The sequence below is a fragment of the Rhipicephalus sanguineus genome, chromosome 4, assembly GCF_013339695.2.
Source record: "Rhipicephalus sanguineus isolate Rsan-2018 chromosome 4, BIME_Rsan_1.4, whole genome shotgun sequence".
Lineage (NCBI taxonomy): Eukaryota > Metazoa > Arthropoda > Arachnida > Ixodida > Ixodidae > Rhipicephalus > Rhipicephalus sanguineus.
Genome location: NC_051179.1, coordinates 167,238,305 through 167,310,393, shown reverse-complemented (window position 1 = coordinate 167,310,393; position 72,089 = coordinate 167,238,305). Strand labels below are relative to the sequence as shown.

The following is a 72,089-nucleotide window of genomic DNA, read 5'->3' as shown; positions in this document are numbered from 1 at the left end:
ATTTTGTGCTGCCTGTATGAAAACGATCTTCCGCCTAAATGTTGCAAAGGCTCCTTGAAATACCTGACACTGTTTTGAAGTTTCTGTGTGAAATAGGAAAGGCGCCAAGGCGCATCAAACTTAGCAAACTTTGTTGATTTGGACCGGGATCGCCATTTTTCCAATTTTTTTTTATTTTTGAGGACGGCATAAAAAAGCATGGATGTAATTCACAGTAATCCGTATTAAAACCAACAAAAAATTTTCGACACATCATATATAGTTCGCGTTAATTTGGGCCGTGAAATCCGAAAACATTGCAGTCAGCAAAAACAGGAGGCCCGCGCCGCCACCTTCAAAAATTTTTTTGGCGCGCTGGGAGCGTTTCTTGGAAATAAAAATTTCAGTTCCGTGCACTTTGAATGTGCCCACATAACTTATAAAAAACCCAGGCAAAACATAAATTGCGACCGGTCAGGCATGTTCCATCTCTCGTGGAATCAACCTCTGAGTAAGCCTGAGTGATTCGACTCATGAGTCTGTTTATTAAAATTGTTTTTTAAATGCGAAGCATTTCTTAGCGAACCTCAGGCACTTTGGCCGTTTCTATCTACGTATATATCTATCTATCTATCTATCTATCTAGCCGCCTACGTCTGGGCGCTCTCCTGGTCGTCTCCATAACTTGTAGTATACCAAAATTGGCATAGCAGGGGATCTGTGGGTGACGAACACGATCCACGATCCACATGAATAATGCAAAATACTTGTCTCGTACGTCATGAAACCCTTTTTCTCAGTCACGTGTGGCACATACCCGCATGCCAGAGTTCATGTTTTGCGGGTATGTGCCACAGGGGATATAGTTCAACCGACACAGTAACCGCGAACAAACACACATTGATACGCAAGAAAAGTGATAATAATATTTGTTGGGGTTTTATGTCCCAAAACCACGACATGATTACGAGAGACGCCGCCATCGAAATTCGACCGCCGCGGCCGGGATCGAACCCGAGACCTTTGGATCAACAGTCGAGCACCGTAACCGCTACACCACCGCGGCGAACGCAAGGAAAGGGAGGAAGCTGTAGACAGAAAAGTCCTGGAAGACGTTCAACGCATCCTTGCGGCCCACTCCTACACGTGGTCGGCAACGTGTACCTCGTGGATTGCGGATGAACCGGGGTCAATGCTTCCTACAATAAATCTGCTGAGAGAACCAGGCCTCTCATCCTTACCGGGGACTTCAACACTTGGTCCTGCGTAAAAGACGGCTTGGATGTGAACAGGGCATCAAACTACCTCGCTGCCACGTCCAGGACAGGAGGCATCATCAATCATTTCATCGTTAGAGGCATCCAGGTTTGGAACAGCTGTGCTATACCTCGCAGTTCACTGCACTTCGACCCATCGTAGCCGCGATCATGAACGCATCCGAATACCAAGTCCGGTCTAGCTGCTGGGGCTCACTGATCACGGTGATGATGACCTCGTTCAAGAACTGTCAAGAACCCCTTCCACACATGCACACGGGTTCGTGCGTGCGTGCGTGCGTGTGTGTGTTCGTTCTCCGTGCGTGCGTATACGTTCTCCGTCATAACGGACAAGTATAGGCATAACAACTGTAACAACTGCAACTGTGACTGTAACGTGTGTTCAGTGCGCCTGCGCGTGCCACTCGGCTGTGTATATATGTAGAGAAACTTTCATGAATGAAGCTTATTTGCGAGTAACGCCTGTCCTGCGCATCTGTGTTCCTTCTTTGTCTTGTTCGGATTCGCACTATCTAGTATTGAATAATATAAGCACTACATATCAGCTTACCGCGTCTGGTGTTGGTAACACCCATGTTGCTGTTGGCATCGTTATGCAACTGTAAACAACTGGTTATCTAATACACATGCAACTCTTCAACACATGAGTGTGCGTATACCGCTTCCACATATCTCTAGCGTCATCCCGTAGCGTTTCTCTCAATGTGAAAATTTACGCCACAGTCACCATCCCCTGCATGCTTCGTGTAACATCGATTCCCACGGTACGTGGGATCTGCCGAATTTCTTTTTCGATCATGGTGTCATTCTTCTTTAACGCGAATATCTCATATAATCAATGCTCTGCAATACGCCTCTTGAACATGTACCTTCAAATAAGAGTTATCATCATATATCATATATCATCATTATCACATTGCCACGTGCGTTTCTTATTACCATTTTTGCTCTATTCGGTTTTCGCCCACAAAGACTGTCAGCAACGCTCAGCGCAAACCGCGCCTCATTGTTCGAGAAGCTTCGGGATTATTGTAGATCGTTTTGTTAAGGTTGCGCGCAAGACGCGAACACTCGAGTTTGTTCTGGAGCTTGCGCGACAACCAGCGATACCGCTGGAATATTCGACGGCACATGCATAAATGCCGACGCGCTTCACCGCTTGATAGTTGATCGACGGCCGATGCTCTGTTCGCCGCTATCAGTGCAAACCATGTGTATTGCTGTTAATTAACTTTCCGTTTCTCGGCCACAAGTTTGGCCAAATAAAGAGTTTCCTCTTGGACACGTCGCATGCGGTGTTCGTCGACGTCACGACCACGTCAAAATATTTTGACAACAATACAGCCTCCTCGCCCCCACCTTCCTAAAACGGACAAAGTAATGACCCCGTGCGCCTGGTATTGCACCTCTCGGTGCAAGGCCACGAAGGACTGAAGGCTTTCAGCGCATGCTTTTACGTGTCGGCGTGGGTGAAAGATATGAAGAGGCTGGTAGTGTTGCCGCGTCGGTAATATGCATTACCCGCGTTGTCTCTTTTCGGAGAGAAAAAGATGTTTAAAAAGAGAAGCGGTGTAAAGGAAAAAGACGGATTAAAAGCTTGTTAGTGTAATGACAGTGTAATTAGAGTGCTATACGACGTACATTGAACTGTACGACGTCCGGAACCACTTCTCTCTGCATGCCGCACGTGGGTGAAGTGGCAGATAAATCCTGGTTAGTGAGACACATAACCTTACAGCTGCACCAAAGTGCGGTATCATTGAAAACATTATTATTCTCGCAATGCGCGGCAAGGGGCCGGGGAGTGATCAGGGAATGGCTTTTGCGCATTTTAATGATCGTAATGCGGAGAGGGTGGCCGGATGTTCACTTGTTCTCTGGAGAACGGTAACAACGTGAATTTTACTTTATATGCAAGTTAAACATGATAAAAAAACGCCATTCTCTAATCAGTCCCCAGCCCCTTCCCACCCATTGCGAGAATAATGATGTTTTGACCGATACCGCTCCATGGTGCAGCTGTAAGCTTATGCGTCTCACTAACCAGGGTCTAAACAGGATATGTGCGGGTGGGCCCGCGAGCGAAACGTCGGCGGGACAGAGGCGACCCCTCCTGTATACCAATATGTTACTTCTAAACTTGCACATCAAACGCATATCTATCTATCTATCTATCTATCTATCTATCTATCTATCTATCTATCTATCTATCTATCTATCTATCTATCTATCTATCTATCTATCTATCTATCTATCTATCTATCTATCTATCTATCTATCTATCTATCTATCTATCTATCTATCTATCTATCTATCTATCTATCTATCTATCTATCTATGTACTCATTCTGAAGATCTCTGTCGATATGTTGCTCGATTTATGGCGCAAAATCCCTTTCAGAAATGACCCATATATTATGTATGGGAAAGGCATTCTTTCAAATGGCAACCATTAGGCCTATATCTTGTTCAACATCTCCCCCCCCCCCTCACACACACACCCCAGTTCCACCTGCTTCGCAAAATCCCTTTCAGAAATGACCCATATATTATGTATGGGAAAGGCATTCTTTCAAATGGCAACCATTAGGCCTATATCTTGTTCAACATCTCCCCCCCCGCCTCACACACACACCCCAGTTCCACATGCTTCGCTGTCCTGGCCCTTGCGGGTCTAAGTTTCGTGACAACAGCGCTCGAGCTGAGGTGAGCTTGAGGACCCTGGCTACAGCGAAACGCCCAATTTTCCACAAAGAGATAAATAAATTTTAACGAAAGATATGCTCCTTTATTCATCATTTCAGGCGCAAGACTCCACCCGATAAGAGAAAACTGTGAGCGCTACGGAAGAGCAGGCGTTATATCATTGCTCACTATGTGCTGCCCATCGCGTGATATTCAGCCCAAGCCTCCACCAATTGCTGAATCCATCAGAGGGCCATCAACTCTTGCTTCTTGATTGGCAGCACTGGACGGCATTGAACTTCCTCGTGCTGTAGCCTCGTCAGCCTTAGCAATAGCCATGGTGCCTGTAAAGTCAACCGAATGGTCATTGTTGTCAGCAAATACCACAAATTTTACAGTCGTGAAGGATACAAATAGAGCTCGCTAAGTGCAAACCGCCTTATGTTGGAAGAAGAACCATTCTGTCATGGCATTTTATCTGCTGTAATAGGAGTATTGCACTTATCAGCAGCATTTATAGAAAACAGAAATGATTCTTGGGCCGCATATTGCTCTCCTTACTTAACAATGCAATATACACTTTCTGAAACATGGGCGATAGAAAACACCAAGTGGGGAGAATATTCGCATTGTTTTAGCAGGAGTATGATGTGAGTTAATTAGCTGATGATATCGAGGAAGATTTTTTTCAGTAAAAAAAAGAGGGGGACGAAAGGCCGCTCTGATATGTGTTTCTGCGTTTCTCGGGCATCCGTCCTGTTCAGCTTTGCTTTCAAAACTCGCTGGAAATATTTTATCCCTTTTCCAAATTTGTCAGCGTGTATAAATACCTCTGCAATGCCAAAACAATGCCAATAAATTTTCCTTTTTAAACACTTGCATCCTTGCAGTCTTCCGTATAAATTGTGCAGATTAATACAATGATTCGCTAATGATATTGCACTGTTCCGTATTTTTGACCATGTTACTGATGATCTACATTCTGCCAAGAAATTTATCAAAAATTGTTAATACAGAGCATCAAAGGAATTCATGTTTTATATCATGAACGCGGTTTTCTGCGGACGTCTCCAAGGACAACATTAAGAGAAATTATAACAGTAGTACACCGAATGCGCTGATGCAATAGTAGAACCTATAGAAGTTCTTGGCATGTATGATAAAGCAGTAAACCACCACAACTCACCACAAGTTATTACAGCGAAAATCAGAAGAAACGTAGCTATACGTCCTGCCATGGCACCCCGTGTGAACTGCTGTGCGTCGTTTCCAAATGTAGACGAAACGGGCTTCCCCCGAAAGAAATATGTTAATTGAATATGCTGATATTTTCGAATGATATTACTATTATGGGCGTTCCTTAAAAACAAGATTCTGCGTTGGGTAATTTTCACTTGGGAACACACGAAGTAGATATACAAGCCACTCATGTGCAGAATAACAGAGAGCTGAGTTGGTAAGTATTTATTCTAAACAGACAGGGCGTGCAAACACGGACCACAAGGAAGAAGTGGTGTCCTCACTTCCTTGTGTCCGTTTTTGCACGCCCTGTCTGTTTAGAATAATGTGCAGTGTTTCAGCTTCACTTCCTGTAGAAACCGCTTTAGGGATTCGGCAAACTTATGTGTGACACCGAACAGTTTCAGTACTCAGGTTGCCACGGCTTGAATCATAGCGTTAAAATAAGCTTGCTCACCTGGGAGGCACAGGCTATCGAGGTAAATGTCAAATATATCCTGCTTAGTCGGCAACACTACACAGAGTAATCATGGCCAAAGTAATTATCCGGCTATTTCTCTATTTTATTGACTGCTGCTACCATCTAGTCATTGATTTCCTTCATGGTATCAGGATACAAATTCCACTCGACATTTCTCGCTACGGACGCGCAGTAAACGGTTGCATGTTCAAGTTGTGCGCACAAAAATATCTTGTTTTCAATAAGAGAACCCTGTTTTTGGAGAAAGCGCATATAATCATCAGTGGCTGTATATCGCAATTTAAACGTGTTAAGATGTAAACTAAAGTCAACAATCCATAAATGTTTAATAGAATAACTGAGCAATCAATTTTGAGTAAAGCGGTGAACTTTAGCCTCACCGAAATAAACAAGAAAAATAAAGCAAGCTGTACACCCTTAAGTAATTTTTCCACTTCTTTCCGCTTTTTAGCTACTGAGGTGGAGAAAACGCTTGCATATCCAAGTTGTGCGCACATAAACATCTTGTTTTCAGTAAGACAACTCTGTTTTGAGGACCCCATAAAAGCATGAGCGGCTGTACATCGGCATTTAAACGTGTTATCCATCTATAGATGTTTAGCAGAATGACTGAGCACTAACTTTGTAGCAAAGCGGATACTTTTAGTCTCACCGAAACGAAAAAGCAAGCTCAGCACCCTTAAGTAATATTCCCATTTCACTGACATATCCGTCCCGATCGCTAAGTGCATGATCCATTTTGCTTTAAGTTATTCTAACGCCACTGACTCCGATTTTACACGAAATGTCCAAGCAAGGAGGCAGTTCAATATTGTAAACTTCGTTCATTTAATGCTTCTCGAGCGCGATTATTCTGTTGGCAACTATCAAGAATCATATCAAAACACAGAACATAAAGCAGCCTATGTACTGTGCACAACTCTTCTGAGGCTCAAAACGCAAAAAAATTAGCAACAGTGTAACATGGTTATAAATGTACCGTGTAAAGGTGCGATGTATTTCATTTAAGAAAGAACAAATTTGCTTGGAAAAACAATCGGACGGGGACTCACCAAATTTCTCTTTTGGTTGAACTGTGTGCAAGTACCGTCAACAGCACTCTTTTTATTCACCTATGCGGCGTCATTGCGCCCAACGCAAAGTTAATCAACCGGATATATTGTCTCTATAATTGGACCTATAGGCGGCGATATATAGGCTTAAAAAAAGTGCAGCTTCGTGGAACGAGTGACGAGAGCGAAGATGACGCAAGGATGACGAATGCTATTGGCGCCAACGACCGCTTCAGGAAAACATCTAAAAACAACACTAGCTGATTCTCAGAATAGCGGTGATTTAGAATATTACTGTTCATATCGAGTAATAAGGGTCCTTTGGTGGCTTGCGCATCAAAAAACAACTGCAAAAAACTCCAAAGGGTATCCTAAGTAAGTTGAATGACTTCTTTACCATTTCCTTTTTAGGGGTGAGCACTTCTGCTATCAGAGGACTCCTCTCTTGTTACTTCCTAAAAACTGCATAGCGTTCTAAAGCGGGAAAGGTTCCTACATTCAGCGTCGAGCAATACACATGTTTACGCGTTTTTTACTCTAAAGCCTCTGAAAATAACACCACCATTTCAGCGAGCGCAGCAATGAACTCATTATGTGTATCTCTTGCAGGGACAGCCAGCAGCAATAATTTCCATGGAATGTTCCTTTTGCCAGGATCGTGTTGCCGCTCGTTCGGGCAGTTGCCACGAGTTTAATTTTACACGAACTACGCACAAAGGCAGACTTGAAAAAATCTCCGTTGCAATAATTATTTTACAAGATAATTTTTCTCCGCCTGTTGTACTGCACGATGCGTCAGTATATGCAATAATTTTGGAAGCACGGTAATTATGTGCTGTAGTTTCTCTGCATTAATTATGTCGTGAGGGCGTACGAGAGCGCATTCCTGGTAACGCCAGAAAATCCTGGTACGCATTATGCAAGATTGGTTGGACAACTCATTATGCCCATAATTTTTACTGTACCGCTACGTTATCTGATAATTCAGATAAACAGCACCCAGCAGGTTATGAATAAATTGGTGCCAAAGCAAGCTTTAGCGCGATCATCTCTCTCTATTCCCGTAATCTAGTGGCCGCTTTCTACTGTGGACATTACTACCCTACGCTTTGTTCGTGTAATTGTGTTCGTGTAATTTGTAGCATGAATACCAGGTGGCCGCACGAGTCTCGTGATATGCCTGCCTATCATGCACTTGTCATGGTGACGCCATGGTGATCGTTTCAATAACTTGCTATAAACGGGTGTTTCAGGAAATAATCCCGAACATTTTAGAAAATAAGAGAATAGAAAGCAATAAAATGTGGAACAAGAAATAAGTTCACAGTTGCTGCTTGTCTTAATAGTTGCTATTTCGGTGGTGCCAGATGTCTTAAGATAACTAGCGCATCTAATACAGCATTTATTGAGGAAAAATGAAATCAGTGACCATTTATTGATAGAAAGCATGGCTTTGGTCAAATAGTAGTATTCGAGTCCTTCTGACAAAGACCTGATTTCCGCTTTCAGATTTGCAAAGTTCTGTATCGGGTAATTCTTCCAAATTGATGAAATTCAACCTGAAATCCCAGTGAAACCGATTATAAAACACTGGTGAGCGCTCCTATCAGACAATCAGAATCACGTCACGGTTTCTGATTACGAATTCGCAGTTCTTGCTTCTTTTAGATTTGTTTGCTGAGGTGCGCTTCTTCTGATATAATGGCACTCGCAACGCACGCATCCACGAAGCGGAGTGTATCGACTGTTGACAGAGCGGCGCTGTCATCGCTGATGTAAGCGAAGTGTGCGTCCTTCGCGCTCTCTCGTATTTCAGTTGCGGTTTCGCCGATGAAATCAGCCTGATTTTTTTTAATATGCGAAACTCACGAGCGCCCACATTTTGCAAATTTGAAATCCGTTATGGGCTCTCAGCAGGGAAGGGCTTCTATTGCTCCATCTCACCCGAGGGCCTTTCTTTCCGAACTAGAATATTAGATCAATTACTTGCTTTATTCACTATCGTAATGGATGTACACTATGCAACATGTTTACACCTTGAAAGGCGTTTCGGCGTGTCTGTAACTGACACTTTTACACCCTAGAAAAACGGTGTTTTCACGCATCAAAACACTCATACTATAGCTTATTGGGACGGTCCGAACACCCTTAACTTGGGGTGCTTCCAATGGCCTAAACGCCCTTATCCATCAATTAAGAACAAAACATGAAAAATAAAGTGTACCATTGAGGGAACATTCAATTACAGATGGTATCAGCATAGAAGATGCGCGCATGTGCCAAGCTGTACGTACAACAATGCGTGCTGTAAAATACCCCATGGACAGAGCGCTCGCACCACGCATCCTTACACGGACCATCTGGTATATAGAGCCATAGTATCTTAAACAGCTGTTCAGTGCCGGCGGCGACATTCCCATAGGCGTAGTTACCCGGGGCAAGGGGGCGCGCTGGCCCTACTGAGGAAAGTTAGGAGGCCGAGCCTGCCCATTTTCGGCATTGGTCGTTGTCGGCTGCCCACTACAGGGGGACAAAGGCGGCTCTAGACCCCCCCCCCCCCCCCCAGCCCGACGAATGTTATGGCGGAGATCCCCCACTTTCGACAGTGGTCCTTGTTAGCTCCACGTTGGGAACCAATAATTGTGGCGAAGTTTGCCTCCAACACGGAAATCACGTCATTATATAATAAAACTTGCCCTACGATTCTGCTGTGAATATTATCCTCCGTGAATCATTCCCATGAACTGTAGGCTCTCTGCGGGGCTGGCCGCGTATGCGACACTTTCACGCCTTGCGCTCCAGTATTCCAAAGGAGGCTACCGCTGAGCAGGGGCTCTACAACGCTAGGGAGCTCTTCACATGCATTTATTCTACTCTGCCTGGCCTCAAATTTACATAATCGACGACGCAGATGCGGGCGGGAACAAGTCTATGCCTCAGTGACCGATGAAACGCTCTTCCAGTTTCAGGAAATTAATTCGTTCATCGAAAGGGAATAGCATCACCGGTACTGTTTATCCAAGCTGCTGTGGGTCGATGAGAATGCACGAGTTTTAAGTGTTTTAGTAGGGCCGAGCTGCTAGAGCTAAAGAACGTTTTCGCTTTAGTCTCCGATTAACGTACTTCGTCTTGCTTATGATATGAGTACTTGCAGCGAAAACGGCGGCATGCAACAAAGAGACGAATAAGGCAGTCGACTCGAGCACATTGGGAAGCCCAGCTTTCAAGCTTGCCCCGCAACTTCTACCAGACTACGGAGTTGGTCAAGGTCCATGGTTTTAGGGGCGAAGCTCCTTAAGGCGGCACCCGTTCGTCCATCGTAGTCGTCGTGGTCGTAGTAGTGAGTAACAAGTCTTACGCTTTGACCTCCAAGGTGGTGCCGGTGGGAGATTTCTCCTGTGCGTTGTTGAACAATAAAAAATTCGCAGCGTGCGCGTTAACTAAAAGCCGAATTCTTCTGTCTCTCATTCCCCATTAGCAGCCATTGGCATGTTCCAGTAGGAAACGTTAGTAGAAGTAGAAGTGTAAGTGTTAGCTAAAAGCCGACTTCTTCTGTCTCTCATTGCCATTAGCAGCCATTGTTTACCTCCAAGGTAGTGCCTGGTGAGATTTCTCCTGTGCGTGATTAAACAATAAAAATTTTGTTCAAAACGCCGTTGATTGATGAAATAAACCAACGAAAGACGCCAGATGTTTTGTAAAAGCAGAACGAAAGAACGCCAGATGTTTTTCTTAAAGTGTAGTAGTAGTAGTTGTATGTAGCCACCTCGCCCGATCGTCAACGGGCGAGGTGGACCGGCAACGGCGCGAGGACCCTGCCGTACGAGAGTTAAATCACACTAAAAGACATACTTTTCGGGCGATACACTCTAGTGAGCTTTCAACTTTTCGTCTTAATGTACATGATAAAGAAATTATTTCTACGAAAAACGCAAGGCACACCTTGAGCAATATGTTTGGTTTTGGGACGCTAAATGGAACCATGAGGCGATGTGAAGCCGGAGCACTTGCACGATCGCGTTCCGTTGGCTTTCGTTGGGCATGCTACCGACCTCGCGTCGTGGAACGCGCGTCCTGTCTTCCCTCTAGCCTTGCCTTTAATTCGCACAGGGCGAGCGGGGAATGCGGTCGCTCTTGGCGCTCTTTCGCTCGGGAGCGGACTTCTTCCTTGCATTTCACCGATCACAAGTGATAATGAAGGGACCACGTAAACCAACAGTACAATAAAAGTTTGATGTTTAATATATACACGATGTTTCACACTCTTTATATTATGTACTGGGCGCATTTCACGGAAGAGTTTCATGGTTTACAGATGATTCCCTCCGTAGCTTCGCCCCACTCATCATCATTCACCCCGTGGATATGCTGTGATTTTTTCTGCACTAAGGAGACTGACATGACAGCCTGGCTAGTTAGTCTTTATTCATCTTGAATGTACTTGTAAAGCACAAAGTACAAGCCAGACGGCAAAGAACCGCACACGACCAGCGAATTTAAATTCTGTCTCTCGCTCTCTCTCAGCAAAGACGAGTTCAGAGTTGTATACGCGTACAAGCAGCTCAACATAGTGATGATACAACTGAAAATATTTATTGTGCACATATGAATCTACCTCGCCAGCTAGTATATTTAAGCTCTGTTGTGGTCGGTGGTAAGCCTTCATGAATTATGTTCACTTTCGCGCTATTGCAAAAAATGTAGGTATTGTCCAACATAGTAATGGGTTGTTTAGAGTGCATACGTCATTTTAACGCCGCGAGATTTCACAAATTTGTCAAACCAATATCAAGGAGGCAGTTTTATGGCACACCGAAAACTTTGCGCGGCGAAGAACCGACGGCCAAAAATATGCTGTAATAAATATAGTGTTCTCTTATTTTTTGTATAGTTGTGCACAAGCGGACACTACGCGAGAGATTATTTTCGCATCATTTGTTACATCGCGTTAAGCGTGTTGTGCATGGCCCAGAAAATATCGAACAGTCATAAACAGCTAATGACCAATGCGGTAGGCTACATTGCGGGATAGTGTAACGTTATAATCGCCCGCATTTTTTCAACAAAAATTTTTGCTTGCGCCGTTATCGTAGGCGCATTTACTTGGAGGGGCCGCAAGGCCCTCCGAGCAATGTTGCAAATACAAATACGATGAGTCTAACGAATGCACTACCGCTCTAATACCACAAATTCTTACTTTTTTATAGCAAACTTGTGGTCTTCAAGTTAACAACAATGGAACTATGATAGTAATATAAAAATAGCAATAACAATACCCGCGCTGTAGAAATGCTATTTCGACTAGGAGCTAACAAGCAAAATTATAATATACACAAGCCTACATATGTGAACGAAAGTACTGTACTAATTAACGAAAAAAAGGTGCACTCATTGCCACCTACAATAAAAATGCAATTGTTCTTGAGAAGCTTTTGAACATTAACGAAATTTCATTGAAATATGCAAATTTATACTACTGGGAAGGGCGCCCTCGAGAATTGTATGCATGTGTAAAGTAGTGCGGTTAATGTAGAGAAAGTGTTGCTTGTTATACTATTACATACATAACACGCATATGTATGGTCCTCCCAGTGTACGCTATGTAATACTTACTGTACTTTTTTATAATGTCATTAAACACAGCTAAGCGAATTCTCCCTCAGTATATCAAAATTCACATGAAACTGAGTGCGCATAAAGGAGTTACCTCTCTGCCAATATATATATATATATATATATATATATATATATATATATATATATATATATATATATATATATATATTTATATATATATACTGAGTACTATTTAATTTTACCACAGCAGAGCAGCCAATGTACTGGAGATGCGATCCTCGCAAAATTCACCCTGTCTCAAATGTGTTAGTACTTCGCTCGGTTAGCTTGACCTTTCCTACTTCAAGTATGCTTTTATTCAGCAGTACGGTACAAATAATGCAGAATCTAGGAAGCCTTCCCACTACAGAAACGCACGCAGTTTTCAGGAAATAACCGCGCATGCCTACTGATAAGAGAATTGTATATCCACAAAAGGAAAAAGTAAACACATCGTTCAAATTATTTTAGATCCCCATTGGAATTTATTATTCTTATTTTTACGATATATGTCCTACCCAACTGTCAGCATCTAAAGCAACGAAGTTATTCGATCGCCACTGCAATATCTTGCTTCAGTACCACCCTGGTATTTCGCTAGTGTTGCATTCAGATGTTCTCATGTGAAGGAACACTAGATAAATTGGTAACAGGGTCGTTCGTGGCGATAGCAGCCCTCATCCTTCCAAAGAAATGGGTTCATCCACGTCTTAATTGTTACAGAGGGGCACTTATATTTCAGGAAGTATCACGCTGTATAAATCCAAATTCAGAAAATAAATACTCAGTTGATATCCTCGCGGTGAGGAGAATCACGCCATACAGGTGTATGAAAAGGGCGGTGTCGGCAATACCTTACACGGACCAATAAACTGAAAAATTCCACAAGTCATCATCAGATCTTTTCTTTCTTGCAAAGAGTTTCAGTAGATATCTATATGGTATTTTCATTGATGGTCATTGGCTCTCTGGTGATGAAACATATAACAAATCTCCGGCTGAAGTCAAACTAACCTGAATATCGCAACTATTCGTTGTCATACAAAAACTTGATGCAATTTTTACACGAAATCCAGAAGAATGCCAGCACTTACGCCGCTTATCCTTCGTGTGTCTAGCTTCGTGCCTACCAAGTTCAAGATTACTTCACGTACCGTCTGTGTTTGTGAACAATGATAAGCAAAATAGTATAATAAGAGAACACCAGTCTATTTATTAACATGTTTCTTTCAGCGGAATCACGTTGTCTCCATTAGTAAAACGCGAACAGCAGTGTACTCTGCGGCCATGGCAGGACGTAGCGCTGCGTTTCGTCTCATTTTCGCCGTACTAATTTACGGTGAGGCGAAACCGCCTTATGCTGCCAGCCATGGTGAATATAACTGTCTATCGAACTTGGAGCGTTTATATGGATGTTACGCTTGTATGTGTGCCTGCGCTGTGTGGCTCATTTTCTATTTAGAAGAGCTTCTTCTTCCTTAAAATTGTAGAAAACGCCGTCAGTTACGTAAAATAGAAATCGCGTTGCGTGTTGTACATTTTCAGTAATAGGATAAAGGTAGAGAAGAGCGAAGCCTTACTGAGGGAATCATTGCATTCGTATGCACCATTTATATTGAAAGTTACAGCAATCAAAATTTTATATATAAAGATATAAATAAAAGGCAATTATGTAGCTTCAAGCATGGAAAGATGCACAGTGGAACATTGGGCGGAGCGATATGCAATATACTGATTCTTGCTCTCAATCACGATTCGTGGTTTCAGAAATTGTAAACAGAATTGTTAACGAAGAAATCCAATATACCCTATTAGAATCATTTCTATTTTCTATAACTGGGGCTGGTAAAGGTTAATGTTCCTGTTTCAGCAGCTACAAAGTCATAAACAGCATAATTTTTCTTTCTAATTATGATGGTTTGCATATTACAAGCTCTGCCTCCATCTTACGATATAAGTAATGTTGTTGCATATGTTGACGTGTCATTTGCCTTTGCAGGCATCATGGCTGTTGCTAAAACCGACGAGGCTGCAGCACGAGGAACCACAATGCCGGCTACGAATGCCAATCAAGAAGCTAGAGTCGATGGTGCTCTGGTGAATTCCGTGATTGCAGGAGGCTTAGGCTGAATGTCCCGTGATGGGCGGCACCCAGTGAGCAACGATATAATTAGGGCATATCCGCAGAGCTCACTGTTTTATTTATCGCGCGAAAGATTGCCTCGGCAATGAAGAATGAAGAAGCATACGTTTCAATAACATGTGCGTTATGATTACTTAGTGAATTGTGTAATTTCTTTATAGGGGCCCGTTTTGAACGCAAAACACAATGTACCGCTTTCCAAAGACACGTTACGCTCTTGCAACGTGCGGTTGCAAGAGCAGTGCACCGGCTCCGTTATCGTCTGCTGTTATCTCTTTTAACTGATTAACTAGTTCGAAATTATTTAGGTTACACGTGCGTAAGGTTATAATGGATAAACTGTATTACACACATGTGGAAAAGAACACACGTCTTCTTTGCTTATGTTCAGTGTCCAGACTGCGCCAGCCAACTAACTTCTTTTCATGGCGACGAGTGAGCGCACTCTCTCTTGTCTGGGTTCGTGCTCCACGGTGCGTCTGGCTCTCGTCTGTCAACGGTTCATGCTCGCAGTCGCAGGTTCTTGAAGAGATGGCCTCACGTTTGGTGGTATGTTGCTGGCCCGTCTGGCTTTGCTGATCTATCATGTGATTACCTCTTACCCCGTTTGACAAAAAAGAGAGCACGATGTTTCTTTTTATAAGCTTTGAGTGCGCAGATGAGTACTTTAAGGGCGGCTTGTTTGCTCTTGGTTAATAGACCCAACACACGTGCTCATCTTTAAAATGCAGCCTCTAATCCAAAAACACAATGCTGAGCTGTTCGGGGAATTCCGTGGTGAAACTAAGCGGCCTAAAACACTGATTAAAAGATGCAAAAATTCGCGTGACGACAGGGTTTGGTACAGTCCAAACATTGTACACGAGAGCCCACCACAGTTTCAAAAGCTGAGTTATCTAAAAAAGATAAGGTAGGCTCTCGTGTACAATGTTTAGACTGTACCAACCCCGTCGTCACGCGAATTCTTGCATCTTTTAATCAGTGTTTTAGGCCGCTGAGTTTTACCACGGAATTTCACGAACAGCTCAGCAGTAGGTTTTTAGACTTGAGGCTGCATTTTAAAGATGAGCACGTGTGTTGGGTCTATGAACCAAGAGCATACAAGCCGCCCTTAAAGTACCTATCTGCGCACTCAAAGCATATAAAAAGAAACATCGTGCTTTCTTTTTTGCCGAACGCTCTCCGCAAGTCATCCTTCCATTTGGTCGATGGAAGCCTCCTAAAACAAGTGGCACGTTGGGAGGCACCAGGCTATCCGAGGCATGTCATTGTCTCAGTCGCTGAGGGCCTGCGTCGAAAAAGGAAGTCCGTCTCACGTCTGAGTGAAGAGCGGAGAGCGGAACTTGAGAGAACCGCAAAAGAACATCGAGCCAAATAAAAGGTGGCTGTGATCCCGTACCTTCACAAATTGTCGCACAATTTGAAGAAGGCCGGCAGCGTTCTGGGGTAGGGTTGGGTTTCGGCACCTAAGAAGCTTTTGAGTTTGTGTAAGTTGAGTTGTCCGACAAGGGAAGCGGTAGACTGTTTGCTCCATCAGTCACAAAAACTATTGCGTCTCACGCACAAGAGGCGTTGCTTACAGCATTCCTTTCAAGTGGAAGGCATTACGTAGGCCAGACTGGCAGATACCTCAACGTTCGCTTGCTCCAGCACAACAGCAAAATCAGGAACACTGCCATTGACGGACACCTTGCCGTCCATTGTAAGAAGTGTGACGCGAAGCCACAGTGCTCTCCACTGTTCAGTCAGACAGTTGTTCTCTATCGGCACCGCGACAAAAGGACCAGAGAAATCATAGAGGCGTCAGAGATAGCCAGGGTAGGTAACAGATGTGTCAGCATTGCGTCTGTCCTTTTATCTGTGAAAGAGCATGAATTCTTGGCATAGACACGTGTCTATCACCTTCTTTCATTTCTGTATTGCAGCTTCAAAGAGTGCTTATATATGCTCTGTTTCTGATATTAAAACCTTTGTTGATAGTGAGCGCTTGTCCTGATCACTTCCTTGTCCCGTGTTCTTTATTGCGCTGTGGGTGCTGATGGACGATGAAGCACCAACACGCCCAAACGTTCTCCCTTCTGAAATTAGCTGTAATTTTCTTGTAGAAATCGGAAGTATTATTTTTCCAATGTGTGACGTCGGTGTATGCGCACAATCATTGCATTGTGCTTTTTTGCACAATGCAACAACATTCCGATTATGAAACCGCCTAAAGACCACACGAGGTGCCTATGGAAAGATATCTTCGATAAACTCCTGGTGCTAATATGTTGCAATGTTTTTCATGGTCGAAAGAAGGTTTTTGAAACGATGTGCTTATATATATATATATATATATATATATATATATATATATATATATGCGTTTGATGTGCAGGTTTCGCAGTAACATTTTGGGATAGAGGAGGGGTCTCAAACACGCCGCCTGCTCGGGTTGCCTGCGTCTTGCCGACCTTTCGATCGCGGCCTCACCCGCTTATTACTATCTTCATCCTAGATGCTTTCTTTAGCTTTTTAAGTGAAGTTTTGGGACAATGCTGAGCGGCTGTCGCATTATTTCCTCTCCTGTTGCAATTCAAACGGTTTATCTGGGTAAGCTACACTGACGTCACCGGCCTTAAGAATTACTTTCGTGAGGCACCCTATGCGGTCGCCACGTGTTGAAACATAACCACGGAACGAAAACTCGACACATCCGAATCGGTGTCCAGATTGTAGTCATTCTAGGGATCTGTATCGATATATTGCTCGAATGCTGGCGCAAAATCGCTTTCAGAAATGACCCGTATATTATGTGTGGGAAAGGGATTCTTTAAAATGGCAGCCATTAGGCCGACATCTTGTTCAACATCTCCCCCCCCCCCCTCCACACACACACACACACACACCCCAGTTCCACCTTCGTCGCTGTCCTGCCCTTGCGGGCCTAAGTTTCGTGATGGCGGCCCGGTAGCTGAGGTACGTTGAGAGCCCTGGCTGTAGTAAAGGGCACAATTTCGGGCAGAGAGGTGTATAATTTTTATGAAAAGTTATGTTCCTTTATTCATCATGTGAGATGCAAGGCTCCACCCGATAAGAGAAAACTGTGAGCGCTACGGAAATGCTGGCGTTATGTCGTTGCTCACTAGGTGCGTGCCTTCGCGTGATATTCAGCCCAAGCCTCCTCCAATTGCGGAATCCATCAGAGGGCCATCGACTCTAGCTTCTTGATTGGCAGCACTTGACGGCATTGAACTTCCTCGCGCTGTAGCCTCGTCAGCCTTAGCAATAGCCATGATGCCTGCAAAGTCAACGAAATCGGCGTTGTCAGCAAATGCCACAAGATTACATTCGTGATGTATACAAATAGAGCTCGCTAAGTGCAAACCGCATCAAGTTGGAAGAACAATTATTCTGTTATGGCATTTTATCTGCTGGAATATTGCACTTATCAGCCGCAGTAGAAACAGAAATTGTTCTTGCAGCGCATATTGCTCTTCTTATTTAGCAATGCAATACACTGTTCCTCAAACATGCATGATGGAAAGCACCAAATGGAGAGCATACTGGCATGGTTTTGAAGGACTGTGATGCGAGTTAGTTGATAATATCGAGGAAGTTTCCTTCAGTGAAGAACAGACGAGGACGAAAGGCCGCCATCATGTGCGCTTATACGTCTCTCGGGCATTCGTTCCTGTTCAGATTCGTGTTAAAAACTTGCTGAAAATACTTGATCCCTTTTCCCAATTTGTGAATGCGCATCATAACCTTTGGAATGCAAAAACAATGCCTCCAAATTTTCCATTTTTATACACTTCCATCGTTACACTCTCCCATATAAAATGTGCATAATATTACAATGTTTGCGAAATATTACGCACTATTCCTTATTCATAAGCATGTTGTGGAAGATGTACATTCTGGAAAGGAATTTATCAAAAATAATGATAGAAAACGTCAAAGGAATTGATGATTTTGATCATTAACGCGGTTTCCTACAGACTTCGGAAAGAATATCTCCAAGAAAAAAATTATATCAGTAACACACCGAATGCGCTGATGCAAAAGTAGAATATATCGAAGTTCGTGGCATGCATCATAAAGCACTTTAAACTCACCGCAAGTTAATACTGCAAAAATCAGAAGAAACGTAGCTATGCGTCCTGCCATGGCACGCCGATTGAACTTCTCTGTTTCTTTTTCTAATGTAGACAAAGCCGGATTCCCCTGAAAGAAGCATGTTAATTGAATATGATGGTACTTGCGAATGATTACATTATATGGCGTTCCTTAAAAAGACTTGATTCTGCGTTCAGTAATCTTCACTTCGGTACACACAAAGTATACAAGCCACTCATGTGCAGAGTCTCAGCTTCACTTCTTGCAGAAACCGTAGCAGGGATTCGTCAAACTTTTGTATGTATGGAAACGAATAGTTGAAATATTGCAGCTAGAGTGGAAGGTAAAACTCTTTATTTGGCCGAACTTGTGGCCGGGAAAGGGAAAGTCAAACTACAGCAATACACACTGTACAGTAATAGCGGCGAACAGAGCGTCGGCCGTCTATGAACTTCTCTGCGGTAAGGCGCGTCGGCATTTATGCATGCAGCATCGAACATTCGAGCCTTATCGCTGGTGGCCGCGTTAGCTCGAGAATAATGTCAACCTTTCGCATTGGCACGCTCAAGCCATAAGAACATTCTAAGATAATCTGGAACGTTCCCAGACCTAAGGGCGCGGCTTGCGCAAAGGGGCGGCTACGCGTGCGACGGACTAGTTACATAAAATGACAAAGGAGCGCGTGTGTATATGTTCACGTTGCCACGGCTGGAATCATATCCTTATAATAAGTTTCCTCACCTTCGATCAATGTAAATGGCAAATATTTTTAATTTAATTTATTTATTTTTACATACTACAGCCACATTTGCTCTATCGCAGGAGTTGCTTTTACATACATCAGTACACAAACTGAAAGGCAATGCAACACTGCAATAAAGAAAAACCAATAATACAACTCTTAATAACCAAATCGCGAATACATTCATGCATGAAAGCTTCGAAAGGCAATGATGCAGTTGACCCAGGCAATACATTCCGTTGTTCTATAGTGTGCGGAATAAAGCTGAATAGAAATAGGTTAGTACATAGATGCAACGGTGTCAGGTTCAGTTTGTGGCTATTTAAGTTTATCAGGATACGGACCTTCGTTAGTTAATGTGGAATGTGAGGTATTAACGAGAATATGCAGCAACTTTAGGCATTCGAGATCGCGTCGCTCGGAGAGGGTTTGCAGAAATAACGTAGCAATGTGAGAGTAGGGTGAGGAATTGCAGTGGTAAGGGCGGAAAATGAAACGGATGGCTTACTTCAGAACGGACTCTAGTGTGCTGATGTCCGATTTTTGATGAGGGCTTCATACAGGGCAGGCAAATTCAAGGATGGGACGGATGAGCGATTTATACGTTGGCAATTTTGTTTCGCGTGGGGCTTCTTTTAACCCTTTCAGCCCGGGATTTTTTATTTTGGCCGGAGACATTTTTCGTGCGTGTTTTCCTAATAGGTAGGTAAAATTGTGCCAGTAGTGCAAGTATTTATGGATTAATTAGCAGGAAATCAAATTAGGTCATCGGGGCTCAGTGGTTGTGAAATTAGGAAAATGGCTTCTTTATTTCTGCTACTCACAAGAGTGCACAAAATGTGAACCACGTCGAATTGTTCAGTGTGATACTCCTTGAAACAGCTTCTGTACGACGTCACGAAAACGGCGCTTAGCCGCCTCACCTGATGCGCCTCCGCGTCACCCATGACTTCGGTCAAGCTTTTTCTTCTTTGTGGCCCCAAGCTCCGCAAATTTGTCGCAACTTTGATGTCAATCACAGCGGGGATCATTGAAGAAGTATTTCCCCAAGAATGAACCGTTTTGGTTTCATTTCCGAGGTGCTAGGTGAACTTTTGTGCGGTGTTGTCAATTGACGACGTCAGGGCCGAAAGGGTTAATGTACGATTTATGTAGCCCAGTTTCTTTAAAGCTTGATTGCCAGTGTATGCCATATGTTTAGACCAAGACATATTGTGTGTGAACATTTGGCCTAAGTACCTAAAACCGGAAACACGTTTCACATAGCAGACATTGAAAGATTAATCCAACAGAGAAACGGAGGTGCGTGTACAGAAGGATAGAGTGACTGTTTTAGCAAAGTTTATGCTCAATGGCATTGTGCAAATTGTGCAAAAGAATCATTTTGTAAAATGTGGTAATCATTGGTAATAACGACACTATACAGTCCACAGTCTTCAGCGTAAAGGCGAATTTATCTATACCTGCTTATTCGGCAACACTATTCTTAGAGTAATCATGGCCAAAGTAATCATGTGCCTATTTCTCTATTTTATCGGCTGCTGCTACCATCCAACCGTTGAGTTCCTTAATCGTAGGAGCATAGAAATTGCACACGACGTATTCAGTTACTGAGCCGCAGAAAACGCTTGCATATTCAAGTTGTGCGCACATAAACATCTTGTTTTCAGTAAGAGAACCCTGTTTTGAGATCCCCATAGAATCATCAGCGGCTGTACATCGCAATATAAACGTGTTATGTTTTAAACTGAAGTCAACCATCCATAGATATCTAGCAGAATGGCTGAGCATTTACTTAGGAGCAAAGCGGATAATTTTAGTCTCACCGAAAAGAAAAAGCAAGCTCTACACCCTTAAGTAATAATCTAATTTCACTGAATTTTCCGTGCCGATAGCTAAGTGCACAATCCCTCTTGCTTTAAGTTATTCTAGCGCCACTGACTCCAACTATACAGGAAACGTTCCAGAAAACATGCAGTTGCAAAGTTCGTTCATTTAATGCTTCTCGAGCGCGATTAATCTGTTAGCAACTGTCAAGAGTGATGTCACAACGAAGACCCTAAGGCAGCCTATCTTCTGAGGCTCAAAACGCAAAAATCTAGCAAGAGTACAACGTGGTTATAAATGCACCGTATAAAGGTTCGGTATATATGAATCAAGAAAGAACAAATATTTGCTTGAAACAAATAACCCGACGGGGACTCACCAAGTTTCTCAGTTGGTTTAACTGTGTGCAAGTACCGTCGACAGCGCCCTTTATATTCCTCTACGCGGCGTCATTGCCCCCAACGCAAAGTTAATGAACCGGATATTTTGCCTCTATAATTGGACCTATACCAGGCGATACATAGGCTTTATAAAAAGAAGTGCAGCTTGGTGGAACTATTGACTAGAGCGAATGTGACGCAAGGATGACGAATTATATTCGCGTGAACGACCACATTATCAAAACACTTCAAAATACCATTCGCTCATTATCAGAATAGCGGTGATGCAAGATATACCTATTGACATCAAGTAATAGCGTTCTTTTGGTCGTTTGCGTATTATAAAATAACTGGAAAAAACTCCAAAGGGCATCTAAAGTAAGTTGAACGACTTCTTCACGATTTCCTTTTATGTAGGAGCACTTCTGCTATCACTAAACTGCTCTGTTGTTATTTCCTAAAAATTGCGTAGCGTTCTAAGCGGAAAAGCGGTCGTGCATTCCGCATCGAGCAACACACATATTTACGTGTTTTTCCCTCTAAAATCTCTGAAAATAACGCTGGTATTCTAGCGAGCGCAGCAATGAACACATTACGTTTATCGATTGGAGGGACTACTAGCAACATTGACTATAGCCAGTAACAATTAGTTCCATAGAATTTTCCTTCTGTCAGGATCATGTTGCCGCTCGGTCGGGCATTCGCCACGAGCTTAACTTTACACGAACTACACACAAAGGGAGACTTGGAAAATCTCCATTGCAATAATTCTTTTATAAGAACATTTTTTTCCGTCTGTTAATTCACGATGCGTGAGCATATGCAATAATTTTGCAAGCACGTTAATTATACTCTCTAGTTTTTCTGCATTAATTATGTCGTGAGGGCTCCTGATAGCGTTTTCACGAGTAGGGCGCCTATGCTACATAACGTCAGAAAACCTCGTACGCATTATGCAGGATTGGTTGGACACCTCATTATGTCCAAAATATTTACCGTACCGCGCTATATTGTCTGAGAAGTCAAGCACGAATTATCATGCATCTCGAGCAGAGTGTTAATAAATTGGTGCCAAAGGGGATTTTAGCACGATCATCTTTCTATTAGCATATTCTAGTGGCCGCTTTCCACTGGAGACATTACTACCCTACGCTTGGTAATTTCTAGCATGAATGGCAGGTGGCCGCATGAGTCTAATGATATGGCGCAATGAGTGGCGCAATGGTGGTCGCTTCATAACTTTGTTATAAACGGGTGTTTCAGGAAATGTGTCTGAAAATTTTAGAAAATAGGAGAAGGGTAGGCAATAAAATTTATAATAAGGAAATATGTTAATATTTGCTCCCTGTCTCCATAGTTTCTATTTCGTTGGTGCCAGATATCTTAAGATAACTGGCGATATAGTACAGCATTTATTTAAGAAAAGTGAAATCAGTGACCATTAATTTAGAGAAAGCATGGGTTCGGTCAAATATTAATACTTCAGTCCTTCCGACGAAGAGCTTATTTCCGCTTTCAGATTTACAAAGTTCTGAATCGGGTAATTCTTCAAAATAGATGAAATTCCACCTGAAATACCAGTGAAACCGAATATGAAACACTGGTGAGCGCTTCAATCAGACAATCATAATCACGTCATGGTATCCGAGAGCGGGTTCGCCGCTCCTGGTTCCTTTAGATTTGTTTGCCTATGTGCGCTTCTTCTGCAGTAATGGCACTCGCGGCGCAGGCATCCAGGAAGCTTAGTGATTCGATTTTAAACATAACGGCGTTCTGATCACTGATGTAAGGGAAGTATGCGTCGTTCTTGCTCTCTCGTATTTCAGTTGCGGTTTCGCCGTTGAAATCAGGCTAATTTTTTTTTACTATGCAAAATTTACCAGCGCCCGTTTTTGCAAATTTCAAATTCGGCATGTGCTGTTAGCGGGGAAGGGCTTCGATTGCTCCATCTCACCCGACGGATTGTCTCCCCGAACTAAAATACGAGATAAATTGTTTGCTTGATTAACTATTGTAATGGATGTACATGGTAAACCAGTTTACGCCCATAAGGAGGTCTTGGCGTGTCTCACATTACCACCCTTACACCCTAGGAAAACGATGTTTTCACGTATCAAAACACCCATACCATAGGGTGCTATCACGGCTTATCATTGGGTGTTACGCTCTACACAGTCTTACACTGGCCAAATGGTATATATAGCCATAGTATCTTAAGCCGTCCTTTAGTGCCGGCGAATGACTTTCTTACAGGCGTATCTACCGGGGGGCAAAGGGGGCGCTAACACCCCCCCCCTCCCTCCCGCCACTGAGAAAAGTTAGGGGGGCGGAGCTTCCCCATTTGCGAGAATGATCATTGTCGGCTGCACACTGGGAAACGAATACATGTGGCGAAGTTTGTCTGCCACAGGGAAATCAGGTTATTCTATAATAAAATTTGTCGAACGGTTGTGCTGTAAAAATTGCCCTCCGTGAATGATGCCCACACACTGCAGGCTCTCTGCGGGGCAGGTCGCCCATTCGACGCCTTCGCGCCTTGCGCTCCAGTATTCCAATGGAGGTTACCGCTGAGCAGGGGCTCTATACCGCTAGAGCGCTCTGCACATGCATTTAATCCGCTCTGCCTGGTCTGAAATGTTTATCAGTGTAATACTCTGTAACAGAGTGCGTTGGACATCATGAAATAAAAAAAAAGCTTTGCACTTTTCTACATTCCTGAGAGCAAGTGTATAAAAAGAAAGCTTGAGAACAGATTATTTCACGGAATGTGTCGGCATACAAAAACACATAATTTTGGAAGGCAAGATACTACCAGGAAAACTTGAAAGGAAGCACCTGGCTGAAACAGAAGCACTGGTGGGGCAGTTGACCAAGCTGCTAATTCCGGCGAATGTCCGTTTAAAAGTAGCACCAGTTAAAGAGGTAGTTGCTTTCTCTCTCTTTGTTATTATCTTTCTTTTTCACTATTTCTGATTGCATGTACCTGGTTTAGGCAAGTCATGTAGCTTATTACAAATGCATTGTAAGTCACCTGATAAACATTTCATGAAGCCTTGTGTGCACAGCACACATTATTAAACATAGCATGCAATTGGTCTGTGAAAGCTCTACTTTAGTGTTGAAAAGTTCATCTGAGTGTGGGTGAAAGATCAGCAGAAGCAGCTAGCATTCTAAGTTTACAGGCTCGTGTGAATGCGGGTATAAGATCAACAGAGCCACCCAGCATCCTAGTACTGTGCTAATGCTGTTGGCATTTTCTTTAGCGGATGAATGGTGAAACAACGCTGTGGTACTTAAGTGTTAAAGTTATGGTAAAATGCGTGCAAACAGTCTGCACTTCACACTGTGGTCCACTTCACAGGCTAGCCACGCTTGCATTGCAAGCATTTCCTTTAGCCGGTGGCCGGCAAAACAATACTGTTGTTCTGTATGGCGAAAATTATTGTAATCTATGTGCACCTTGTGCGCAATAATGTTAAAATTAGTGAGCAGCTCGATGATAGGCATGGCAGCTGTTTGCCTGCATTTGTGAGATAATTACGCATTTCACTGCTGGAACTGTTCATTTAGGCAGTTTGCACAGTACCATACAGCGGTTATTTGGCGTGTATTTTCCTTAAGTAGCTACAGATAAACAAGCTGAAACAGAAGCACATAGTGGTGCAGTTGACCGAGCTGCTATCCTGCCTATGTCTGTGTTCAGAGCTGTGTAAAAGTAGCACCAGTCAAGAAAGCAGTTGCTTTTCTCTCTCTTTGTAAACTACCTTCTTTCACTCTTTCTAAGCTGTTTTGATTCCCGAGACCACATTTAGTATATTTTCTGGACATTTCCAATTTCGTCCAAGCAAATGATATGGAAGAGCAATATAAAAACATTTGTGAAAACTTAGATGTGCCTGTTCCAGCACACGCCGTGGTTACGTACGCTGGAAAAACTAAATTCGAAGAAGTGTTCTGATTCATTGGGGCATCTTTAGATAATGAAATACGCCTGCACAGCAGTTCTTAAGAGCTGGAGTAAAAATACTTGTGAGTTACTTTTCTGCCAAAACAACATCTATTTTCCTTTAATCGTAAGTTATACACCGTACAGAATATGAAACAACATTGGCGGAAGACACTATACGCACAGCAATGTTCTATTTCGTTCGGTAAAATTGTAACAGACACACCATAAGATGCTTATGAAGGTAACTGACTCGCACATATATGCAATTCTTTGTGGGTTAAACTTCTCACGAAATGTGATATGTCTTTATTGTCTCTAAATAGTCCAGTTTTTATCAAACACAGTCTCAAGGACAGATGCTGCAATGGGATGAAAATTGAGCTCTATATTCTCTAGGTAGTTTCTTCAAACTGCCATTCAGAAAATTACCGTTCACTCAAATCATATTTGTTGCATGCAACAGATTTGCAGCATAAATTATGGAAGAGCTGAATTATATTACTGAACTGACTTGTTCACTACAATAATATTCTAGAAGGTTTTGTCTTGCAGTGCTGAACATATACATTGGATGGTTGGTAGTATAAGTCGCAAAATAACACTTGAAGACATGAATTAATTGCGGGACCAGATTAAGTGCTAAACAAAACCTTAGTGAAGCGCTAATTAGTGGGAATATAAGTGCGCGTTTCATGCACTCATCAAGCATTTCGCGGTTGCGTTTATTTTAACTGACCAATGACCACGCGCAGGTAGCTGTGAATTAGGCCAGCCGCACCATGTGAATTGTAGCCGCCGCTTGCACGTCGATTGGTACACGATATCAGTGTACTAGCAGCATAGCATTTTTAGTACAAATCTACACATTTGGTGTCACGAAACATTGGCAATTGGTGCCGACTTCGTCCGGGAGCCTTTGCTTGCCGGGTGCGACGTCATGCACCCATACCGCGCCGCTTCGCGGAACGTATAGATCGGCGTCGTTAACGTTTTTGAGCAAACGGAAAAGATTTGATGGTCAGTTTTATCACATGATCGAGTGAATATTAGAACTCATTGTGAGCACGAGGATTAAAAACACAATCGGGGTACGTACGCTTTGAGCTGCAGTTGATTTCGGTGTTAACCCTTGTAAGCGTACTAGTACTACACCGCGTAGCGCCTTGCACATCGTTGCTGCGCTTTTTATTCTCTTTCGAAAAGTGCACGGATGCCACTTATATAGCCCATTTTGCATATTGCAATCGATGCGTACTCTGCGCGACGAATTCCAGCGGGTTTTGCTTTCGTAGTGGCATACGGTCTGCGGCCGTAAATGTTCTTTAACAAATGAAAAATTACTCAGCTATACAGGTGACTAACGCGGACAAGTGTGCACCAATCGCATCGCGGTCGTAATACGTAGCCGTGGCGTATTTAATAATCATTTTCTAGTTGAAATCTTAGGTAGAACAAATTCAGGCAGTTCCCACAAAAACTCCCGCGGGTCATTGACATTTCTTGGTGTTGAAGGTGGACCCACAAGTCTTGTGAGGCAGTGAAGACACTTGTTGGCATTGGAGGCGGCCCCACAAAAAGTTTGTGGGGCACTGAGTACATTTGATGGTGTTGGAAGAGACCCCGCATAATGTCTTGTGGGTCCTGAAAACATTTGTTGGGGTTGAAGGTGGTCCCTCAAAAAATCTTGTGGGGCACTGAAGTGATTTGTTGGTGTTGAAGGTGGCCCCACAAAAGGTGGCCCCACAAAAGGTGGCCCCGCCAAGAAGATATTTTGAGGGACGCACAAGAATTCCTGTGGGACCTTCAAACTCCAACAAGAACGCTTTGAGGGAATTTTTGACTAGGTAGCCACGAGTTTAATTTTACACGAACTACGCAAAAAGGTAGACTTGAAAAAAGCTCATTTGCAATAAATATTTTACAAGATCATATTTCTCCGCCTGTTATACTGCACGATGCATCAATATATGCAATAATTTTGAAGCACGCTAATTATGTGCTGTAATTTCTCTGCATTAATTATGTTATGAGAGCATCTTAGAGCGCTTTGCTAGATAACGCCAAAAATCATGGTACGCATTGTAAAAGATTTTTTGGACAATTCCTTATCACCATAATTTTTACTGTACCGCTATGTTATCTGATAATTCAAATACAAAGCATCATGGATCTCGAGCAGGGTATGAATAAATTGGTGCCAAAGGGAACTTTAACACGATCATCTCTCTCTATTCCCGTAATCCAGTGGCCGCTTTCTACTGGGGACATTACTACCCTACGCTTTGTTCCTATCTATCCGTCTATGTTCGTGTAATTTGTAGCATGAATGACAGGTGACCGCACGAGCATCGTGATATGCCTGCCTTTCATGCAGTTGTCATGGTGAAGCCATGGTGGTCGTTTTATTGCTTTGCTATAAACGGGTGTTTCAGGAAATATGTCCGAAAATTTTAGAAAATAAGAGAATAGAAGGGAATGAAATGTAGAACAAGAAATAAGTGAACATTTGCTGCCTGTCTTCATAGTTGCTATTTCAGTGGTGCCAGATGTCCTAAGATAACTGGCGCATGTAATGCAGCATTTATTTAGGAAAAGTAAGATCAGTGACCATTTATTTAGAGAAAGCATAGGTTCGGTCAAATAGTAATATTCGAGTCCTTCCGACGAAGAGCTGATTTCCGCTTTCAGATTTCCAAAGTTCTGCATCGGGTAATTCTTCCAGATATATGAAATTGAAACTGAAATCCCAGTGAAACCGGTTATGAAACACTGGTGAGCGCTCCTATCAGACAATCACAATCACGTCACGGTTTCTGATTACGAATTGCCAGTTCTTGCTTCCTTTAGATTTGTTTGCTGAGGTGCGCTTGCTCTGATATAAAGGCACTCGCAGCGCACGCATCCACGAAGTGGAGTGGATCGACTGTTAACATAACGGCGCTCTCATCGCTGATGTAAGCGAAGTGTGCGGCCTTCCCACTGTCCTGTATCTCGGTTGCGGTTTCGCCGATGAAATCAGCCTGATTGTTTTTAATATGCAAAATGCACGAGCGCCCACTTGTTGCAAATTTGAAATCCGGTAAGGGCTGTCAGCAGGGAAGGGTTTCAATTGCTCCATCTCACCCGAGGGCCTTACTCTCCGAACTAGAATACTTGATCAATTACTTGCTTTATTTACTATCGTAATGGATGTACACTATACACCAGGTTTACACCTTGAAGGGCGTTTTGGCGTGTCTGCAACTGACACCCTTACACCCTAGGAAAACGGTGTTTTCACGTATCAAAGCACCCATACTATAGCTTGTTGCCACGGTCCGAACACCCGTATCATGCGGTGTTTCCAATGGCATAAACACACTTATCAATGAAAAATAAAACGTGAAAAATAAAGTCTATCAGTCAGGGAACATGCAATTACGGATGACATCAGCACAGAAGATGCGCGCATGCGCCAAGCCGTACGCCCAAGAAAGCGTGCTGTAAAATACCCCGTGGACGGAGCGCTCGCGCTACGCAGCCTTACACGGACCACCTTGTATACATAGCCATAGTAGCTTAGAGGGAGACTAAAACGGGATTTTGAAGTTTTGTCAGCGTTTAGGCAAAACCATTCCTAAATCATTCTCACCAGAAATTATTACCCGTGTAACAGGGGCGCGCAAAAAGTATTTTACGTAAGCCGTCTTTTACTATGTTGAAATACTTTTTATGAAAGAGGCGTTCCCTCGTAATCACACGGCAAAGTTTTTTAGAGGTTCCTTCCGAATGCGCTACCGAAAGAGTGGCGCTCACTTTCAAAACAGAACCAGCGAAAAGTAGATTATGTATCTCGATCAGAGATGTCCAAATGTATTGTACGGCACGTTTGGTGACATAAATTAAACAACTCCAGTTGAAAAAAAGAGAGGTTCACGCAGTAGTACCCTAAGGAGCGTTCGAACAACTGGCTGCCTTTACATATTATTCTATCAACAGTGGCCGTCTGCTTTGCTTGTTTGCGCTCTTGTCTGCCTCACCGTCGATGATTGTACGGGGGAAAAGGGACAATTGCAAGTCTTGAAGCATACCACCTCTCTCTGGAAAACGATGCAGACGCGGCGAGAGCAATTAGGGGCGGCATAAAGAAACAACTGTTGCTAAAATATTCTATACTGCGCACCAGTGTGCTGTCTGCCAGGGTCTGCGACCGAACAACGTGGGCTTTTAGGCGAAATGAAAGATGGTTCGAGGAAACTGTGCCTTGGCTTGGAGAGGCCAATTTCAAGAAGTCGTTTCGAGTGAACCCGTCCACGTTCAGCTTCATTGTGGAAACTTCGCGCAGTGAGCTCGAGCGACAAAGCACAAACATGCGTCTTCCGATCTCTCCCGAGAAGCGAGTCGCCATTGGCCTCTGCAAGCCATGCTCATCGGCGGAAGATCGAACTGTGGCTAACCTCTTCCGCGTTGGGCGCTCAACAGTCAATAACGTGTAGCGGGAGTTTTGCGAGGCTATTGTCGGCGTACTCCAAAACTAGTGGATAAAGATAATGACTGAGGACGAAATGGCTAGGCACATCCATGAATTCGAAGCTGTCGGCGTTTTCCGTCAAGGTGTCGGTGCCCTGGATGGATACCACTTTCCCATTTCACCGCCGAAGAAGAACGCCACAGATTACTACAACTATAAAGGCTGGTAAGTGGTCTAATAAGACTTATTCTATGTTAACGAGATAATCTGTATCAAATTACTGTAGTCTGAAGCTAATACTCCTGAAACTTTTTCGTTACAAGGTGCAGACCACTGTGCAGCTGTTACGCAGTACAGCTCTGTAGAACAAAATATACTCAACCGAGATAACTGACTGTAGTTTGTGCATGCTTAAGAGGGAAAAAAGTGCTCTATAAATGGCCAGAGAAAGCAGCCCTGTCTGAGACGCCCAGAGGTAAATGCATCCCAAAAATAGAATAACAGAGAGCTGATGTAGTTGGTATGTAATATTTAAGGCGTTCAAACATCGACACAAAAAAGAAGTGATACCAAAATTTTTACAATAAATTTTAATGATGCTTGTGAAAAGAAACTGTTTGACTGTAGCAAAAATAAAGCATACTATACTTTACAAATGACCAGAACGAGCAGCTTCTCAGCTGTACAAAACAAAATTTACGTACACAATAAAAGTAAGCTACGTGACATCAAGAACTACTAAAAAAAAACATATTGCACTCTATCGTACAATGGTACACTCTGCTTGAGCAACCTGAATATTGTTCTGCGCAGCTACAGTATGATCCTGCTAGCTCTTGTCGACCACAGATACCGCTTCAGGTACATTAACGTCGGTGCTCCTGGACGTTGCCATGACTCGCACGTCTTTGGAGTTTTGCAGCTCTCCAAAGCTATTGAGGGTCCTCTTTTCAAAGCACCTCTCGCCAGAATAGGCGGCGCAACAGTTCCGCCCTTAATTCTGGGTGATCAGGCCTTTCCATTGCCACCCAACCTGATGAAACCCTTTGGACACCGTGGTTCGTTAAGCGAAGATGAAAAATGTTTTAATTATCATTTAAGTGCAGCAAGGAGAATTGTAGAAAGCGTGTATGGGAGGCTTAAGGCCAGGTTCCGCTTCACTGCAAAGACAATGGAGTGCCATGTGGACAATGCCCGCTTCGTAATAAAGGCTTGCTGCGTGCTAAATAAGATTTGTGAACACTTCAACGACAACGTCCACGCACTGTGGCTAAGCGAAGTGCAGCAGTCAAATATCGAGTTTCCACAGCCGTCATGCACCACGGAAGCTCAAGTTGGAAATGCAACGGCCATAAGGCGCGCACTTGTTGACTATTACAGCCCAGTGAACGGAAATGCACCTACATCGTAAGCCACAGGAGCAAGTGCTTCTACTGGGACCACTTTTGGCTGAAGAATGCCACCATAGCATCTACAAGCTTCTGCTGCAACTTGAGTGCCTTGCTACAAGCCTCCGTTTCTTCTTTGTGTGCTGCTTCAAACTGTTCTCTCAGGAGCCGCTGTTCCGTGAGCATCTTCTCCTGAAAGTCAACAGTTGTAGACTTTTAAAGACGATAGTCTTTCTTGAGGAACTTAAACGAAGAAATTTTGGTCTGTCTTTCTGTCTGTCCTGTCTGTCTTTCTGTCTGTCTTTCTGTTTGTCGGCACGTCCCTCGATTCAACCACTCGGCCAAAGTTGAACCACTTGCCCAAGGGCCAGCCATCGTGAACGGCTGCCTAGGTTCATACTTGTGTACATTGTTGATCAAAAAGCAAACATTACGCATATCTGAGGCGCAACATCACTAGGTAAGCATTAGGCGGTGTGTTCCTTTAACAGAAAATACATAGATACGCAATTTTAAAAACCTTGATGGTATGCGTTTAACGTTGCGACAGTAAGGCGTTTATTAAAAGATTGCCACAGCTGAAGCGATCAGCGCTCCAAGCCGAGCAAGCGCGAGCGCCAACAGCCACCGTCTTCGTCTTCTTCTTTCGCAGGCGTTCTTGTCTGCGCCGTACCATGTTACAAATCACTCCCCCGCGGAAAAGGAGCCATCCTGGCGACCTAAGGAACAGGTACAGCTGGTGGGTCATAATGCGTCGATCGACGTGAACAGTCTCGCGGCCGCGACGACGGCGGCCCGCAGATGATTGAACAGGCTCAATCATATAGTTAACTGGGGATGCTTGACGTAGGACGCGGTAGGGGCCTTCGTACTTAGGCAGTAGCTTTGTGGAAAGGCCAGGAGTGGAGGAGGGAACGCGAAGCCACACCGACGTTCCAGGCGAATACGACTGAGGAGGCAGGTTTTCGTCGTGACGGTCCTTCTGGCCCTACTCGCCCTACAATGTTACAACCCTAGTTTCTTAAGCTGCGCTGAAAATGCGACTGCGCTGAAACTTGTCTTCCTCCGTGCCCTCTGCACAAGCTCATGTTGTGTTTCGGTTTCGGTTCAGTATTGCATTGTACGAATGACAGGGGGCGCCGCTCTGGCATTGCTGTTTTACCCAGGCGACGTGTAAATAAAAGAGTGTGTGGAGAGTACTCGTTGAGTGCGGACGTTTCTTCTCCTTCGGCGCATCGCGCCAAACAGCGTGTTGGGGCTGGCCGGCGTCCCCACCGGTCGCGTTGGTCACCGCCGGTCTTCGCCTGCCGCTGCGCCGGGACTACCAGCCCGCAACACAGCACTCGTGTTTCCCGACGTATTGCCAGATGGCGTCCATATCTCACGCAGCGCCTCTTCTATCGTCTTTAGACGACATTTGCAGCGAAGCACGCAGATACGCGGCCAATTTTTACGTGAGCCATCTGAAATGTCACTTGCACGCCTTCTGCGCTCGTGGGCGCAGCTTTTATCTTGGTGGCCGATTGTCAGCTGAGGCGCGGGGGACCCTGATGGCAGAGATTCTTCGGGCACGCCAGCTTGAACACCTCCAGGTGACGGCGAGCGGGAATCAAATCATTCCTTCGATGAGCTGCAATCAAAAACACAACAAAAATACATTTGCAGTGTTTTGTGTTTTTTAATGATGTATGAGTCATGTGAACATGGACATGGTGGCAAGAATGTTTTTCTTTGTGTTATGAAAAAGCAAAGGCCCATATAGGAGGGTGTCGCTCTAAAAAGTGTCGCTCTAAAAAGTGGTCAGCAACTGGCTCTGAGATGCGATCCGTGCAGCGAAGCCAACTGCAGATCTATTTCAGCAATTGATAGCACGTAAACAAACCTGCCCTTTCTTGCATGGCTGTTCTGCTTTGTACAAATTTGGACCATTGAGTAGACCAATGTGTTATGCGCATTCTGAGAATATCATTGTAAATGCCTTTATATGTGCAATAATATAACTTGTAAATATCAATTTGAACTTTTCAAGAAAACAGGGGCGCATTCATTTAACTATGTTTACGTTCACTGTAGCCTTTATTCTACACTGCATTCAATTATTCTTGTTTGTGTGAAATTCGTTAAAGTGTCTGTCATCATGTCATATTAAATCATGCTTGATTGTGATAACGTCACTTACTAATATAGGAAGGGCATGCTTTGAGAAAGTAATATATCTAGTTAGTGATCTCTGTTGAAATAACTGATTACGTTGTGCAATAAGTCATCAATGTGAATCGTTTACATGTTCTTTCTGATTGCAATTGACCGAATTCAGTGTGCTTAGCAAGAATATAGCTGCCATTGATTTTTGAAATGCGAAGCATTTGTTAGTGAACCTTTGGCACTTTGAGCGTTTCTATCTATCTATCTATCTATCTATCTATCTATCTATCTATCTATCTATCTATCTATCTATCTATCTATCTATCTATCTATCTATCTATCTATCTATCTATCTATCTATCTATCTATCTATTTAGCGGCCTACGTCTGGGTGCTTTCGTGATCGCCTCCTTAACTTTGTCTAGACATAAATTGGCACGGGAGGGTAGAAGGATTTGACGAATATGAATGTCGAGTCATGACATGAATAACGTGAAAATCCCGTCGCGTACGTCGTCAAACCCGTTTCTCCAGACACGTGCGGCACATACCCGTTTAGCACGGGCCGCGGTGTACGGGTATGCGCCACAGGTGATTGACAGTTTATATCTACCCAGGAACGTCGAGAACAGACATTGGTAACCTAAATGCGAGAGCGTTAAGAAAAACCGACATCGGCAGCGTTGACCCGACGAATGGAAAGAATCAAAATTAGAATCCCAGCAGGAATCGAACCCAAGCATTCTGCGTGGCAATCAGGTACTTCTGCGTGGCAATCACAGAGGCACGCCAGGTCTTTAAACTGGTTTAGAAAACAGCCTATGCCGGCGTAATAGCGGTGCAACGTCAATTGTGGTTGAGGTGCTTGCTGTCTAATTTTAGAAGAAAGCAATAAACACTACCTAATATTCCTACGATGTGTACTCCTATGATACAGGCGTCTTAAAAGATTAATGTCTGTGATTTCAGTGCTGGCTCCGCTTTTATAGCAGTCTAATAAACATATATGTGTGTTCCTATGATTTAGCAAGCTATATTGAAGCATTTCTTGACCCTGGAGGAATAAATTAAAGAACGTTACGTGTGATATTCATATCACCGCACCGTAAAATGCACTTGGTGTGCCAGAACGACGCACTGTCCTCTTCATTTCTTACGAAGCTGGGCGATGGTCTCATGCTGACCGAGGATGATGCCAGATTGATTGACAGCGGCTTTGTAGACTAGGCTACGTAGGCCACACACGCCCAGGTAGTCTACGAAAACGACAAGCGCCATCCACTGATATTTGTCTACGTAGCACTAACCAGGCCTACCAGCCTCGACGGCCTGTATCTCACCAACGCGAAGGGCGACTTCAGGTTTGGACATGACGCCGGCTCTATCGACAGACAAATTATTGACGAAATGACCGAGGCAACGACGAATTCCAAAAGCTGTACTGATGTTCTGACGAGGGTTCCATGTGTAGGGTTCCACGAACGGATCCGATAAGTTATGACCAGCTGCTCTTGCGCTCTGAGCACGATGATGATGACCTTGTTCAAGAGCTGTCAGAAACTTCTTCCATATATGCACACGCGGTTGTGCAACGTGCATGCATTCTCCATCATAAGGCACAAGTATAAGCACTACATATCAGCTTACCGCTTCAGCGGCTGCTAATACCCACGTTGCCGTTGGCAGCGTTACCCAACTGTAAACAACTGGTTATATTACAGATATGCGGCTCCTCAACATGTATGTGTGCCTATAAAATTTATACAATTCTTTAGCGTCATTTTGTAACGTTTCGCTCAGTAAGAAAAAATTACACCGCAGCCACGTTCCTGCCGCATGCTTCGCATAATGTCAACTCCCACGGTACGTGGAATCTGCCGAATTTTTTTCACACCCCCCTCTACTGAGGCGTTGTTTTTTGTGGGGCTTGTGCTGACGCCGGCCTCTTCCATTAAAGGAAGGTTATTCACAGGTAGGGAGCCCAGGAACCTGCGCAACCCCAAAAAAAAGGTCCAGTTTGTCGGAGAGGAACCAGTTGTGAGCTGTTTCAGGTATTTTCTGAAGAATAAGAACACGAAGAAAACATTAAAGAAGGTTTACGTGGCAGATATGATTCGCGCCCTGCGAAAACTAATAATGCACGGGAAACACAGCACGATTTTACGAAAGCTAAGCACAAGCGATTTGTATAGCTAGAGAAAACTGTACCCCTTACGTTTCGCATCCACAATGCGCGAGTAGCCTGAAAAAAAAACGCCAGGCCTGCGCTGAAACCGCAGCACAGTCACAGCGAAAGCTCGAAGAGCGGCGTTTCTAAAGCACCGTTGGAAGCTCTCTTGGGGCTACTAATACAAGTACACTAGCAAGGTACCCACTGCGCCATAAATTACAATTGTTGTGAAGTTCGGAAGCACCTACTAAGCCATCATCCGTCATTCTGCGGAGAAGTGAGGCACCAGCTACACGTCTGTAAGCATTATGTGCACTTTGTTGACACGATGACTGATGACGATGAAGAATTATGGCTCAACCCTTTGTAATGGGTTGGAAGCTTTAAACGGCCCACCAGTTATGTAATTTGCCTTAGGTGACGCCAGGTCGCTATGTCCCTCTCCCGCCATGCTGTATAACATACGTTTACGTGGGAGAGAGAGGTGGGGGGTGGGGCCAAGAACTTTACTGAGACCCCGAGGAAATGGATCATGCGCTTATGGGCTTCCTTGGCAACTAATACAACTGCACTTGCAAGGAACCCACTATGCTATAAATCATTGTAACTTTTGAGAAGTAAGAGTGCATGCATTATGCCATTTTCGTCATTCTACGGAGAGCCGTGGTACCTGCTAAACGCATGTAAGGCATTATGCGCACTTTGTTGATGCTCTGCCTAATGACAATGAAGAATTATGGCGGAGCCCTTTGTAATGGGTTGGAAGCATTCAACAACATTCTTGTTGCGCAATTCGCATTGTGTGACGCCTGATTATAGAATTCGCGCTGTGCGACGCTTGGTGTTTATTTTACTCTTCTACCACGCTACATTGCATATGTTAATGTGGTTCCTTCCCGACATGAAGCCCGTATAGGACTTTTTGCATAGCAGTTTCAAGCACCGGCATGGCTCAGAGGTTGAATACCGGGCTGAAATGAGAATTCCCTTCGTGTTGTATGACAGGTTCCCGGTCATGACAGGACACGACAGACGTGTCCACGACAGACGCACGTTTGTAATAGTTGAACGCGCGTGACGAGAAGATAGCACGTGCTGCAACACTCTGTGACGCCAAACGATCGCAAAGAAACTGGCTTTTCGCCCGCAGTTCACTTGAGTTATGCAGCACCTAGATATGTAGTGAAACGCGTAAAAACGAAAGTGCGCCGATTGCCACAGCCTATGTATTAAAAAACGCAAACAGAGACCACCATGTGTGATCTCAGGCTTTACGACGCTTCAAGCTTACATAAATGATTTCCCTTACCTGTAAGTGTGTGCCAAATGCTCTATTATTGTGTGTACTTGCTCCTTCGTGCAAAAACACCAGCTGTTTCGAGCGCTGCTGCAATGTCGGCGTACACTTCCCCGTTGTCTTTCTGCGAGCGCAGTGCGTGCAGATTATCCTCCCAGAGCGTAATTAATGTCCTGGTGTCCCTCTCAGACCACTGTACACGGGGCGTCTTTTTTCCTTGGGCTGATTGCCCACCGACGTTCGCGTTTCTGCGCTCACTCGCGTCCATGCTCGCGTCTGTGCGGGCGGCCATAACCCGAACCGATTTGCCCTGTTTACGAGAACACGAAAAATAAAGTTCAAATGGTTTTCTTACGCTGCTAAGAACAAATGAAATTTATTTTTATTGTGAGCCCATGTGACACTGTAAAAAAAGAGTTGCCGGTTTTTTTCACCACTTCATAAATGCTGGCGCTCACTGGTTTCGAGGCAACTCTTTTACCGCCGTGGAAGAGTTCGTCGAACGCCGTTTCCAGAAAAGGCCGCTTCTGAAAAAGAGATCGCTCTATGTCGTGTGACACCGCGTGGAACTCTTTTTCTCAAAAAGTTTTTTTGCCTAAAATACTTTTAGTGTCCGTGTGACGCGGGTATAAGCGACTCACCGTGTACCAAGGCCACTACGGGCAATTATATATAGGAGGGTATATATATATATATATATATATATATATATATATATATATATATATATATATATATGCCCTCCTCCTCACCCTGCCTTGCACCCTACACTCCCAGACACGCTGGCATCGCCGGCGATCGCAGCGCTGTCATAAGCGCACTCGACGGTGTGAGCTTCGCCCCTCATGGCCTCCGATATTGCGCGCAACCTGTCGGCTCGCAACATCGGAGGCCCAGTGTGCCCGGCAGCACGCCGCTCGCGGAGTGAGAAATATTTGCTCCGACAGGTGCCGCCGCACTACCAGTCGATCTTATTTTATTCCCCTGTACAGCGACAACCTGCAAAAGCATGCGGACAAACAAAAAGAGCTCGAGAACGATCACCGATAGGCGTAAGCCCTGGTAATGTGGTTGTGTCGTCAGGGGTGAAGTTATAGCTGCAGACAGGTGGATCATGGCGTTGAACGGATAGCGAGAGCCTGACGCTAATTGCAGCGACGAGCTGAAGGGATTCCGCTCGCAAGATGCCTCACAAATATTGCACGATGTCGCACCTACAAGTCACCATTTGCTAGATATGTGGTACACAACACGGCTGGGGCAACTCATTTTGTCCAAAAGGACATATCCAATCAGATCAGCCGCCTGCGTGAGGTCGCGCTTTCAGTGCAACACGCACTGGATGTGGGCGGGGATCACAGCTGAGCCGTGTGATCGGTGGCGATTCGCAGCTGTAAAGCCTTGTAATAAATACACTCTTTACGCACATAGCATAAATCGGTCTGTAAATGATCCTTACGACTTGCTACAAAATCGTCAAAACCGTTTCGGGGTCCCTTTAAGCAGATATTCACTGCCGGCGGCCATATTCCCATAGGCGTAGCTACCGGGTGCGGAGGAGATCCCCCTATGGAGGAGGAGACCCGTCCCCACTTTCGACAGTGGTCGTTGTCAGCTTCACGCTGGGAAACCAATAATTGCGGCGAACGTTCCTTTCAACACAGAAATCACGTCATTAGGTAATAAAACTTGCCCTACGATTCTGCTATGAAAAATTACACCATTTCCCGCTAAAGAGGACCATGAGGCGATGCGAAGCCGGAGCACTTGCACGATCGCGTGTCGTTGGCGTTCTTTGGGCATGCTACCGACCTCGCTTCGTGGAACGAGAAGAGGAACGCTACGCGCGTCTTGTCTTCCCTCTAGCCTGGCCGTTCATTCTCACAGGGCGAGCGGGGAACGCAGTCGGCAGGCGTGCGAGAGAGGGACAGCGTAGGAGAGGAGAGAGAGGGGGAGGAGATACGCATGTGCTGGTGCTGATCGCGGCGTTGCCCAGGAGAGAATTTCGGCATGTCTAGCCCACGTTTCAGAGGAAGAGTGGAAAGGGGAGAGGGGAAGTGGAGAAGGGGAGGGGAGAGGGAATGTGGAGAGGGTGAAAGGGAAGAGGGGTGTTGGAGAGAGGGAGGGGAAATTGGCAGGGGAGAGGGGGAGGGGCGAGGGGAAGTGGAGAGGGTGAAGATGGTGAGAGGAGTGGGTATGCGCATGCGCAGTAAGGGTGGTCACGCCGCACACCACCACCACCACCGGATTCAACTCCGCCATAAGATACTTCGCATCTAAAAATTTTCATCCGTGAATCATTCCAATGGACTGTAGGCTCTCTGCGGGGCTAGTCGCGTATGCGACACTTTCACGCCTTTGGCTCAGGTATTGCAAAGGAGGCGACCGCTCAGCAGAAGCTCTATAACGCTAGCACCCTCAGCACGTGCATTTATTCTTCTCTGCCTGGCCTGAAATTTACATAATCGACGACGCAGATGCGGTCGGGAACATGTAAATAAAATGATTCATGGACCGATGAAACGCTCTTCCAGTTTCAGGAAATTCATTCGTTCATAGAAAGGGAATAGCATCACCGCTACTTTATATTGCCACGTGCGTTCCTTATTATCACTTTTGTTGTATTCCGTTTTCGCCCACAAAGACTGCCAGCAAGGCTCAGCGCGAACCGCGCCTCAGTGTTCGAGAAGCTTCGCGAGATTAGTAGATCGTTTTGTTAAGATTGCGCGCAAGACGCGAACGCCCGAGCTTATTCTAGAACATGCGCAACAAGCAGCGATATCGCTGGAAAGTTCGATAGCGCCTGTAAAAAAGCCGACGCGCTTCACCACTTGTCAATTGATCGACGGACGACGCCCTGTTCGCCGCTATCATTGTACAGCGTGTATTGCTGTAGTTCTAGTTCTCATTTTCCGGCCACAAATTCGGCCAAATAAACAGTTTCATCCTGCAAACACCGACTCCTGTCTTGTCGACGCCACGACCACGTGACATCTGGTGGAGGTGCAGCTTCTTCCATGATCCGGACGCCCCCGCGAAGCGCTGACCCAAGCCCAAGCCGCCAGGAGGACGACAGCAAAGAAAACCCGGATCGTCGAACAAGCCGCAGGCAGAAGGGACTGCAGCCAGAGCACGGGCTCCTTCCCGAACAAACCAGGCAGCCCAAGGTCCCAACACCCACCGCAGCGACTATGACCGACCCCGTGCAGCCTGCGCCGATCCTACTCCGGCAGCTCAAGGAGCCGCCAATCTTCCGCGGGTCGTCATTCGAAGACCCGGACACCTGGCTCGAGACTTTCGAAAGGGTCTCGACATTTAACAACTGGACCCCCGACGACAACCTGCGCCACGTGTACTTTTACTTGGAAGACGCAGCAAGGACCTGGTACGAGAATCGGGAGTCCTCACTCCGTACTTGGGACCTCTTTCGCGGCAACTTTTTGGCGACGTTCACGAGCGTCGTCCGAAAAGAAAGGGCCGCGGCCTTGTTGGAGACACGGGCGCAACATCCGAACGAAAACGTGACCATCTTCACGGAAGAAATGAACCGACTTTTCCGCCACGCTGACCCCGACATGCTCGAGGAAAAGAAAGTCCGCTTCCTCATGCGAGGGGTCAAGCAAGAACTCTTCGCTGGACTGATGCGTAACCCACCCAAGACCGTCCAAGAATTCCTCACGGAAGCAACGGCGATCGAGAAGACGCTGGAAATGCGTACGAGACAGTACAACCGCCGCATTCCTACGACGACCTTCGGGGAGGTTCACGCGCTACAATCTGATGACCTGCGTGACACCATCAGAACTATCGTGCGGGAGGAGCTGCGTAAATTGTTGCCCTCCTCCCAGCCTCAAGTGGACCCGATCGCCGACGTCGTACGCCAGGAAATCCAGCAATTTCTGGGAGCACCTGAATCAGCGCAGCCTGAGCCACAAGCAATGAGCTACGCTGCCGCAGCCCGACGCAACGCCCCCGCTCCTCGTCCACGTCATGACGCCACGTCGCCGCAGCAGTTCCGCCGTCAGACGCCGCCGCCGCCACCACCACCGACACCCTACCGTCCTCCTGTCGCCCAGCGCTATGCCCCGCGCTACGCGCCAAGGAAGACCGACGTTTGGCGCGCCCCTGACAACCGCCCGCTCTGCTACCACTGCGGGGAGGCCGGCCACACGTACCGCCGCTGCCAGTACCGTCAGATGGGGCTACGCGGATTCCCCGTCAACGCGCCGCGCCCGCAGCCAGGCGAACGGCCTCGCGACATCGACGACTACCTCACAGGCACACAGTGGCAAGAACGACGACCTTCCCGCTCACCATCGCCCGGCCGCTACATGTCACCGCACCGCCGGCAGTACACTGGCCCAAACCGGGGCCGGTCGCCTAGCCCATATCCGAAAAACTAAGGGCAGCAACCGGTGGAGGTGCGGTTGCTGAACGACGAAATGCTGAAGATTCTCCGCCGTCGACGACGACACCGCGACGAAGTTCCGAGCCGCACGCCGAACGACGTCGACGTCCTGAAGACGAAACTTTGCGACCGGAAGCAGACCTGACGACCCAACGCGGAAGCAGCGGTGCAAACCGACGTAGCCGTGACCCGACGCCGCGACGTAACTGCAACGCAAGACGGCGCACTAGCGACCTCGACGTTCTGATCGACGGCCACAATGTCACCGCTCTCGTCGATACTGGAGCCGACTATTCCGTCATCAGTGGGCCGTTCGCAGCAAAGTTGAGGAAAATTAGGACTGCTTGGGAAGGCCCCGAGATCCGGACCGCTGGCGGCCATCTAATAACGCCGATTGGTGTCTGCACGGCGAGAGTCACTATCAACAACCGGACTTATCCTGCGAGCTTTGTAATCCTACAGAAGTGCTCCAGGGATGTGATACTTGGAATGGACTTCCTAAGTGACCACGGCGCCGTCATCGACTTAAGAACCAAGTCGATAACCCTATCGTCGGAGAAAGCGACACCGCCGGATCGAACCCATGTCAACATGCCCTGAACGTGCTCGAGGATCAAGTCACCATTCCTCCTAGATCCAGCATCATAATTCCCGTCGGCACCGAAACGGCTCAATGCATCGAAGGTGTCATCGAGAGCGATCAGGGTTTGCTGCTAGACCGTGACATTTGCGTCGCAAGAGGCATTGCTCGGCTGTATGAAGGGAAAGGAAGCGTGATGCTAACGAATTTCAGCCAAGAATACAGACACCTGAGCAGGGGCACGACGATTGCATACATCGAAGAAATCTTGGCTGTCAGCGATGCGTTTGCCTTTTCAGATTCTGACGAAGCTACAACGACAACCGCAATGCCTGAGCCATCCTTCGACGTAAACCCAAGCCTTCCCGCCCGCCAACACCAACAGCTCCGATGCCTTCTGAAGAAATACAAGGACTGTTTCTCGTCGTCATCACGGGTCCGGCAAACGCCCCTTGCTAAACACCGTATCATAACAGAAGAAAATGCTCGACCACTCCGTCAGAGTCCCTACCGGGTTTCGACGCGAGAAAGGGACGCCGTTAAGAAGCAAGTCGACGAAATGCTACGCGACGACATCATCCAGCCGTCCAAGAGTGCGTGGGCGTCTCCCGTAGTGTTAGTGAGGAAGAAGGATGGAACCCTACGTTTCTGCGTCGATTATCGCCGCCTGAACAAAATCACGAAGAAGGACGTGTACCCTCTTCCACGGATAGACGACGCCCTGGATCGACTCCACAACGCGAAGTACTTTTCGTCGATGGACCTCAACACCGGCTACTGGCAAATCGAAGTCGACGAGAGAGACCGAGAAAAGACGGCCTTTATAACACCAGACGGCCTCTTCGAGTTCAAGGTCATGCCCTTCGGTCTTTGTTCGGCACCTGCGACATTCCAACGTGTTATGGACACAGTGCTGGCTGGCTTGAAGTGGCAGACGTGCCTCGTGTACTTGGACGACGTCGTTGTGTTTGCCTCAAGCTTCGACGAACACCTCCGGCGCATTGAAGCTGTACTTGAAACAATCAAGACCTCCGGCCTCACTTTGAAGCCTGAAAAGTGCCGCTTCGCGTACGAGGAGGTCTTGTTTTTGGGTCACGTTATCAGCAGGGATGGTGTTCGCCCAGACCCGCGGAAAACAGCTGCCATCGCTGCCTTCCCGCCACCCAGCGACACCAAATCCGTGCGCCGTTTTCTCGGCTTGTGCGCCTACTACAGGCGCTTCGTCAAGGAATTTTCACGAATCGCCGAGCCGCTAACTCACCTCACGAAGACCGACGTGCCATTCAAGTGGGAAACGGCGCAAATCGAAGCATTTGAAGAACTGAAACGACGCCTTCAGATGCCTCCGATACTAGCGCATTTCGATGAATACGCCGATACGGAAATCCACACCGACGCAAGCAGCGTAGGACTCGGCGCCGTCCTTGTGCAGACGACTGCCGGGCAGGAAAGGGTCATCAGTTATGCTAGCCGGTCGCTATCAAAGGCAGAAACGAACTATTCCACAACGGAAAAGGAGTGCCTAGCGATCATCTGGGCTACATCCAAGTTTCGCCCCTACTTCTACGGCAGGCCCTTCAAAGTTGTGAGCGACCACCACGCATTGTGTTGGCTAGCTAACTTGAAGGACCCTTCAGGTCGGCTCGCACGGTGGAGCCTACGACTTCAAGAATTCGACATTACCGTCCTTTACAAGTCCGGAAAGAAACACTCCGACGCCGACTGCTTGTCTCGTGCCCCCGTCGACCCACCACCGCCCGACGACCACGATGATGACAGCTTCTTGGGAGCCATAAGTACCGACGACTTCGCCGAACAACAGCGAGCCGACCCGAAGCTGAAGAGTCTAGTTGAATACCTGGAGGGCAGGACCATCGTTGTCCCAAAAGTATAGACGTCAGACTCTGGAGTTTCCAAGATGTGTGGCGCCACCTGTCGGAGAAGTATTGAGTAGTGCATAGACCGACTCTCTCGCACAGTTTGCGATGGGACCAGGTGCAACTAGCGAGTGCGAAATAACGATTGAGCTTAATATCGCGTGTGTTTGCGCATTTAGCACTCAGAACGAGAGCTGTGAATTGCTCTCCGCTAGTCGGACGCGCCACAGAGCCGTCGTGAAGTGCTTGCTGGATCACTCGCCTGAACGATGGCGAAAACAGCAGCAGACGAGAGCCCTCCGCACGCTACGAAGAAACTCCGCAAAATACGCACTGTTGCGTTGTGAATTGCCACGGACGTAAAAGACTGAATAACAACGTTCAGTTTTACCGATTTCCATTGTTGTCGTACGAAGAAGAAAGGCGAGAGCGCTGGATACGGGCCGTTGCGAGCGTGTTGGGTAAGCGAAGTACCCGCGTTCTCCACAGCCGGTGGCATGAATGTGTGGCTCTGCTGTTGTTTTGCGTAGCCCTGATGCAAAACCGTGGTAACCTTGACTATGAAGCTCAGCAGAGGCTCTGACCGCGGTGCATGTCGTGTAACACGAAGTGAGCAGCTAGAGGCAGACTGGAGACGCGTGATACGCACACCGCGACGAGTTGGTCGTCACCACACAGCATCGCAGACGTATGTACGTTTTGAAGGCTCAGAGTTCTGGCTCTAACTAGCTAACACCACGTGCGTCATACAAGTAAATCGCAGAATGGTGGTCGTGACCCCCTTCAGGTTTGTTTCGCCCGTGTCCTCCGCGGTTGCCGTAGCTATCTCGGAGGCCACGGTTTTGCCTTTGGTTGTACCCCGCGAAAGTGGACACGCACGTATCCCCATTTGCAGTACATACAAACGGAAGACGACCATCAAGAGACCATTTGAGGATGCGTAATAAAATACTCCAATGCACAGGAAGCGAGAGCAGAATTAAGGGAGAATGCAACTGAAAAGGCGAAAATTGCCGGAGCCATTCGCCCCTGATGAACCGAGTTTTGTACCACTGATCGTAAGATGCATAGCCTTATCGCTGTGGCATACGTATATACCCGATTTTAACGCATTTAGGCTCTAGAGAACGGATGTCGGAGGGCTTGCCTCGAGCGTGGTGTCGTGTGATGCTCGCTTGTACTTGCGAGTTGCAGCGCGCGGGAATAACTAAAACTTATTTTGCATTGTACTCGCAGTTCGCTTTGATCAGCTTCCTTTGTTTCTGAAGCGTGGATTGGCGGAAGAAGCTTTCCAGCTCCTTGATTTTCAGGAAACCGCGCCTCGACACCAACGAAAGAGGAGGGTTATATTGCGGCCTATGCACATTCGCTTGAGGGCGGCTCTCTTTGCACTACCCAGTTAGTGCCAGGGCTACGATGAGGGCGCTGGTGGCGGTGTTTTTCGCAGCGCCGCCTGGGCAGAGTCTGACGTCTATTCAGGCGAGGGTTGGCAACGTCCTCGTAAAGAAAAACTTCTCTCCTGCCCGAGCCAGCTACCTTGTCGTTGTACCTTCAGGACTGCGACCAGAAATTCTGCATGCCCTGCACGACGACCCGACGGCTGGACACCTCGGACTTTCCCGCACGCTCGCACGAGTACAGGAAAAGTACTACTGGCCGCGCCTTGCCGCCGACGTCACTCGCTACGTAAGGACGTGCCGCGACTGTCAGCGACGAAAGTCACCGCCCACAAGACCAGCAGGCTTCCTTCAGCCGATCGAGCCTCCTCGGCGACCATTCCAGCAGATCGGGATGGACCTCCTGGGGCCGTTCCCAACGTCGACTTGCGGAAATAAATGGATCGTCGTGGCCACCTACTACCTCAACCGCTACGCCGAAACAAAAGCCCTGCCCAAAGGCAGTGCCGCTGAGGTAGCCAAGTTCTTCGTTGAGAGCATCGTCCTTCGACACAGCGCCCCAGAGGTTCTCATCACCGACAGAGGTACGGCGTTTACGGCTGACCTAACTCAGGCGATCTTGGAATACAGCAACACAAGCCACCGTCGGACCAACGCGTACCACCCACAGACCAACGGCCTCGCCGAGCGTCTAAGACCATCGCCGACATGCTGGCCATGTACGTCGACGTCGAACACAAGACGTGGGATGCCATCCTTCCGTACGTGACCTTCGCGTACAACACGGCCGTACAGGAAACGACGCAGATGACGCCATACAAGTTGGTTTACGGACGGAGCCCGGCAACGATGCTCGACGCCATGTTACCAAACGTGACCGACGAGGAAAACATCAACGTGACCACCTACCTACAGCGCGCCGAAGAAGCACGACAGCTCGCCCGCCTGCGGATTAAGAACCAGCAGACGACTGACAGCCGCCGCTACAACCTTCGACGACGCCACATGGAATACCAACCCGGTACCCGTGTGTGGGTTTGGACGCCAATACGCCGACGGGGACTTAGTGAGAAGCTTCTTCGACGATACTTCGGACCGTACAGGGTACTTCGACGCCTCGGCGCACTCGACTACGAGGTTGTCCCTGACGGCATTACGAACTCTCAGCGGCGCCGTGCACGACCTGAAGTCGTCCATGTCGTGCGCCTCAAGCCATATTACGCGCGTTAGTGATCTGAAGGCTGTACTTTTCCTTTATTATTGTACTTTCTTGCTTGCGATTATTGTTTATTGTACTTTCTTTTTTATTGTTATTTATCGTTGCATGCATTGACCATACCCCTCCCCCCATGTTCTGTTTTAAGCATCGGGACGATGCTTTTTCAGAGGGGGGCATTGCCACGTGCGTTCCTTATTATCACTTTTGTTGTATTCCGTTTTCGCCCACAAAGACTGCCAGCAAGGCTCAGCGCGAACCGCGCCTCAGTGTTCGAGAAGCTTCGCGAGATTAGTAGATCGTTTTGTTAAGATTGCGCGCAAGACGCGAACGCCCGAGCTTATTCTAGAACATGCGCAACAAGCAGCGATATCGCTGGAAAGTTCGATAGCGCCTGTATAAAAGCCGACGCGCTTCACCACTTGTCAGTTGATCGACGGACGACGCCCTGTTCACCGCTATCATTGTACAGCGTGTATTGCTGTAGTTCTAGTTCTCATTTTCCGGCCACAAGTTCGGCCAAATAAAGAGTTTCATCCTGGAAACGCCGACTGCTGTCTTCGTCGACGTCACGACCACGTGACAATATCCAAGCTGCTTTGGGTCGATGAGAATGCACGAGTTTTAAGTGTTTTAGTAGGGCCGAGCTGCTAGAGCTAAGGAACGTTTTCGCTTTAGTCTCCGATTAACGTACTTCGTCTTGCTTATGATATGAGTACTTGCAGCGAAAACGCCGGCATGCAACAAAGAGACGAATAAGGCAGTCGACTCGAGCACATTGGGAAGCCCAGCTTTCAAGCTTGCCCCGCAACGTCTACCGAACGGGGGAGTTGGTAAAATTCCATTGTTTTGTGCACTAAGGAGACTGAATTGACAGCCTGGCTAGTTGGTCTTTATTCATCTTGAAATGACTTGTAAACCACAAAGTACAAGTCAGACGCCAAAGAACCGCACTCGAGCAGCGGTTTTAAATTCTCTCTCTCGTTCACTCTCTGCAAAGATTAGTTCAGAGAGTTGTATACGCGTACAAACAGCTCAACATAGTTATGATACAACTGATATTATTTATACTACACATATAAATTCACCTCGCCAGCTGGTATATTTAAGTTCTGTCTGTGTGGTTCGCAGTCGGCCTTCTTGATTTAGTTTGCTATTGCAAAAAAAATTAGATATTGTTCAGCATAATAATGGGTTGTTTAGTGTGCATACGTCATTTTAATGCCGCGATATTTCACAGATTTGTCACATCAACAACAAGGAGTCGGTTGTATGGCACACCGAAAACTTTGCGCATGGCGAAGAACCCACGGCCAAAAACATGCTGTATTAAATATAGTGTTCTCTTATTTTTTTGCATAGTTGTGCACAAGCGGACACTACGCAAGAGATCATTTCCGCGTCATTTGTTACATTGCGTTAGTCCTTGTGTGCTTGGCCCAGAAAATTTCGAACAGTCATAAACAGCTAATGACCAATGCGGAAGGCAATAGTGCGGCATAGTGTAACGTTAAAATCGCCCACAATTTTTTCAACACAAATTTGTGCTTACGCCGTTAGTAGGGGTGTGCGAATATTCGAAAATTTTGAATAGCGAATCGAATAGCATTCTATTCTCGAATCGAATAGTACATATTCGAAATACCGAATATTTTTCGAGTAGTTTTCGAATGATCAGCGCTGACGGGAGAACTCGAAAACAACAAAACTCTGGAACAGCCAACGATCATTTTTCTGCTTTAATCACTAAATTACCAATATGCATGCAGCCCAAGATTTAACAAGACTACTGACGCTATATTGATTACCGGATGAAGGTGTTTTTTCTGAAAACTCTACTATTACTCAATTTTTACTACGCTGCACCTGCATCGCATTACTCAGTTCCTGTCTTCGTCTTGTAATAGCTGAAGGTGGGGACTGCGGCTACATTCAGCTTCACGAATTACAACAGACGCAAGTGGTGTGATTGCATAAATTTTTCTTGCAGATACAGCTTTCAACGCTGATGTTCACACGCTTTCGGTGCCGAGCCCCATGTTGTAATGAGAGGTAAATCCGTTTTATTACAGCCTTAGCTGTATGCGTGGTGTTCGGTTCAAAACTGATTAGTTTTTGTGTCTCAATTTTATTTAAAAGCAGGCGACAAACCTTGATTACGCTATCACTGCTGTGTTTCATCCTACACTTACACGATATTTCGAAGGCTTAGGTTGCTGCTGTGTACGAGCTTACCTTAGTTTTCATAACTGAAGTATTTTGAATCGCTTAAAGGTAGCCGTAATTTTCTTTGGTGAAAGTTTGTGAATATTCGTTTAAGTGAAAATGTCGTGGAGTTGTCTTACTATTCGAAAACTATTCGAAGAGTATTCGATTAGTATTCGTATTCGATTCGGTGTCATCACTATTCGATTCGTATTCGATTCGGTTCTAAAATTCACTATTCGCACACCCCTAGCCGTTAGCATAGTTGTATTTACTTGGAAGGTCCCGAAGGCCCTCTGAGCAATGTTGAAAATACAAATGCGATGAGTATAACAAATGCACTACGCCTCAATACCACAAATTCTTCCTTTTTTGTAGGAAACTTGTGGTCTTCAAGTTAACAACTATGGAACTATGATAGTAATATAGTACAACGTACTGGAAATGCTAATTCGACTAGGAGCTAACAAGAAAAAATTATAATATACACAAGCCTGCATATGTGCAAGAATGTGTTGCACTAATTAACAAAAACAAAGGCGCACACATTGGTACCTGCAATAAAAACGCAATTATTATTGAGCAGCTTTTAGACATTAACGAAATGTCATGAATTATGCAATTTTATACTTCTGGGAAGGCCGCCATTGAGAATTGTATGCACCTATAAAGTAGTGCGGTCAATGTAGAGAAAGTGTTGCTTGTAATACTATTACATACATAACACGCATATGCATGGTTGTCCCAGTGTATGCTACGTAATACTGACTGGACTTCTTTTATAATGTTGTTAAACACAGCTAAGCAAATTCTCCCTCAGTATATAAAAAATCACATCAAACTGAGTGTGCTTAAGGAGTTATCCACTGACTTTCCATATATATTGTTATGTGCCGCTTATCTAGAGGAGGAAGAAGAGGAGGACGGGTTCGTTGCTGTTTCGCCATCTAGGTTGTTACCCCGATCTCTGCGATTGTGTGAATATTATAAATACAGCCTTCTTTTCTCGTCTCCCCGTAACATCTTTGGTGGAAGCGCGGGGTCTATCCGAAGCACACCACGGAACTTCGCAGCGGGCGTCTCCTTGGGCAATCCATCATGTTGACAGGCACGCCCGTTGATCAAGCCCCCGCTACGCCATCTGAACCCAGCCACGTCGTTGTGACTCATCTCCGAGACCCTGGTACCTTCTGCGGAACTGACAACCTGCACGTCGAAAAGTGGCTGGCCGACTACGAGCGCGCCAGCAAGACCAACCGGTGGGATCCCACTTTGATGCTCGCAAAAATCAGTTTCTATCTCAGGGGTACGGCCAGTGTGTGGTTCGACACGCACGAGGAGGAGCTGACCAGTTGGGATGTATGCAAACAAAAAATGAAAGACCTTTTCGGAAAGCCCATTGCACGACAGCGAGCCGCCCAGAAAGAACTTACGAGCCGTGCACAAACCTCGACAGAGCCGTACATGGTGTACATCCAGGATGTCTTAGCCTTGTACCGGCAAGTTGACGACCAAATGCCCGAAACTGACAAAGTCAGCCACATTCTTAAGGGCATCGCTGATGACGCATTTCACTTACTAGTCTACAAGGACTGCTCCACCATCGACGACATCATCAGAGAGTGCCGACGCTTTGACGAAGCGAAGAGTCGTCGAGTCACGCAGCAATTTGTTCGGCTCCCTAACACCGCCGCTACGCCGTCCTGCGAAGACGTCCAGCTCCAGCTGCCGCCCAGTACCGAAAACTTCCTGCGCCTTGTGCGGCGAGAGATCGAGGCAGCCTCCCCATCCGCGCCGCAGGCCGGTTCTTACGAAGAGACCCGCCCGACAGTGTCGTTAATCCAGGCCGTCGTGCGCGAAGAACTGGCGAACGCAGGTATCCAGCCCATATGTGCGCTAAGTGGTCCCGTGGTCAGTACTGTTCCTTCCTACCGCCCACAACCGACCTATTCAAGGTTCCGTGATCCGAACGAGTGGCGCACACGAGATGACAGGCCGATATGTTTTAACTGCAACGGTGTAGGCCACATTTCTCGCTATTGCCGCTATCGTCGGCCATCGTCTCCTCGTGCAACGTACTGTGCAGAGGACACTCGAACCTCACCTTTCTACGCCCCCGAAGACCCTCCGAAACTTAACGCCCAAACCTCGGCCCCACGTTACGACCGCTCGCCGTCCCCGCACAACCAGCGACGTTCTCGGTCATCTTTGCCCCGTCGCTCACCTTCGACGTACCCTCGCCGTCCCTCCTCGGAAAACTCCCCAGTGCAGCTCCCGGAGGTGATGCTGCGTTGGCCTACCGCCCCGAAAATCCTCTGTTGACCCTGGCTACCCGACAAAACCTTTTGGACGTAGAAGTAGATGGCGTGCCTGTTTCGGCGCTCATTGACACTGGCGCCCAATTATCAGTAATGAGCGCTCACCTTTCTCGCCGTCTCCGCAAGGTCCTTACGCCCGCTTCATCACCTGTTGTTCGTGTAGCTCTTGGTGGTACACCTTGCGTTCTTGGAATGTGTACTGCGCGTGTGAGTTTCGATGACCACAAGACCTCAGTTATCTTTGCTGTTCTGGACGAATGCCCCCATGACCTCATTCTCGGCCACGACTTTCTGAGCACGCATTCTGCCCTTATCGACTGTTCTTCTGGCCTTTTACAGTTAGAGCTTCCTGCTATGTTTGACCACACCATCGCGTCGCCACCACGTTTATGTGCTGTCCAGTTGGTTCGCTTGCGCCCAGGTACAGCTATTTGCGTCTCATTTGCCCCAGACCCTCCTGTACGTGATGGCGACTACCTTATTACCCCTTCCTTGGACGTTCTTCTGACGCGACGTGTAGCTCTGCCTCACTCCCTTGTGACTGTTTCTGCGAACCAAGCATGCATACCTGTACTCAACTTTGGACGTTGCGCACAGTTGCTTCCCGAGGGTATCACGCTGGGCACCACATCACCTTTAGACGCACTAGACCCTGTGGCCCTGGCCAGTGATACTCCACAAGAGGCTTCAGGAGGCCCTGCTGCTAGCGCAACACTTGATGACCCGCTCGACGACTTGATTGCCCCGGACATTCCCCCTCCTCAAAGCAAGGAACTACGCCTTTTGTTGGCGTCATACCGCGACGTCTTCGATTTCGCTTCGCCGCAGCTTGGCCAAACATCTCTGGTCACTCACTGTATTGATACCGGGGACACAAGACCCATTCATCGACGTCCTTTCATCCCATTCATCGACGACCGAGCGCGGCGTCATTCAAACGAAAGTCGACAAGATGCTCGCTAAGGACATAATCGAGCCATCTTCGAGTCTCTGGGCGTCCCCTGTGGTTCTTGTAAAGAAGGACAACGCCTGGCGGTTCTGCGTCGACTATCGGCACCTTAACAAGTTCACCAAGAAAGATGTCTAACCTTTGCCGCGAATAGACGACGCCCTTGATTCTCTTCATGGCGCACGATATTTTTCTTCCATAGACCTTCGCTCAGGCTATTGGCAAATTGCTGTCGATGAAAATGATCGGGAGAAGACGGCGTTTATTACACCGAATGGCCTCTACCAGTTTAAGGTCATGCCCTTTGGGTTGTGTAACGCGCCCGCAACATTTGAGCGCATGATGGACTCCCTACTTCGGGGTTTCAAATGGTCCACATGCCTCTGTTACCTCGACGATGTCGTCGTTTTCTCACCTACGTTCTCAAGCCACCTACAACGCTTGTCGGCTATTTTGCAAGTCTTTCGCACCGCAGGTCTTCAGCTCAACTCTTCAAAATGCCGCTTTGGCCGCCGCGAAATCACCGTTCTTGGCCATTTTGTTGACGCTACGGGTATACGGCCTGATCCTGCAAAAATACGCGCCGTTACGAACTTCCCCACTCCACGTTCTTCCAAGGGCGTTCGCTCGTTTTTTGGCCTATGTTCGTATTTGCCGCTTTGTTAAAGATTTTGCAGCGATTGCGCAGCCCCTCACATGCCTTCTCAAAAAGGACGTCCCCTTTTCTTGGGGTCCTGCCCAAGCATCAGCTTTTACTCATCTCGTCGACCTACTCACATCGCCCCCTGTGTTGGCTCATTTCGATGACTCTGCACCCACCGAAGTACGTACCGATGCCAGTGGTCATGGAATCGGCGCTGTACTCGGCCAAAATCAACGTGGTCAGGATTGCGTTATTGCATACGCCAGCCGCCTCCTTTCTGCAGCTGAACGGAATTATCCAGTAACAGAAAGAGAGTGCCTCGCTCTTGTTTGGGCCATCGGCAAATTTCGTCCTTACCTGTACGGCAGACGCTTCACCGTTCTCAGCGATCACCACGCCCTCTGCTTGCTGTCTTCTCTCAAGGATCCCACTGGTCGCCTTCGTTGTTGGGCATTACGACTTCAAGAGTACATGTACACTGTCGTCTACAAGTCTGGCCGCTTGCATCAGGACGCCGACTGCCTGTCCCGATATCCCGTAGACCCACCGGAACCTTCGGTGAATGATAGCATTACATCTGTGCTCGCAATAACTGACATCTTCAACATCGCCGCTGAGCAACGCCGTGGCCCGACTCTCCACAAGATAACTGACCGCCTCAACTCACCGACTTCTGATTTCTCCCGTCGTCTCTTCGTGCTACACGATGGCACCTTGCTTCCTCGCAGTTTCTTATCTGACGGTCCTGACCTCTTGCTTGTGATTCCTGCACACCTTCGTTCGACTGTTCTTGCCCAACTTCATGATGTGCCGACAGCGGGGCACCTCGGATTATCCCGCACATACGATCGTGCACGCCGTCGTTTCTACGGGCCAGGAATGTATCGGTCGGTACGCCGTTACGTGACTTCGTGCGACCTTTGTCAGCGCCGGAAGAAGTCAACACTACCGCCTGAAGGCCGTCTTCAATCACTCGACATCCCATATGAGCCGTTTCATCGTGTCGGCCTCGATTTGCTTGGTCCGTTTCTTACGTATGTCTCGGGAAATCGATGGATCGCCGTTGCCACGGACTATGCTACACGGTTTGCAATTGCTCGTGCACTTCCAACTGCTGCGCGACTGACGTAGCAGACTATTTGCTCCATAACGTCATCCTGCAACACGGGGCACCACGCCAGCTCTTGACCGACCGTGGCAGACAGTTTCTTTCCAGGGTCATCAATGACATCCTGACGTCTTGCTCGACCAAACATAAGCTAACTACGGCCTACCATCCACAGACGAATGGCTTGACGGAGCGGATGAACCGCACCCTTATCGACATACTAGCAATGTACGTGTCGGCCGACCACCAAGATTGGGATACAACATTGCCTTTTGTCACGTTCGCGTATAACTCGTCCCGTCACGAGACGCCTGGTTATTCACCTTTCGTTCTGCTATTCGGCCGAAATCCAGCGTTGCCTATAGACACGATGATGCCTCCTTCCATGTGCCCAATTACTGAGTACGCTCAAGAAGCCATTGCCCGCGCCGATCATACACGTCTAGTTGCGCGCGTTCGATTAACCGAATCGATTCGCAAGCGGGCCAACAATCTCGCTACGATCGCCATCACAGAAACGCCCATTTTCTTCCTGGATCTCTTGTCCTCCTTTGGTCTCCAGCACGCCGTGTTGGGCTTTCTGAAATGCTACTTTTCCCGTACACGGGACCATACCGTGTACGCCGCCAAGTGACCGACGTGACTTATGAAATCGAGCCATTGTCTTCGTCCTCGTCGACTCAGCCCCGCACTGACATTGTTCACGTTGTCCGTATGAAGCCCTGTCAGACACCGGAACCCACCGACGCGTGTGTATAGTGACCATTCTCGCGACCGTCTTCGCCCGGGTGCACCGAGTCGGTGCTTTCTCTGCCGGTGGGTAATGTTATGTGCCGCTTATCTAGAGGACGTAGAAGAGGAGGACGGGCTCTTTGCTGTTTAGCCATCTTGGTTGTTACCCCGATCTCTGCGATTGTGTGAATATTGTAAATACAGCCTTCTTCTGTCGTCTCCCCGTAATATATATATATATATATATATATATATATATATATATATATATATATATATATATATATATATATATATCAGAGTATTCCACAACACTCGCCGCCACGGCTGCGATTGGTCCTAAGTTTAAATGCACATATATACCCTACAAAGATGATGAGGGATGACCGTCGCCGTAGCTCAATGGTAGAGCATTGAACGCGCTATTGAAAGGTCGCAGGTTCGGTCCCTGCCGGTGACAAGTTATCTTTTCATGCACTTTACTTTCTTCACATTTATATCCCAATTATTACTAATAACATCACCTATACCTTCCTTGGCCCTATTGTCTGTTAGTTCTCATTATCTTGTATCAACTTCGTGTTTTATACATTCTTTCTCTTTAAGATCATTTAATAAATAACTACTCAACGTAACCCTACTCTATAACGTCTCCACAGGAGTCAGTGGTATTCTAAAATGAAAAATAAACAAATAAATAGCAACTGAGTACCATGTAATGTTACCGAAGCAGAGCTGCCAAAGTACAGGAGATGCGATCCTCGCAAAATTCACCCTGTCTCAAATGTATTAGTACTTCGCTCGGTTTGCTCGACGTTTCGTACTTCAAGTATATGCTTTTATTCAGCAGTACAGTACAAATATTGCAGAATCCAGGAAGCCTTTCCACTATAGAAACGCACGCAGTTTTCAGGAAATAACCGCACATGCCTACTCATATGAGAAGTGCATATCCATAAAAAGAAATCGTAAACACATCGTTCAAATTATTTTAGATCCCCATAGGAATTTAATATTGTTTTTAGGGTCGAAGCTCCTTAGGGCGGCACCCGTTCGTCCCTGGTAGTAGTGCGTAACCAGTCGTAACGCTAGTACCAGATCTTGACCTCCAAGGTGGTGCCGGTGGGAGATTCTTCCTGTGCGTTGTTGAACAATAAAAAATTCGCAGCGTGCTCGTTAACTAAAAGCCGAATTCTTCTGTCTCTGATTCCCCATTAGCAGCCATTGGCATGTTCCAGTAGGAAACGTTAGTACAAGTAGAAGTGTAAGTGTTAGCTAAAAGCCGACTTCTTCTGTCTCTCATTCCCATTAGCAGCCATTGTTTACCTCCAAGATAGTGCCTGGTGAGGTTTCTCCTGTGCGTGATTAAACAATAAAAATTTTGTTCACAACGCCGTTGATTGATGAAATAAACCAACGAAAGACGCCAGATGTTTTCTAAAAGCAAAACGAAAGAACGCCAGATGTTTCTAAAGCGAAACGAAAAGACGCCAGCTGCTTAACGAAAGACGCCAGATGTTTTCTAAAGCAATGGTTTTCTAAACAATGAAAATTCACAGCGTACATGTAAAATTAAAGTGAGCTGCAAGTCGTCATAACTCATCGAACCTTTATTATAAACGCGCCCGATATCACGTCGGTGATGATGTACTGGGCCGAATTCACGGAAGATTCACGGTTTACCGATGAACCTCCGCAGCTTCGCCCACTCATCATCATTCACTCCGTGGATATGCTGTGATTTTTTTACGATATATGTCCTACCCGACTCTCAGCATCTAAAGCAACGCTGTTATTCGACTGCCACTGCAATATCCTGCATCAGTATCACTCTGGTATTTCGCTAGTGTTGCATTCAGATGTTTTGATGTGACGGATCACTTGCTAAAATGGTAACATAGGGTCTTTCATGGCGATAGCAGCCGTCATCCTTCCAAAGCAAAGGGTTCATTCACTTCTTAATTTTTGCAGGGGGGCACTTATATTTCAGGACGTTTATGTATTGCACTGTGTAAATCCAAATTCATAAAATAAATATCCAGTTGATTAACCTTGTGGTGAGAAGAATCGCGCCATACAGGTGAATGAAAAGGGCGATGTTGGCGATACCTCATACAGACCAATAAACTCAGAAATTCCATAAGTCATCGTGACATCGGTTCTTTCTTGCAAGCAGTTTCAGTAGATACCTATATGGCCTTTTCATTGATGGTCAGTGGCTCTCAGGTGATGAATATCACCTGAGAGCCACTCTCACCACCTGAGATTGATGGTCAGTGGCTCTCAGGTGACCTGAATATCGCAACTATGCGTTGTTATACAAAAACATGATGAATCACTGCTGCAATTTCTAGACGAAATCCAGAAGAATGCCTGCACCTACGTCGCTTATTCTTCGTGTGTCTAGCTTCTTGCATTCCAAGTTCAAGATTACTTGACGCAGCGTCTGCGTTTGTGAACAACGATACATAATGTAGTATGATACGAGAAGACCAGTCTATTTATTTAACTTGTTTCTTTCAGCGGAATCACGTTAGGTCCCTATTAGGAAAAGGCGAACAGCAGTGTACTCTGTGGCCATGGCAGGACGTAGCGCTGCGTTTCGTCTCATTTTTGCCGTGCTAACTTACGGTGAGGCTAAACTACCTTATACCAGAGCCGTCGATGGGGAGATTCTGGCGAATGGGCGGGGCAGTGACGTCGCGGGGCGGCGATGACGCTCTTCACGTCACCGTCATGCCTCCGCTCCGGCGGCGTCCGCCATATATAGTCTTTTCGCGCGACGGGCGCACGGCTGAGGCTATGTACGCGCTGTTCATTCGTGAAATCTAGCGCTCCTAAACAAATTGGCAAAGCGAAATTGTGCAAGAACATTGTTACACAAATTCAATGTAGAATATAGAGTCAATTAGACGTGTCCAAATCATCGTGAAACTGAGTTGTGCACGCCGATTCGTGTCCACGACGTTCTACGATACGCGCTGTGCTTTTAGAACGCAGCTCTTGGGCGTCTGTTCCTGCGTTGTTCGGCATCGCCGTTGGCGTCGTCAGCGTAACTGGTAGAGCGAACGAGGACGAAAGACAGCGAGCGTGCATTCTGTCGATATCACGAGCCACTGGCCTCTAACATCGCTTTCTTCGTCCGTCATGCGGGCTCGCCCTTCGGTCGGAGCTCGTGCGCATGCAGGGCTGGAGGGTGCGCTGTATTGTCTCGCTTGTCGTGACGGGGATGTCGATGACCCCTGCAGTGCACAGAGTGGCGTGCGTAGCACTCGAGCACTGGCAGTTTCTGTGGCAATATGTAACGAATCTTCCAATGCGGATAGCCAGAGATTCAAACACAGTTCGCGTTGTCTCAACACAAAGCTGCGCTCAGAATTCGCATGAGGGAGTGTCGTGATCATCTGTGACTTTTCGAGCTATGAAGACCTGCGGGTTTGCGTCTATATTGGTTTTTTTTAATGCGAAGCGTTTCTTAGCGAACTTCTGCGACTTTGAGCGTATCTATCTATCTATCTATCTATCTATCTATCTATCTATCTATCTATCTATCTATCTATCTATCTATCTATCTATCTATCTATCTATCTATCTATCTATCTGTCTGTCTGTCTGTCTGTCTGTCTGTCTGTCTGTCTGTCTGTCTGTCTGTCTGTCTGTCTGTCTGTCTATCTATCTATCTATCTATCTATCTATCTATCTATTATCTATCTATCTATCTATCCGCCTACAAATTTGTGCTCTCCTGGGCGTTTCGTTCACGGGGTGTATACCAAAATTGGTATGGCATAACGTGACTGTATGACAAACATAAATGATTGGTCATAACATGAAAATCATGACATGCACGTCATGTACAGCATGATTTAAGTGCCACAGCCTTGGTGCTCTTGCGGCCGTTTCGTTCATTTGATACATACCAAAATTGGTATGGCTTGACAAGAGTTTATGGCGAACATAAATAACTGGAGTTAATGTGAATATTATGACACACGTGTCGTGTAAAACATGATTTACGTGCCACGCTCATGGTGCGCTGGCGGCCGTTTCGCTAGCTTGATATACACCAAAATTGGTACTGCGTGACATGACTGTGCGGCGAACATAAATAACGGGAGTCAATATGAAAATCATGACACGCGTGTCGTGTAAAACATGACTTACGTGCCACGCTCATGGTGCGCTGGCGGCCGTTTCGCTAGCTTGATATACACCAAAATTGGTATTGCGTGATGTGACTGTGACGAGCATATATAACGGGTGTGAACATGAAAATCATGACACGCATGTCATGTACTGCATGACTTACGTGCCACGATCATGGTGAGGTGGCGGACGTTCCGCCTGATTGATATACACCAAAATTGGTATTGCATGATGTGACTCTGTGACGAGCATATATAACGGGTGTGAACATGAAAATCATGACACGCATGTCATGTACAGATTGACTTACATGCCACGCTCATGGTGAGGTGGCGGACGTTCCGCCAGATTGATATACGCCAAAATTGGTATTGCGTGATGTGACTCTGTGACGAGCATATATAACGGGTGTGAACATGAAAATCATGACACGCATGTCATGTACAGCATGACTTACGTGCCACGCTCATGGTGAGGTGGCGGACGTTCCGCCAGATTGATATACACCAAAATTGGTATTGCATGATGTGACTCTGTGACGAGCATATATAACGGGTGTGAACATGAAAATCATGACACGCATGTCATGTACAGCATGACTTACGTGCCACGCTCATGGTGAGGTGGCGGACGTTCCGCCAGATTGATATACACCAAAATTGGTATTGCGTGATGTGACTCTGTGACGAGCATATATAACGGGTGTGAACATGAAAATCATGACACGCATGTCATGTACAGATTGACTTACATGCCACGCTCATGGTGAGGTGGCGGACGTTCCGCCAGATTGATATACGCCGAAATTGGTATTGCGTGATGTGACTCTGTGACGAGCATATATAACGGGTGTGAACATGAAAATCATGACACGCATGTCATGTACAGCATGACTTACGTGCCACGCTCATGGTGAGGTGGCGGACGTTCCGCCAGATTGATATACGCCAAAATTGGTATTGCGTGATGTGACTCTGTGACGAGCATATATAACGAATGTGAACATGAAAATCATGACACGCATGTCATGTACAGCATGACTTACGTGCCACGCTCATGGTGAGGTGGCGGACGTTCCGCCAGATTGAAATACACCAAAATTGGTATTGCGTGATGTGACTCTGTGACGAGCATATATAACGGGTGTGAACATGAAAATCATGACACGCATGTCATGTACAGCATGACTTACGTGCCACGCTCATGGTGAGGTGGCGGACGTTCCGCCAGATTGATATACGCCAAAATTGGTATTGCGTGATGTGACTCTGTGACGAGCATATATAACGGGTGTGAACATGAAAATCATGACACGCATGTCATGTACAGATTGACTTACATGCCACGCTCATGGTGAGGTGGCGGACGTTCCGCCAGATTGATATACGCCAAAACTGGTATTGCGTGATGTGACTCTGTGACGAGCATATATAACGGGTGTGAACATGAAAATCATGACACGCATGTCATGTACAGCATGACTTACATGCCACGCTCATGGTGAGGTGGCGGACGTTCCGCCAGATTGATATACGCCAAAATTGTTATTGCGTGATGCGACTCTGTGACGAGTATATATAACAGGTGTTAACATGCTGTACATGGCACTCATGTCATGTATAGCATAACTTACGTGCCACGCTCATGATGCGCTGGCGGCCGTTTCGCTAGCTTGATATACACGAAAATTGGTATTGCGCGACGTGACTGTGTGACGAACATAAATAACAGGATTTAATACGCGCATGTCATGTAGAGCATGATTTAGACGCCACGCTCCTGGTGCGTCTTCCTTTTCTTCAGATGATGTATTGTTCCTCACGCCCCTCCCCCCCCCCCCTTTTAAAGCTTTGTGAACTAACGTTGTTTTGCACTGCCTCCAAGATCGGAGGCACTGCAATCTTTCTACAGCACATCTGGTCATGTGCTGACGTCATCGCGTGAAGTCACGTTATTCGACGTCATGATGACGTCACAATATTTGTTGGTATGGTCACGTCATTACGTGATGATGTTTTACATCCCTCGTGTCGACGCCGCCGACGCCGCGGACGCCGGCGGTCAATTTTCGCGTTTGCTGAGGCATCTAAGGTTTTCGTCAGAGCAGGTGGGGGGTCCCCAGTAGGCACGTGGTAAATGAAAACAATACCCCTTTCAGCTAGTCTGATGGCGGACATCCTGTTGGTTTACAAAATGATTTTTCTGCTCAACTTCTTCACGCTCTTTATTTCCTAATCACGAAATATCATTGAGCACATATAAGAGCCCCTTGCTATAGTGGAAGAGCTTCCTGCACGAGCACAGACATCGTGCACTATACGTGCATGGCTAAAAAGCGCAAGGCACATTCGCTTACCTCAGAGGCGCGGATTAATTTACATGCTCGAATTAAACGTGAAACTGATAGCATGTACACAAGCGGCGACACAGCGGTAAATGACACCATAATCTGAGAGCCACAGAAACGCAGACCACATAACGTACAACACATGCCAGGTAACCGCCGCAGCTGACGCGCAGCGGCACTAACCTGCGATGTCGAAATAAATCTTCCCCTCACAACATCATGGTAACATCCCAAGCTCGTTCTGAGAACGCGCGATAAATTACATAAACGCAACAGATCACGCTTGACACTTATAGCGCGATCGCTGCAAAATTTCAGTCTGCCCAAGCGTTCGAAACGCAAACCATAAAACTCCTTCTTTCAGCGTGATAAAACTATTTTTAAAGTTCGTGCGCCTGAAAGGGCCTATTTGCACAACGAATAATAAGTTTGTGTTAATGTTACACTGCTTATAACGCCAGCAATATTCAAGTTAAATACTCAAGTACGTATCTCGCATAGCACGGAGCAGTCGGTAGGGTCCATTTGCTGCGTCTGATGTTTCTGATCCAAAGACCTCGTCGCTTCTTTTCCTTCGGAGGCCTAAAAAGGCGGAAACCCTGCGCGCTGCTGTTTGAACAGCCAACCGCGCAACAGCAGCCCATCGCACGCAACGAATTCACGCTTGAATGCGAGGAGCAGTCGCCCTGAATACGCGCGGCTTCGCACAAGAGCTTCGTAACCTACGCGCGCTCCTCAGCGATCGTGTAAGTGCGGCGCGCCGGCGTCTCTCCGTCGCGGCTGCGCCGGACTCCGCGCCACGCTGTCGCCACTGCCGCCCGCCGCCGCCGGCGAACTTGGAGCGCTTATATGGATCAGTGCTTTCGCTGTGTGGCTCATTTTGTATTTTCATTCATTCATTTCATTTTATTTCATTTTATTTACCCTCAGGGTCATATGGCATTATAGAGGGGAGTGGAAATAAAGTTTACATGAAAAAAGAAAAGAAAAAAAAGAAAAAAAGTACAGCATGAGAATATACAGCATAGAAAATACATATTATACAGCAGAATGTAAAGCAGAGAAAATGCAGCAGGAGAATAAAAAATGCAACAAATAAAGATTATACAATAGTAGCTGTGCAACGACGGTGAACATAATACAATTTTGAGTAACGTTTAACTCATACAATACTGAGTAATGTTTGACGGAAAATATTGTTATTAGTAATAATGACGATGTCTTCGGGAAGGTGGTTCCAATCTACTGATGTACGAGGTATGAATGACCGATAAAAACACTGGGAGTTGCGGGATGCGATGCCAACCTTATGACGGTGGTTGGTGCGATGAGATATGTACTGAGGATTGAGGATTAGTTGGTTATGTAAGGTGGGATGATGAAATAATTTGTGAAATGTGCTCAAACGAGATATGTTCCGACGGGATGCAAGGGAAGGAAGGCCTAAGCTGGATTTCATTGAACTAATACTGGCGATGCGATTGTAGTTAGAAAGTATGAAACGGGCGGAGTTATTCTGTACGAGCTCAAGTGAAGTAACCAAGTTATCGTGGTAAGGATCCCATACTGATGATGCATATTCAAGTTTGGAACGTATTAATGTTTTATACAACAGTAGTTTTAGTGCAGATGGTGCTTTTGAAAAGTTACGACGTATGTAGCCTAACAATTGATTATCATTATTAGTAATGTATGCGATGTGGGTGCCCAAGATAAGTTAGATGTGATAAGAATGCCCAATTTAGAAGAGCTTCTTCTTCCTAAGATTGTAGAAGACACCCTGAGTTATGTAAAATAGAAATCGCATTGCGTGTTGTAGATTTTCAGTAATAGGATAAAGGTAGAGAAGAGTGAAGCCATACTGAGGGAATCATTGCATTCGTATACATAATTTATATGAAACAATACAGCACTCAGAATTATATATATATATATATATATATATATATATATATATATATATATATATATATATATTGTCAAGACGTTTATTAGCGGGCACTCGGCGACGGCGACAGTCAAAAGCGGGGCCGACTCTCTGCACGAGGAGCGTGCTCTCAGAGAAGAGGCGACCCACTAGAAGGCGCTCGAGAGGACGACCCATTACCGACTACGAACGCTTCGCTACCTTCCTTCACGGACGTAGGCTTGGGGAACTCTCTCACGGCCCGAAGCTTCGCTGGATCAGGGAGAATTCCGTCCTTGGACACGACGTATCCTAGTATCGTCAGCTGCCGCGCTGCAAATCGGCACTTCTTTAGATTCAGTTGTAGCCCGGCCTCGCTCAAACGCGTCAAAACATGCCGCAGGCGTTGAAGATGCGTGGAGAAGTCCGGGGCGAAAACGACGACGCCGTCGAGGTAGCACAGGCACGTGTGCCATTTCAAGTTGCGCAGAACGGTATCCATCATGCTCTCAAAGGTCGCGGGCGCATTGCACAGCCCAAACGGCATGACGTTAAACTCGTACAAGCCGTCGGGTGTGACAAACGCTGTCTTCGGTCGAGCGTCATCAGCCATGGGGACTTGCCAGTACCCTGAGCGCAAATCGAGCGATGAAAAAAATTCGGCTCCTTGCAGGCTGTCAATGGCATCGTCTATTCGAGGTAGGGGATAAACGTCCTTACGGGTAATCTTATTGAGTCGTCGGTAGTCCACACAGAACCGCACAGAGCCGTCCTTCTTCGCAACGAGAACGACAGAAGCCCACGGGCTGTTGGAGGGTCGAATAACATCGCGGCGAAGCTTGTCTTCGACTTGCTCGTTAATTACACGACGCTCTGCTGGCGATACGCGATATGGACGTTGCCGCAGCGGTGGTTGGGTGCCAGTGTCGATGTGATGTGTGACAGCAGACGTGCGGCCGAGAGAAGTTTGCGCGACATCGAACGAAGAACGAAATTCTTCCAACAGGCATAAAAGCTGGGAACGCTCGACCGATGTAAGGTTGTCAGCAATCGAGGAACCAAATACATCAGCGGGTGACGAATCAGATGTGGAAACAGCACTGAGGGAACGGGAGCTAGCGCAGTGCGTGTCACCCGGTGCGTCCATAACTTGTGCGTCTTCGAGGGCTTCCGCTCTGCCGAGACATTCCCCTCGCACCAGTGTAACAATGTACGGGGATGGGTTCGTAACAAAAATATCGGTGTCGCCCTGAGTGACTTGCACGGTCGCAAATGGCACCAGCAAGCCCTTCCTGTTGAAAACGCGGTCAGATGGAGAAAGGATGGCAACGGTGTCAGCGAGACCGATGCAATACACTGACACAGCCGTTGACGAGTTTGCAGGAAGTGTGGTGTCGTCTTTGACGAGTACCTTGGTCGCAGCCGGTAGACTGTCCGCCGGCGTCAAATCTGGGAATGGTGAGAGCTTTATTTCGGCTGGTGCGCACCGAATTACGGCGTCGTGACGTGCGAGAAAATCCCATCCCAGGATGACGTCGTGGGAGCATGAACAAATTATGATGAATTCGACGGCGTACAGAGCGTCCTGAATCATGACACGGGCGGTGCACACCGCTGTCGGGTGAATACTTTGGGCGCTGGCTGTACGGAGGGAGATCCCGGCAAGTGGCGTCGTCACTTTTCATAGTAGTCGGCTAAATTTAGCGTCCATAACGGATACAGCAGCTCCAGTGTCTAAAAGGGCCGATGTGCGCACACCATCTACAAACACGTCTACTACGTTTGATGGGCTTTGCTGAGGGCTTTGGCAGTTCGATAGCGTCGCAGCCCTTGCCTCTTGGACTGCGACGACTAGTTTTCCTGTTCTCGTGCGACCGGACGAGGCCGCATCGGCGACAGTGATCGGCGTCGTGGGGACGGTGAACGGCGGGTAGATGAAGCAGGGCGTGACGTCGGCGACACAGGCGGCGGCGGGTCGTAATACGGGCGGCTGGACTGGTTGGTGACGGTTGATCCGACTCGAGGCGGCTGCGCGCGTTTGCAATAGCGGGCGACGTGACCGGCCCAACCGCACGCAAAGCAGATGGGACGGTTGTCGGCAGTGCGCCATCGGCTTGCCGGACCAGGTCCCATCCATGTCGCAGGACGCGAGGGACGGGGCGACGGCTGATATGACTGCATGGTGGTCTGCAGTCGAGGCGTATGAATGACGTCGGCGTACGCAGCCGGCACACTCGCTTCGAAGGCCTGAGGCCTGGCGACGGCCCCGGCATAAGTTAGCGGGGTCACCACAGGGAGCGCTGGGGGCGGCCTGGCTGCAACTTGCGCGTAACTGAGAGGCGCAGGCGCTGGAGGGGGCTGGTGGTATTCCGGCATGACCTCCGCGATTTCCTGCTCGATTGCCCGGCGTAGGGGAGGCAGCAGTGTGGTCGACGGCTGCTCAACATGCTGTGGGTGAGCGAAGGCCAGTAGAGAAAACTGGCGGGCAATTTCCTCGCGCACGAAGGACTTGATCTCGGCGAGTAAGACGGAGTGGTCCGACGTGGCCGACAAACCAGCGAGATCGGCGTCGCGTGATGGAGGTCGACGCGTCATCAGCCGCTGTCGGCGCAGCTCCTCGTAACTCTGCCACAGTGCGATGACCTCTGCCACAGTGCGAGGGTTTTTGGCCAGCAGCATGGTGAAGGCATCGTCGTCGATGCCTTTCATAACGTTCCGGATCTTGTCGGACACAGACATTGTCGCATTGGCTTTCTTGCACAAGTCGAGCACGTCTTCAATGTAGCTCGTGAAAGACTCGCCGGCCTGCTGGGCCCGTTCACGTAAACGCTGTTCGGCTTGCAGCTTGCGAACGGCAGGGCGGCCAAACACGTCGATGATGGCGGTCTTGAAAGCCGACCACGTAGCGAAATCGTATGCGTGGTTGTTGTACCATAGGCCGGCCACACCCGCGAGGTAGAAAACGAGGTTGCTCAGTTTGCCTGCCTCGTCCCATTTATTGGGGACGCTCACACGCTCGTAGATCGCGAGCCAGTCCTCGACGTCGGTGCCATCCGCGCCGGTGAAGACAGGAGGGTCGCGGATGCGAGGGACACCTGGACATGGCGTCGGCGCAAGAGGAGGCGTTTGCTGGGCGGCGTCTTGAGTCATGGTAGCAGGCACGGTACGGGATCGAAGCTCCAAGGGCATCGAATGCGGACCGTAGTTGTTGAAAGGGCACAGCACCTCCACCAAATTGTCAAGACGTTTATTAGCGGGCACTCGGCGACGGCGACAGTCAAAAGCGGGGCCGACTCTCTGCACGAGGAGCGTGCTCTCAGAGAAGAGGCGACCCACTAGAAGGCGCTCGAGAGGACGACCCATTACCGACTACGAACGCTTCGCTACAATATATATATATATATATATATATATATATATATATATATATATATATATATACTAGAATGCCTTCGAGTTTCTATAAATTTGGCTTGTAATGGTTAATGTTCCTGTTTCAGCAGCTACAATGTCATAAAGAGCATATTTCTTCTTTTTAATTGTAGTGGTTTGCATATTGCGAACTCTGTTTCCATCGAACAATAAAAGTAATGTTGTTTCATATGCTGACATGTCATTTGCCTTTGCAGGCATCATGGCTGTTGCTAATAGTCGTATGTCTTATGACTATTTAGTGAATTGTGTAATCCCTATATAGGGGCCAGTTTTGAACGGAAAACAGAACGTATTACTTTCCGAAGACACGTTACGCTCTTGCAACCTGCGGTTGCTAGAGCCGTGCACCGGCTCCGTTATCGTCTGCTGTTGTCTATTTTAAATGATTAACTAGTTCGAAATAATTTAGCTCTACACGGGCCTAAGGATATAATGGAAAAACTGTATTACATACATGCGGAAAAGAACACACGTCTTTTTTGCTAATGTTCAGTGTCCAGACTGCCCCAGCCAACTAACTTCTTTCCATGGGTACAAGTGAGCGCACTCTCTCCTGTCTGGGTTCGCGCTCCACAATGCGTCTGGCTCTCGTCTGTCAACGGTTCCATGTTCGCAGTCGCAGGTTCTTGAAGACACGGCCTTTCGTTTGGTGGTATTTTGCTTGCCCGCCTGGCTTTGCCGCTCTATCATTTGATTACATCTCCCCCCTCCCCTTCCTATATGAGCTCTAATCATTTTACTTTTGTCTCCAAAGGGTAGATGAGTTGTACCGGACGTCGTCGAGTAATTCCAGTGGACAAACTTATCGCACAAGAAGACACAGTTCCATAACGGCCTATGAAAACTTCGACGACTCTTCCTGATTTCCACATATGTGGGTTTGTGTGGTCTTCGTGTACAATCACAATGTCATCTACCGTAAGGGAATTGTCCTGACTGGTGGCATTAGGTGCGCTGAGCACAACGGTAGGTCAAGTGATCGTTGCTACCTCCAGCGTCAGTTAATGTCAGCTGTTGTAGGAGTGGGAACAGCGCTTAACTTGGAGGCAGGTAAAGCTATCACTCTCTTTCTTGTCAGCAGATGGGATGGTGTAAGCATTGACACCTGACCTGGCGCCTCTAGGGCATAAGTGAGTGGGCGCGATTTTCTCGCTGCTTCCCCATCCGCCGAGACTGCTAAGACAGTAGTGAGCTCTTCAAAAGACAGTCTTTGACGTCCGAGAAGTTTTCGCAGGGAAACCTTAACAGACTTCACCATTCGCTCCCACCAGCCTACCCACCAAGCTGCCTTTTCTATAATTGAATTTCCACGTGATGCGCTGAGAGCCGCATTAGTCGTTAATGTCACGACTGCAAATAATTTTCCAGAGGCTTTGAGCCTCCCTTGATGCAGTCTTAAAAGTCAAAACGTTATCGCTGCAAATATTCTGCGGCAGACCCCTCCACGCTACGAAGCATCGGAGGGCCATCAGAAAACATTTATTTCCAAGGCTGAAAATAATTCTCAGGTGAACAAGGCGATATAACTCTTTGCGCTTATTGTTTTACTTTCGGTGCAAAGAGGGCCGGCGAAGTCGATGCCCACAACTTGAAAAGGTTCGCTCCGGTTCACTCTGTCCCCTGGAAAGGGAGCTGTAGGAGCTGTCGCCGGTGTGAAACGGTGCTTGTCACACAGGAACATCGTAATATCACTTTTCTCACCACCTGCTGACAGCACGGAATCCAGTAACATTCGTGCAGTTCAGACCAAGTGCTGAGAGCGCGTCCCTGAAGAGTGCGAAGATGAGCTGCAACTACTTTATGTCTGGTTACGACGAGATCTTTCGGAACAATTATTGAATGCTTGGCGTCTTGGGATACTTGTGAAAATTGAAGACGACCTTTCACGCGCAGAAGTCCTTGTGCGTCAAGGAAAGGCACAAGCTGTGCAATTGGTGAGTTCGCCATCAGACTCTCACCTCGCGAAACTGTCCCTATCTCTTTCTCGTACTCTTTACGCTGCGCATGTCGAATCCAGTGGTTGCTGGCCTATTGAAGCTCGTCCGCTGTGAGATATACTGGGTTACTCTCATCGTGTCGTCCGCAGTTTCTCAGAAACCTCAAGACCCACGTAGTCACTCTGATCAGACGTGTGTAACTGGTACACTTTTCCGCTTGTAGCAAAGGGGTCAATTCTTTTGGTTGCCAGAACTCAGAATTATACTGCAGCCAACTTGGGCCTTTCAACCAAAGTGTGTTGTCCCTTAGGGACTCTGCAAGCATCCCTCGTGTCAGGTAGTCAGTGGGGTTATCGGTGCCTGCGCAACGCCTCCAACTTTCTGGGTTGCTTAAACTCTGCATCTCAGTTTCTCTTTTAAAGACGATAGTCTTTCTTGGGGAACTTAAATGCAGAAATTTTGATCTGTCTTTCTGTCTGTCTGTCCGTCTTTCTGTTTGTCGGCACGTCCCTCGATTCAGCCACTCGGCCAAAGTTGAACCACTTGCCCAAGGGCCAGCCGCCTTGAACTGGTATGGCTGTTCATACTTGCGAACGTTGTCGATCAAAAAGTAAATATCATGCATATCTGAGGTGCAACATCACTAGGTAAGTATTAGGTGGCGTGTTCCTTTAATAGAAAATGTATACATACGTAATTTTAAGGACCCTAGTTTCTTAAGCTGCGCTGAAAATGCATAAGAATGGAAGCTTGGGCGAGTTGGTATGCGTTCATCTTTGTTGAAACAACGCTCACTAGACGACGACGAAGTAAAAGAAGGCACAGGACAGGCGCTGCCTGTCCTGTGCCTTCTTTTAATTCGTCGTCGTCTAGTGAGCGCTGTTTCAACAAAGCTGAAAATGCGACTGCGCTGAAATTTGCCTTCCTCCGTGCCCCTCGCACGAGCTCATTGTTGTGTTTCGGTTTCGGTTCTGTGTTGCACTGTACGAATGCCATGGGTTGGTGTTGAAAAACTTTAGTTTTGAGAAGGCCAAGAAGGTGAAAAAAAATATTTAAAAAACAAAAAAGCAGCGTTGTGGGCGGCCTTCAGGCTGCCGGTTGTGGGCGCCGCTCTGGCGTTCCTGTTTTACTCAGGCGACGTGTAAATAAAAGAGTGTGTGGAGAGTACTCGTTGAGTGCGGACGTTTCTCTGCTTCAGCGCTTCGCGCCAAACCGCGTTTTCGGGCTGGCTGGCGTCCCCGCCGGTCGCGTTGGTCACCGCCGGTCTTCGCCTGCTGCTGCGCCGGGACTACCAGCACGCAACACAGCACTCATGTTTCCCGACGTATTGCCAGATGGCGTCGATATCTCATCCAGCGCCTCTTCTATCGTCTTTACACGACATTTACAGCGAAGCACGCAGATACGCGGCCAATTTTTTTCAACAGAAGGCTTCCATAGCTCGGCCGTGCCCTTCACTCAACAGAGGGTGATCGTGGTATCTGACCAAAAATACCCTGCTGTTGTTTGATCAAGGACACTATGAAGATAATTAGCCATTCGTACTCAAACCAGGGCAGCCATCAACTCCTACCGAGGAAGAGACATGGCTTTCAACGGTGCCACTTTGGAGATCGCGAAGATGAGGTTTGTTTGCACCACTTCACGGTCATCTTGCGTTCGTTGGCACACACAGGCGCCGTAAGCTTTCGGGCTTGCATCGGAAAATATGTGCAGCTGACAGGTAGCCTCGTAGTCGGTCAATATGCAACAGGAAAAAGAGAGCTGTTCCAGGTTAGTCAGATGAGCACCATCTGTTCCACTCTGTCTCTAAATCATCCGGCAGTTGCTCATGCCACCCAACTCCTCTCGTGTCGAAAAAGGTGCTACTCCTCTCGTGTCGAAAAAGGTGCTCGTGTCGAAAAAAGTGCTACCAGTCCCAACGGGTCCAATATCCTCGCGGATGCCCGTAGCACCGCGCGTTTTGTGCTAACTCCTCTGCATGCTGTGATCAACACGGCCGCGGCCGATATGGACCTTTCATGTTTAGTAGGTGTCCACAGATGCCACTTTATGCGGTTCATCCGGAGCGCTGCATTGTTGGTCGCGCAGTATCATCCTAATTTTTTTCGGAATTGGACGACCACTTTCTCAGGCACGTACCAGCATCGGTCATTATCTTGTTCGGTTCTGCAGCTGTCTTCAAGGCTTCGTCCTCAGTAGTTGCTTCTGTAGCCAAGTCGTCGACGTAGAAAGAGTCTTTGAGTATGCTCACCGTGTTCTGAAGACTGTCGCCTTGTCTTTCCAAGTGGTAAAGAAGAGCGGTGTTTAACAGGTATGGGCTCGCCGTAATACCGAATAGCACTCTTTGCGTTTTCCATCCCTCTATGTCTGGAAGGGCATAGAGTGCTTCGCTGGAGTGCTTCGCTGTACCAAAGAAATATTAGAGCATCCCTGTCCTCACGTCGCACAGTGATTCGAAGGAGGGCTTTTTCAATGTCTGCCACAAGAGCAACAGGGTGTAGGCGAAAACACAGCAGAACGCGTTCCATTTCCTTACTGAGCTATGTCCCTGTATGCAAATGTTCCTTTAGTGATTAGTGTTTTGGTGCATGAGAAGAAGCGTGGAACACTAAGCGAAATTTCGATGTCTGAGTGCATATCACTGGCTGGTGAGGCATGTATTATGCATTCTCGCATGCTACTTCATTTTTTACTCTTTCTGCATGCCCTTCCTTCATGTGGCTTCTGATGGCCGTGTCGTATTCTTCCACCAGCTCTTTGTTTCAGCAAAACCTCTTTGTAAGAATTTTCAGCCGTTTCGTAGCCATTTATCTGTTGTCTACCAGGTCGCTGGATGTTTCTTTCCACAGAATTGACAGCTCATAGCGTTCACCCTTTCTTTACACGCTGCTCGGAGCATCGTTCATGCTTTCTTGCTTCACGCTCTCTTATTGGTGTCTCCAATGGCGTCCATTTCTCCAAACATTCGCAGCATAGTTTGCTCTCTGGCGTCGCTTTCCAAACCAATCGCCATGGTTAGAGAGCTGTCGAGATTGAACGGACCCTGGAATGTCCAACCGAACTTTGTATCGATAGCTGTTGTGTTGTGTTGTGGTCTGCGCGGCGGCGGACCAGCACTGACAGGAATTTCCACAATTGATCCGCTCCAATCAACAGTGCAGTTCTTGGAACAGCTGGCATTCCTGGATAAATGAGCTTGTCAGCGATGAGTCCTCGATTATTCTCGATATGCTGCATGAACTCATCGTCAACTGGAACTGGCACAACGTCTCTGCGTATGAAAGGAATTCTACGGCCTCAATGGTTCATTCACTGTCGCTGTATTGGCTGCGCCAGCGCAGTTCAACGATTCGGAATGTTTCCATTTTCACAGTTGTCAATCCGAAAGTGTTAAGGGTGGATGTCCTTCTGTTCCAAAACACGCAGGTGAAGCGTTTTAGAGATGTCTTCTCTAATAAATGTCTGTTGAGTTCCGCCGTCAAGTACATAACGGATGTATCCGCATTCGTTACCACCGACGGCCCATGTGCGGGAATGTCTGCAGAGCGACTTCTTTGTTCGTTTCTTTTTCAGCGGCGTTAGTTAGTGGTAACTTCTTTCACAGCTTCTTGCTATCTCCTAGTCAGGGTTGCGCACGGAAGATACGTGGCGTTTTCCATACTAGATGCACTTTACTTCTGCTTCCTTTTGAGAGGTGCCCCCGCGACGTACAACAAAAGCAGGGCCCGCATCCTTCCAATTTGTTCGTCTTTTCTTCCGGCGGGAGGGGAGCCGAACAGGACTGTGTCTTCTGTTTCGCCAACTCGCAGAACACCTCCTCGCCTGCAGCGGCTGCGTGTGAAGTACCGCAGCGCTTGGGCTATGGTTCTCTTCACTTTTTTCTCCGTTCCGTCCTGCTTTGCTCTTTCTAGTGGCACGGACGATTTGGGCGCGTCTTGCAGTGATTTCTGTGTCGACGACGAGA

The 72,089-nt window shown here is 46.9% G+C and overlaps 1 protein-coding gene across 1 annotated transcript; it reads left to right on the top strand.

Moving 5' to 3' along the window:
- The first annotated feature begins 29,997 nt into the window (after nucleotides 1-29,997).
- On the top strand, nucleotides 29,998-31,329 carry LOC125758348 (uncharacterized). Its single transcript, XM_049415413.1, has 2 exons — nucleotides 29,998-30,143; nucleotides 30,732-31,329. The coding sequence occupies exons 1-2, from the start codon at nucleotides 29,998-30,000 to the stop codon at nucleotides 31,327-31,329; spliced, it is 744 nt and encodes a 247-aa protein (XP_049271370.1).
- The last annotated feature ends 40,760 nt before the right edge of the window (nucleotides 31,330-72,089 follow it).

Bases quoted from the DNA above. Each gene is read 5' to 3' on its own strand.
- LOC125758348 (XM_049415413.1), top strand. From the start codon at position 29,998: ATGACTGAGGACGAAATGGCTAGGCACATCCATGAATTCGAAGCTGTC. The intron at 30,144-30,731 runs GTAAGTGGTCTA...TGTTCTGCGCAG, and splicing joins TACTACAACTATAAAGGCTG to CTACAGTATGATCCTGCTAG.